At 50.8% G+C, this 71,453-nt stretch overlaps 1 protein-coding gene across 2 annotated transcripts; it reads right to left on the bottom strand.

Moving 5' to 3' along the window:
- Positions 1 to 13,856: 13,856 nt before the first annotated feature.
- Positions 13,857 to 44,229, bottom strand: HDLBP (high density lipoprotein binding protein; the record flags this gene model as incomplete). 2 transcript variants are annotated; one of them, XM_079710160.1, is made up of 26 exons in its annotated part: positions 13,857 to 14,324; positions 14,435 to 14,563; positions 14,701 to 14,817; positions 15,288 to 15,473; positions 17,074 to 17,217; positions 18,332 to 18,466; positions 18,715 to 18,819; positions 19,603 to 19,757; positions 21,312 to 21,450; positions 22,014 to 22,232; positions 22,330 to 22,551; positions 24,907 to 25,125; positions 28,158 to 28,289; positions 28,436 to 28,522; positions 29,695 to 29,808; positions 29,900 to 30,004; positions 30,938 to 31,077; positions 32,744 to 32,822; positions 33,183 to 33,287; positions 34,148 to 34,255; positions 34,413 to 34,619; positions 35,133 to 35,348; positions 35,445 to 35,651; positions 40,793 to 41,008; positions 42,239 to 42,396; positions 44,151 to 44,226. In XM_079710160.1, the coding sequence occupies 26 exons, from the start codon at positions 44,224 to 44,226 to the stop codon at positions 14,238 to 14,240; spliced, it is 3,807 nt and encodes a 1,268-aa protein (XP_079566286.1). In that variant the 3' UTR covers positions 13,857 to 14,237. The 2 variants fall into 2 exon arrangements, with proteins under 2 accessions (XP_079566286.1, XP_079566287.1); XM_079710161.1 differs by lacking the exon at positions 34,413 to 34,619 and having other exon boundaries at positions 44,151 to 44,229.
- Positions 44,230 to 71,453: the final 27,224 nt, after the last annotated feature.

Here is a 71,453-nt window from a genome sequence, read left to right as displayed (position 1 = left end):
TAATCAAGAAAACTGATAAAGAACATATATAGGAAACTTGATAAAATCGCTGATTATGTAATAGGGACTTGTGAATCGGTTTTTGATTTGTAGAGCATTCATTCAATTATTTCAAAAATATTTTTTAAAACAGAAAAAAAAAAAGAATTACCGTATGATCCGGCAATCCCACTTCTAAGTTTATACCCAAAAGAAGTGATGACAAACATTTGTGTTGTTTCCATGTTGGGGGTTATTGTGATTAATGCAGCAATGAGATCACGTACAAGATTTTGTGTTAATGTAAGTGTCCATTGGGGGTGCGGGGGCGTATACCACTGAGTGGAATTTCCAGGTCATATGGTAACTCGATGTTAACATTTTGAGGAACCGTCAAACTGTTTTCCAAAGTGACCCCCATTTTACAAACCACCAGCAATGAATGAGGTTCCAATTTCTCCACATTCTATCCAACACTTCTTATCGTCTTGGTATTACAGTTGTCCTAGTGGCTGTTGGGTGGCATCTCACTGTGGTTTTGATTTGTAATCCCCTAATGACTGATGATACTGAGCATGTTTTCATAGGCTTATTGCCAATCTGTATATCTTCTTTAGAGAAATGTCTATTCAAAATCTTTGCCCATTTAAAAATTGGGTTGTGGGACTTCCCTGGTGGTGCAGTGGTTAGGAATCTGCCTGCCAATGCAAGGGACATGGGTTCGAGCCCTGCTCCGGGAAGATCCCACATGCCACGGAGCAACTAAGCCCGTGCACCACAACTACTGAGCCTGCGCTCTAGAGCCCGCAAGCCACAACTACTGAGCCCACGTGCCACAACTACTGAAGCCCGTGCGCCTAGAGCCTGTGCTCCACAACAGGAGAAGCCACCGCAATGAGAAGCCCACGCACCGCAACAAAGAGTAGCCCCTACTTGCTGCACCTAGAGAAAGCCCGCGTGCAGCAACGAAGACCCAGCACAGCCATAAATAAATAAATAAATAAATAAATAAATTCATTTTTTAAAAAAATTGGGTTGTTTGTCTTTTTATCATTGAATTGTAAAAGTTCTTTTATGTTCTGAATACAAGTCCCTTATCAGATATATGATTTGCATACATATTTTTTCTCCCAGTCTATGGGTTGCCTTTTTCATTTTCTTGATGATGTGCTTTGAAGCAGATAGGTCTTTAATTTTGATGAAGACCATCTTACCAATCTTCTCTTTTATTGCCTTGCTTTTGGTGTCGTATCTAAGAAATCATTGCCTAAACCAGGTCATTAAGACTTACAACTATGTTTTTTTCCTAAAAATTTTTTATCATTTTAGTCCTTATACTTAGGTCTGGGGAATTCCCTAGTGGTCTAGCAGTTAGGACGCTGCGCTCTCACTTCCAAGGGCCTGGGTTCAATCCCTGTTTGGGGAACTGAGATCCCACAAGCTGCGTGGTGTGGCCAAAAAAAAAAAAAAAAAACCGAGAAGAAAACAAAAAAAACCCTTAGGTCTGTGATCTTTAACTTATTATTATTATTATTATTTTTACACATACACACACTTATGTAGATGTTTTAAAAGTAGATAGATTTCTGCTATTGTTTTTTGTTCTTCACAAAATTTTAGAAAGCTTTTCACATCAGTACATATAAACACATCCCATTCTTTTTTTTTAATTGGGGTATAGATATTTTATTAATTTACCATCTTAACTCCACTTTGAGTTAATTTTTGTATATGGTGTGAAATAGGGGTCCAGATTCATTCTTTTGCTTGTGAAAATTCACTTGTCCCAGCATCAGTTGTTGAAGTCACTATTCTTTTCCCATTAAATTTTTGGCCTCCTTGTTTTAAAAAATGATAATAAAATATATGGGTTTATTTCCGAAATCTCAGATATATTCCGTTGGTCTATATGTCTGTCCTTATGCTGGTGCCACTCTCTCTTGATTATCCTGTCTTTGTAGTGAGTATTGAAATCAAAAATTGTGAGTCCTAAAATTTTGTTCTCCTTTTTCTACATTGTTTTGACTATTCTGGGTCTCACGTGTTTCCATATGAATTTTAAACTTGTCAATTTCTGCAAAAAAAAAAAAAAAAAAGGCCAGCTAAGATTTTGACAGGGACTGTGTTGAATCTGTAGATCAATCTGGGGAGTATTGCTGTCTTCACGATGTTAAGTCCTCTCATTCATGCATATGGGATATTTTTGCATTTATCTAGTTAGTGCTTCTTCAACTTATTTCAACAATATTTGGTACTTTTCAGTGTATACATCTTACACTTTTTTTGTTGTTAAATTTGTTCAGGTTTTTTTTGGGGGGGAGCTGTTATAAATGGAATTGTTTCTCTTTGTTTTATCTTCAGCTTGCTTATCGCTAGTGTATAGAAATACAGTTGTTTTGTATGTTAATTTTGTATCCTGCAAACTTGCCAAACCTGTTATTAGTTCTAATAGTGTTTGTAGTGACTTCTTCGAGATTTTCTATACACGAGATCACGCCATCTGTAAATAGAGTTTTACTTTTACATTTACCTGTTTATTTATCCTCTTGGTCTGTTCATTCGTTCTTGCATATCTGCACTTCCACCTGAGGGTATTCCCTTCAGCCTGAAGAATTCCCTTTAGTATTTCCTGTAGAGCATGTGTCTGGGACTAAATCTCTCAGATTTTGATTGAGAATATCTTCACTTAACCTTCATTTCTGAAGAACATTTCTACTGGATAAAGAATTTTAGTTTGCAGTATTTTCCCCTACCCTTTAAAGATGCCATTCCATTGTCTTTTGGCCTCTGTTGTTTCAGTTGAGAAATCACGTGCCTGTTTTATTATTTTTCCCCTGAAAAAAATATGGTTTTCTTTCTTGCTGCTTTTAAGATTTCTCTTTATCTTTAATACAGCAAAGGTATGCTGTACAATGATTTTCCTAGTTTTTTAATCCTGTTTGGAGCTCACTGAGCTTTTTGAATCTTTGAACTGATTTATTCCATCAGATTTGGAAATTCTTGAACATTCTTGTTCAAAGATTGCTTCTTTCCTACTCTCTCCTGGTTCTCAGATTACAGTCTGTTGGGGCTTTGACCATGACCCTATCCTTCTTGTACCCTGTTCCGTTCTTGCCATTCTTTTTGCTCTGAACTTCATTTTTTCTACTGGTCTGTCCTTAAGTTCAGCAATCCTGTCTTCTGTTGAGTCTAGTCTACTATTAAACACGTCCAATGAGTTCTTAATGTCATATGCTGTGTTTTGCTATTTTATTTTATTTTATTTTATTTATTATTTTTGGCTGCACCACGCAGCATGCGGGAACTTATCAGTTCCCCAACCAAGGATCGAACTAACACCCCCTGCAGTGCAAGCGTGGAGTCTTAACCACTGGACCGCCAGGGAAGTCTCTGCTTTGCTATTTTAGAACATTCATTTGATTCCTTTTCATAGATTCTAATTCTCTCTCAAAATATTCCAGTTGTTAATTGGACCATTTTGTCCATTCTTTACCCTTTTTTTCTCTTTTAACTTAATAACTGTCATTATTTTACGCCTTTTTTGCTAGCTCCACTGTATGGTTCACCTCTGGGTCTCTGTTGACTCTGTCACCTTCCTGTACAGTGTTGAGCTTTGTTCTGGCAGGTGGTCCACTTACTGGCAGGTCACCTTGATGGGCCTGAGCTTGGTGTCAGGTGTCAGCTCAGGCCGCTTCAGTTCTGCGCTCATCCCGAAGATGCAGTCCTCACTCCTGTGGTATCGCCCAGGAGGCTCAGCTGGAAAGCCAGAGTGGCCGACAGTCTCCCTCCTCCCTGTGTGGCTGGAGCTCCAGCGCGGTGCTCCCTGAGTCTCTTGTTAGCCATGAGCCTGCAGCAGCCGCCTCTGGGCGTGAACGAGTCAGCAGCTCCAAGGACCCCCGGATCTCCTCACCGACCTGTGGCTCCGTCCTCTCCACGCAGCACCCCTCAAGCCCAAGGCCCCTTAGCGGCCCCGATTCTGACGCCCGCGCCTCACCCGGCAGGGCCTCTGCTCCCGCTGGGCTCCGTGGCCCTGCCCTGCAGCTTGGAAAACGCCATTAGGGAGAGTGATGAAGTGAAAGCTTCCCTCCTCTCGAGGGCCTTAGCCCGGCATCCACTGCTTCCTGTGCTTTGTCCAGCTTTTACAGTCTCTATGGCAGGGAGCTAAGGCTGATGTGATTCACACTCAGAGTCATTCAAGACCCACATAGACTCCTGAGGAGTTTGGGGCTCACTCTGCAGGGATGGGGGCCACAGAGGAGCCAGAGGGCAGACACCAGCCCCTCTCCAGGGCTCAGTTTCCCCTGTGGTCCAATGTAGGGTTGTCCCGGAAGCTCTCCTGAGCCCTCACACCCCAGCAAGGACCAGGGAGGGCCTGGGAAGGAGACACAGAGGAGCAGGCCGAGCGGCCGGTGCCCAGATCCTACTGCCCACCGGCAGCCTGGGCATCCCGTACCTGTGGGCCAGGTACGTCGGGTAGCTGGGGAGCCCCAGGCTCCGCGTTCGTTCAGTGACCTTGCCCCACAAGACCTGAGGGCATGGTGTCCCGAGGCTTGGAACAAATCAAGCCCCAAAGCCCTGCTGGGGGCCTCACCCTTCAGTGAGCACCCCATGGAACCATTAACCACAGGCCAGTATAATATCCACCCATCGCAGGAGGCCAAAGCCCTCAGGCCACCTGAAGACTCAGAAGCCACCTTCCATTCATCTGTCCCACCCCCAACGTTAAAGCTTTTGTCTAGGGGTGACATTTGTAAACTGTGTTTTTATAGAATTTAACAGCTGAAGAAGTCCTCTCACGTGCAGGATGTCGGTTTTAACAGTTGGCGTCACTTAGAGCCCCTCGCTCTCCTGCATCCTCCCCTCTCCTTTCCTCCCGGCTTCCTCTGTTCCCCAGGACAGGCTCTGCCATCAGAGTCACCAATCCTGAATTTTATGTTAATCACATTCTTGTGTGTTTAGTTTTTTTTTTTTTTTTTTTTTTAATATCATTTTTGCCCCCATTTCACGTCACCAAACAACACAGCTTGGTTTTGTCTGTTTGAACTTGATGGAAGGTCTCAGTGTCGCTCCTCCTGACATAGTGTTCGTGAGGCCCGCCTGCGTCGCTGGTGCAGCTGCCACTTGGCCACTGTCCTTGCTGTGGAGAAGCCACTATCTTCCTCTCTGTCCTTGTGTGGACAGACATTTGACTTCTTCCCAGTTTGGGGTGATTATGAAGATCGGCTGCTGTACACGCTCTCGTGTGCACCTGTGCTGTGCCCTCACGGGGCTGTCTCCTAAGGGTGGGGTCGCTGGCGGGGTGCAGGGCCATACCGGTCCCCAGGCACGTTGCACCGCCGACAGCAGGAACTCCTCTCAACACTTGGTGCTGTCAATTCTTACAACCTGGTGGGTGTACAGTGGTGTCTCGCTGCAGTTTTAATTCACCTTTTCGCAGCAGGTCTACGTGGCCCTGGCCCACGTCCTGACGAAAAGGGGTGAGTGCCGAGGCCGGCTGGGTGCTGACCAGGGACCCAGCCCTGCTGGACCGGATCAGAACATGACTTTTGTCATACCTGAATGAGGCACGGGTGGGACGTGCCGCATCCTCCCCCCGAGGTCCCTTAAATGGCAGCGAGCAGGGCCTCGGTGGGGGGAGAGGGGGCACCCCAGGCCTCGCCCCACATCAGCAGGAATCCTTGCCCATCTCTGCCTGCCTCTCCCCCCTTTCTCTGACCCCCTTCCATTTCCTAAGGACAAATCCATCCGTTCCACAAATTGCACAAGTTGCAGTCCTGGTCTAGGAGAGGGACAGAGGTCAGCGCACAGCGAGGGAGGCTGGTGTGGGCCCAGAGTGCCGCGGAGAGAATGTGGGCTGGGCAGGCGGCCCGGGGAGAGGCTCCAGGTGGGGGTCCAGGGACAGGGCCCTGGGGGAGCCACCGGTAACGTTCCTGCAACGGTGGGGCTGTGTGTCCCCTCCGGCCTCAGGAGTTTCTTCCAATTAACCGTTTATGCTCCCACCTCCACCTCAGCACCTGCTTGCTGGGCACCCTCTCCGCCCAGCCCCCCCAGACCTGTGCCCCAGTCCGCTTTCCCGGGCCGCATCATGTTACTTTTTATTGTCACTTGCCCCAGCTCTTCTTTTGCCAACATAACGCTTTTAGATGGTTTTGCAGTTAGAAATTCAGTAACGCCACACTTGGCCCCCTTCTTGAATGAATTTCTTTAAAAGACCCGGGCGACGCGGCCCTTTCCTCACTCCCTGCGCCGGTGAGGTGCTGACGACAGGCGCTCGCTGTGCCGCAGAGACGCACCGGACCCAGAACAAGTTCGAGGACGCCTTCACCCTTAAGGTGTTCATCTTCCAGTTTGTCAACTTCTACTCCGCCCCCATCTACATCGCCTTCTTCAAGGGCAGGTCAGCGCGCGGCACCGGCAGCACCCTGCCGGCCACGCCCATACCACGCCCACACAGACCACGCCCATCTGGCCCCCGCCCCACACCTTAACCCCAGGCTCCGCCCCCATCCGGCCACACCCACATCGCTCTCGGCCCCGCCCCGCCACACACGGCCCCGGCCGTCGGTCTCGCCCTCACCCCGCCCACTGTGGGCTCCAGACACTCGGGGAAGGCGGGGGCGGCGCAGGGGTCCGGCTCGCGGTGCCCCTCGTGCTTCCGCCCGGTGGGCTGCAGGCGGTCGCGGGAGCAGAGGCATGGTTCTCCCCTAGGTTCGTGGGCTACCCGGGCAACTACCACACCTCGCCTGGGGTCCGCAGCGAGGAGGTGAGCGCGCGAGGACGCCGCCGTGCGGTGCTCCCTTCGCCTTCCGTCAGCCGCTCCTCTGCCCCCGCCCCGCCAACCCCTGCGCACCGCTCTGCCCCTCCCCAGACCCCACTCGGGACAGCCGTCCACGGAACACTCAGAATCCGCGTGTCCCCGTTGGCACCCGATTCACACCTGAGCCGAGCGCCAGTCACAGGGATGGACCGTGAGCCGCTGTCGCGGCCACGAGCTCGGCTGGCACATTGGGGGTGCAGAGGCTGGCGACCCTCACGGGGCTTCTTCCCAAGGCGCCCCTCGCCCCACCCCCCAAGCACAAGCAGGCTCACCCGCATGGCCCAGCAGCTTTGAGAGCCAGGGTGAACCTGTTTTTCCAGAAAGTGGAAGCTGGTTTTGTGCAGGATGAAGAATCACTGTAGAGTGGGTTCCCCCAGAGCGGACGCCCAGGCAAAGACCCGGATTCAAGTAATGGGTGTGGGTGTCACCCTGGGAAGCATGCAAGGGGCAGGGGCTGTGCAGAAGGAGGTGCACCCAGGAGTACTTGAGAGGGGGGTCACCACTGTGGGCTTGTGAGCTCAACCCTGCCCCACGCCCTCTTGAGACATTGTAGAAAATCCCTCAAAATGTGCCTGTGGTTCCTTACTGGCTGAGGGCCAAGCACACTCCGAAGCAGCATGAGTGGGTGTCTTGAACAGTCCACAGGTGGCCTCTAGGCTGGGCCAAGGGGACCCGGGTGGGAGTCCAACAGCTCCTGTGGAGCACCTCACCTGAAAGACCCTCTTCTCCCTGATGGAGGGAGGACAGCAACTTCCCATGGGTCTGGGCTGTGACCCAACCCGACAGCTGCCTGCAAAGTGGCTGCCCCCCAAGGGACACTCTCCATTTTCGCATGAGGGGGAGGGGCTTTCCAGGGACAGGGCAGGTGGGACCACAAGTCGGGGCATGACCGCACATGACACACAGCAGTTAGGCAGCTTTGTTATCACTTATCAGTGGGAAAAGTTCCCAACTCCAAATGGTTTCAACAAAAAATGGAGTTTCACTGGCTCCTCTGTTGAAAATACAGGACTCTGTGAACTCAGGTATGGCTGGATCCAGGTGTTTAAACAATGTTGCACTGCTTTCCCAAGCATTGGCTATATCCTCAGGCAGGCTCTCCTCACCTGGTAGGTAAGACATGCTGCAGTGTGGGCTGACATCCCAAGAACACAGGACGACACCCTCTAGCTTAGTAGCCAGTGCAAGGCATGCTGTCCCACAAGCTCCCCATAAAAGCCCCAGGCCCCCCTCTCACTGGCTTGATCAGGTCACTGATTGGTGAGGCCTGCCTGCATCTGGGCCCTCCCTGGAGCCACAGGCTAGGGTCAACCCCATGTGGGTTCCCAAAAGAGCCCAGGGTTGCCGTACAGCCGTGCTCCTGGTATTCCCGTGACAGTCCGCCCGCGGGACCTGGGGAAGACTGGGGGCGCTTGAATGAGGTCAGGAAGGGGGAGGGAGGGAAGGAGGGTCTCTGCAGTCCTCAAGGTGCCCCTGGCATGTCTGAAAGGGAGATGAGGGCAAGGCAGGGGCCACCTTCGAGGCACAGAGAAGGATAGGCAGCTGTGAGGCTGGTCCCTCCCACAAGCTAATCTGGAGCCCTGATGCTGCAGTGTGCGGCCGGAGGCTGCCTCACTGAGTTGGCACAGGAGCTCCTGGTCATCATGGTGGGCAAGCAGATCATCTACAACGTGCAGGAGATTCTTGTCCTGCAAGTCACCCACCCCAACCCGTCCCTGGGAAGCATCCAGGGACTGTGGGACCCGGAAGTGTCTGGGGCCGCAGCCCCCAGTCCAGCTCTCTGGGAGAAGAGGTTGGGGGCAAGGCAGGTCCGGCCCCTCCTGGACCCCAGTGACTCCGGTGCTGTGTAGGGGGAGGGTCGGCCCCAGCCACCTGCCCCACAGGCTCTCTGACACCTCCACCCCATGTAGTTGCGGCAGGTGCTTATTGAGTTCTCTTGCCCAGGGGCCAGCTTTGGAGGGAAGGAGGCCTGGGTTCCTGGGCCCTGCCCCATCCATGCCAGTCCATCCTGTCTGCAGCCCGCTGTGGCTGGGCCGGGGCGTTCTTAACGGGAACACTGGGGTCCCACCTCCCCAGTGCCACCCACTGGCGCCACTGGGGCCCCTCCCATGCCAGAGCCCTTGCAATGGCCGGTCCAGGCATGGCCTCTTATCCGGCCCAAGGCTGGACCCAACCTGGAAGCCCTCCAGCATCCCCACACACCCCATCTCCCTGTGATGGCCGCTCCCTGGCAACTCCCCCGGGCACCCGAAACCGTGGCTGTCAGACCTTGGCCAATCCACGTGCCCTCTGTGGGCGTGGCCCTGACTCTCAGGGCAGGTGGTGCCGGGAGGCTGAATTCAAGATTACAACAGGCAGGTGTAGCTGGGCTAGTGAGCGACACACACGCACACACACGTGCCCCACTGTCCTCATCCGCTCCCTCCCAGCCCTGGCACAGCTCCCCGGAGGAATCACTGCCCCTAGATCTCCTGAGTGATGCTGACTTGCCTGAGGGCTCTGCAGGGGAGCTTGGCACGCCCTCGCCCCCACCCCTGCTGCCGCAGGTGCAGAAGGCCTCACCCTCGCACTGCCCACCCTGTGGCCCCAGACCCTCCTCCCCCTGCTGCCCTTTGCTTGCAGAGCGACCAGGACCTGGCTTGGGAGGACAGGGCCATCGTCCTAAGGGTTTCTGTCTCCAGGGAGCTATGGGGCTGGTGGCAGAGGTCCCGGCTCTGCTCCAAGGAGGAAGGCAGGCTGGCCAGGTGCCCTGGGAGGCAGGCAGACCACGGGCTTCTGCCCTTCCAGGGCCCCTTTGACGGGCGCCTTGAGACGGGTAGGAGCCATGGCGGTGGCCGCAGCCACCGTGCGCGGGGAGGGGCAGCCGCACTACTGAGGGGGCTTCCAGCCTCAGCATTCCTGTCTACATCTGCCTTGAAACAGGATGTAGGGGTCCCTGATGGAGCCAGGCCCGCAAAGATCAGGAATTGTGGCGGCCAGAGTGGGGAGCACCCAGGAAAGCCTGGCTGAGGGCAGCAGTGGCAGCACCCTGGGCACTGGGGTTTGGAAGAGGACCTGGGGCAGTTGATGGGGCTCTCTTGGAGTGGCCTTAATCCCCGCCCCGCCCTGGAAAGCCTGGGCCAGAGCCCCCTGTAGGAAATGAGAAGTGGGGTACTCAGGAGAGCCGGCCCTGGGGGTGAGGGCAAAGGCCCCCTGAGAGGTAAGGTTACACCTCTGGGGAGTTGATTTTCTCCAGACATTTTCTCAATGCCCGCACTCTTTGCTGGACCCTCCAGCGCCCTTGCCAGGTGGAGGCCTATGCCTGGGGCTCATTCCCTGCATGAGGTGACTGAAGTTTTTGTCTTGCGAAAGCTGCTGGGAGTCTGCCCACCACCCCCGCCCCGTCCCCTGCGTCCCCCCGTGTTCCCCATCCCCACAAGGCCTGCAGGTCCGTCTTCTCATCTTGAGCCCCTTTCCCTTCCAGCCTGTCCACAGCCTCTGAGCCGCCCCTCCCTCTCCTCCTGTGGCACCACCTGACTCCCCCCGACGGTGCGCTGAGGAGTGGGCACCCCTTCTCTCCGGGCAGGAAGCACCCATATGGGGAAGGTTTGGAAGGAGATTGAACTTTATCCCCTGACCAGTGAAGTGCTTGGAGCAAAGAACGTTCCTGCGCTGCTCGGTGCACCTCATCCCGGAAGGCTGCCTGTCTGCGTGCACGTGGTCACCTTCAGAGCTGGGAGCTTAACGGTACCTGCAGTTCGACTTCGTCCACTGACTGGCTTCACGACCTCTTTCTGTGTTTACCTTCTCCTAGCTCAGATCACACAGCACCTCCCAACTTCGCCACCTGCTTACTGTTCTCTTGCTCTGCGGTTAGAAATCACACGGCATAAACACCCGGAGACACTGCCCACCTTCGATTTCCTTAGGGGACGCTCCTTAAAGTGCACAGCAGTGTCAAAAAGGACACGTGGTTTTTAAAGCGCTTTGATGCACCACCCAGCTTTTCCCCAGAACTGCCGGTTGACAGCTTTATTTAAAAACCCACCGCTCTGGGCCTTGGGCAGCACTGAGCATTTCTTGACCAGTGGGGCTGAGGCTGTGGTGTGGCCACTGGCATTTTTTTTGAATCTGCCATTTGCTTACCCACTGTTTAGAAAATGAGCCGTCCTTCCGCTTGTGGGTGGTGGGGCTGCATGCACCATGCCCTTGTCACCAAATCCACAAGTATTTTCTTGCAGATGGTTGCTTTGTTGTTCTTGTTGCTGTTTCAAACTTTTAAAATTTTAAAGTAAATTTATGGAAACATAAGAAATGCTAGGTCACACCTCGGGTTTTCATGAAGTGAGCACACCAGTGTAACCAGCTTTTGAACGAAGACACAGCCCTGGTCACCAGGACGCGGTCCTGACAAGGACCTTCCCAACCACCCTCCTCCTCCCACCTGGAGTAGCCACCACCGTGGCCTCCATTGGAGGGATGGAACGATGGAACCCACAGGTGTGACCTTCTCCACGGGCTGCACAACCACAAGCCTTCCCTGCAGCATTGTGCATAACTAGCCCACCCCAGCTGCTGTGTCAGCTCCCTGAATGAAGACGGCCACTGAGCCGTTCTGCCCAGCTGATGGGGACAGCACTGCCTTCAAACTTCGTCCACACCTCCTGGCGCCCGCTGGTGCCCCCACAGGGTGCACGTTTAGGAGTGGGAAGTGCCGGGTCACTGTCCACCCCCAACAATGACGCCTCCCAGCGCTGTGGCTCCTGCAGGAACAGTTAACACAGGGCTGAGAACCCTAAGCCAGCTGGGAGAACTACACCAAATATCTGTGGGTGTCCAGTTACCACTCAAGAGCATGCTGAAGACACCCCTGGTTTCACAAGACTGAGCACAAGGGCTTCCCTGGTGGCACGGTGGTTAAGAATCCGCCTGCCAATGCAGGGGACACGGGTTCAAGCCCTGGTCTGGGAAGATCCCACATGCCGCGGAGCAACTAAGCCCGTGCGCCACACTTACTGAGCCTGTGAGCCACAACTACTGAGCCCGTGCGCCACAACTACTGAAGCCCACGCACCTAGAGCCCTCGAGCTACAATGACTGAAGTCCGCGTGCCTAGAGCCCGTGCTCCGCTAAGAGAAGCCACCGCAATGAGAAGCCCACGCATCACAACAAAGAGCAGCCCCTGCTCGCCGCAACTAGAGAAAGCCCGCGCGCAGCAACGAAGGCCCAACACAGCCAAAAATAAATTAAAAAAAAAATTCCACTATTTAAAAAAAAAAGAATGAGCACACGCGGGACGTGATAAAATGAGTCCCAGCACACTGTATCTGGTTTCGGGTTTTATTTTAGAATTTATAAAATTCCAGTGTCATCCATATTCATGAGCCTTTACACATGTTTGCATATAATCTCCAGATTTTAAAGTTAAGGCCAAGGGATGGATGGTAGCCATGGACACATATGATATGGAAGACATTCAACAAGGAGGAGAAGGACACACGCGCCCATTCCCGCCAGGCTCTCCCCGCAGCGTCGGAGGCCGCAGGGGACAGGCCTGGGCACAGTCATCTCATCCCCTTTAACAACAACCAAAAACAGCATGAGCGAGACCCCAGACACAGTTTAGGGAAGGGGAGTTTGCATCTATGACGTGTAGCGGTAAATGCACGTGTGCAAACATCTGTTGCGAGGATTAAAAATTCACCTCTGGGGAGGGCAGGGCTGGATGCTGTAGGAAAGACAGAGGGAGGGGGAGGTGCGGGCAGACTCCTGGGGGGCCAGTGGGAAAGGCTCCGAAAGTCACGCAGAAGGAGGAGAGGGGCCGGCCCTCCCCCTGCGAGGCTCCCAGAGGCGGGGCCTTTCCTCCTGTCTCCCTGTTGCGATCAACCCCACGTCCTTCGGGGTCACGCAGCCCACCGAGCAGGAGCAAGCGCCCCTCCTTTCCTCTCCCAGGTGGCCACGCCTCTCAACGGACACACTTAAGGCCGCCGGAGCTAGTGGGGACTTGCAGAGGCGACCGCAGTTAGACTCGGGGTCTACTCAGGAACCAAAGAGTCAGAAGGGGGCCGAGCTCCAGTTAATAAATTGAGAGAAAAACTCTGGGGGTGGGGAGAAGGTGGTCAGAGCAGAGACGACTGTCCCCAGGGCTCTAGGAAGCCCAGCATCTGGGACAAGACAACTCGGAGTGGCCTGTCGCCTCCGTGGAGACGGGGCCCCACCTTTCCCTCTTCAGGGTGGACCTTGACCAAGCCGGCTGGGGCCGGGGCACCCTGACCCGCCAAGGCCTGGTGTCCACCCGCGGGACTCACCTACCACACGCCTGACAAAGAGGCCGCCAGCAGCACCGGGGCCTCTGGTCCCGGCCGAGCGACAGCCTCTCTCTACCCCAGGGCCAGGAGGCCTGCCCTTCGAGCATGCATCAGCGGCCACCTGGGGGGGTGGCCCGTGTGCTCCCCGTTGGACGGGCCCACTGGCCACTGACCCAGTGGGTGAGGGACAGCACGGCCTTGAGCCGGGCACTCGGCTTCCAGCCCCCAAGGCCGCAGCAAACACACCCCGAAGCTCGGGACACCCCATACCAGCTCTGAGGTAGAAAGAGGCAACTCAACAGGGGGCATCTGGGGAGGGGTGGGTGCGAGGGAGCGGAAGGTGGTGTAAAAACGAGTCAGCCAGTGTGCAAAGGGCGGGGCCTCCGGCGAGCAGGAGTGGGTGGTCTCCACCTCCCCGGCCAGCCCCCTCCTCTCCGCCTGGCGTTCCTCAGGCCCCGCACTCACCAGGCTCACCAGACTCAGGGCCTGTGCCCGTGTGGTCCGGGGCAGAGACCCCGACATGACACGGGGAAAGCCAGGGCCCTCCAAGAACCGCATCTCCCTCCTGCCTTCGTGATCCCTCTGGCTCCACCGTGGCTCTCCTTTGGGTCTGTGGGCGCCCAGTGTGCACACCGGGCCTCCCGACCTGCCCTGTGGTCTGGGTAAGTGGGCTTTTTGGCAGCTGGAAGAAGGCGGAGCGCATTCTACAGAGAGGAACATCTGGATGACAGGCACGAGAGAGAGAGGGAGGTGGGAAAGGAAGAGGGCAAACGTTTTGGCTTTTATAAAGTCAAGGAAATTTATTTCCTGAGGTCATGACACAGGAAGTAGACTCGGCTGCACCTGTGGTGCTCTCCTGGCGGAGGCCAGAGCCTCGCCGACGTGCTGGGTGACACCGTCCCGTGACCCCCTTAGTGTTCACAACAGTGGAGAGCCGCCCAGAGCAAAGGCTGGGAGCAGGTCCTGTGCTACGTGGGTGCCGCCAGGCCCGGGACCGGGCCACACACAGCGCGGGGCGCCGGCTTCGCTGTGAGACCTCGGGGAAGGGGAGCATCAACCATTTACGGAGGGTCCAGCCGCCGGGTCAGATTGAGACCAACCATCATGTGGCGGGTGCAGGTCAGCAGGCTGGAGAGGGGTCTGCTCTTTGATCATTATCGTTTGGGGCCCCACGGGAGGGTCTTGGGGGCCACCTGAGCCCCAAAGCTGGGAAATTCCTCGGAGCTGCTCATATCAGGAGCCTGTGGGGGGAGAGAGGGCTTGGCTTCAGTAACTAGGCCGCCCCCGCCCCCAGCAGCTTCTGGAATGGCCGCCGAGTCGCACGCGCAGGGGCTGGGCGGCAGAGCCTCACCTTCTCGCTGCTGCTGGCGGTCCAGGGAGCGTCACGCACCACGAAGCCCTTGGACGGTGCCTTAGACTCCTCGTGGGGGGCGGGCTTCATGTACAGCTGCAGCGCCTCGCTGTCCACCACGTCGGCCAGCTGTGGGTGCAGGTGGCGGTGTCAGTTTGTAGCAGGGATGCCCGATGGGCACCCCCCGCACGCGCGAGGCGCCCACCCGGCCCCAGGTGCCTGTCGCCCCAGCCCCACCACAGGCCTGCCGCCCAGCCCGGACTCACGTATTCCTCCTCCAGGTTGAGGATGTGGTCGATGGCTTCCTCCACGTTCTCCGGGAGCCCCGTCACGGTCACGCAGTTGGGGTCGGGGGCCCCACTCTGTGGGAAGCGAATGTCCACCTGGAAGGAGCACACACAGCAGCTAAGATGGCTCTGAGGGTCCCGTCATGTGAGGCTGGGAACGGTCCATTTCTAGTGAAGATTCCCCCTCGGGAGGACCGGGACCCTGCGGGGCACCTGGTGTTCAGAGCCGCATGTGCCCTCGCAGATGCAGAGCCATCGGCCACCACGGGGCCGCCACCTTCCGCGGGCCATGCAGGGCACCGCCGACAGGGTGAACTACACACAGCTGTGACCCCACGCGACCTCTACCTGAGGGACAGGCACCTGAGCCTCAGAAGTCTCCCGATTCCGATCCCGAGTGTGGTCAGTGACCCAGGCAGGAAGAGGTGAGGCCCCAGGTGGTCCCCGCTGCCCCCTCAACTGGCTTGTGGGGAAAGAAGTGGCTCGATGGTGCACGGAGCACCCAGCCGACCCCCCTGCTGTGCTTTTAGGGCTCAACGCCCTTCACGATCAGGTCGGGGACTCACCTTGAATTCATCCATGATTTTGCGGATGGCTTTGCCACGGGCACCAATGATGCGGGCGTGAACACGGTGGTCTAGCGGGACATCCTCAGAAACCATCTGTTCAAGTTCACCCACAATTTTCAGTATGGCGTCCCGAGCAGCTTCTGTATTCTTCTCGTACCCTGTGATGGTAATTTGGTCCTGGGGCTGAGAAAGGAGAATCCGGTCAGAAGAGGGGCACCCAGGGATGCCTGACTGCGAGCACCGACCCAGCAGGGCGCAGCTCTGTGGGGAGGTGAGAAGAGGGGCAGGCGCTCAGCAGGCCTGGGTGAGGAAGGCCTCACCTTACGGGTGAGGGGAAACCCAACCGGCTCAGAAGGGAGAGCGCCTAAAACAGCAGGTTAACAGTACCTGTGTTCTCCCGCCCCCCGCACACACTCCACCAGAAAGACAGTCGCTGACGAGGAGGAGGAGGAAGGGCACTGGGCCACAAAGCCGAGGGGACGTTGGCAGCTGAGGGCACGGGGCTGGGTGGCCTCCACTGGAGGCGTCTCCGCTGGACAGACAGACAGACCTGGAGACAAGGTGCAGACAACTGTGGCCGGCACCCCTGCCCCTCAAACCAGCAGGTGAGACGCCAGAGCCGTAAAGATGAGCAGAGCAAATGGGTAACTCAAGGCAGAGAGAAGGAAACTAGAAAGTACAACCTAAAGCCATATTCCTCAGGACAGGGAAGAACACTGCACCCACACTGAAGAACACAACAGGACGTAAAAGGACCACAGGACAAGAACGAATGCCCGGACACAAAATCGAAGAGCAGAAACTCGGGTGACCCACACCAGGAGAGAGACAAGAGAAACGCCAGGACACACCAGGGCCGCGGCCAGGTGCCTCCGGTCCCGAAGAAGCAAATGCAGACAGTGGGCAGCGGGCTCCACACAGAACCCAGCCCAGCAGAGCCCAGACTCCCACCAGCCAGCGGGCCCATCGTCCGCCAAGTACACAACAGCACAGAACAGACTGCAAATGCAGCGTAAGCCTCACAGGAAAAAGCCATGAATGCGACACAGGACCACACAACCCCACTTGGCTCATGGAATACTGACCGAAATAATCTAAACACTAAACAGTGACTAAAAAATTGATGATTAGGTGGAAAAGTTGGGGGAAATAAAAGGTAGTGAAAGCGAGGAATCCGAGCTAAGTTCTCAAGGTCAAGATAATTTTAAAAAGTCACAAATGAAGAAGAACAGTAGTTTTATGAACACTACTTAGAAACGCAGAGGTGAAGCAACGGCACTGCCCAGGATGCACCTGAGGAGGGTCCGGGTCAGTGAGGATGCCGGGGGCTGACTCCAGAGCAGTAAGAGGCTGGGAGGAGAGCAAGGCAGGGCGGGGGGCAAGAGAGCCCAGGTCACCTCCCAGAGGCCGAGCCTGAGGGGCAGACAGGGCGAGGGAGGGGGCAGGCAGGGGTGCGTGACAGCCTGGGGGCGATGCCCAGGGGGAGGGGCTGCCTTCCAGTGCCCTCTGAGTGCAGCGGGCGGAGGGCCAGGCGGGCACGGGAAAAGTGCCCCAAGCCCACAGGGCGACAGAGCCGTGACAGAGAAGCCTCCTGCGCTGGCCTGGGCCAACATGGGCCCAGACCCCCAGCCACAGTCAGCTCCTCAGAGACCTGCTACTCTCACCGCCCCTCTGGATACATCCTGAATCTGTGTGGTCACTGTCCCCAGGTCAACAAAGACCAGCGAGAGTCCCTCTGCCCCTGAAGCGCCGCCGCGGCGTCTGACCCAAGTGGTCCTCTTACCTGGTTCCCATCGTCCTTATCAGGAAACTGGATGTTCACGTCGTGCTCCAAGCGGATTTGGGTGATCACTGCCCCCTTCCTCCCAATGATTTTGGGGTGATATTTGGGGTCTACAGTGACACTCAGCTTAAAACTCCTTAAAGCCTGCAGATGAGACAAGGGCGAGTGAGGGGGAGGGAGGGCACGTCCGCCTTGGCCCTCAGCATCGCGTGCCCACGCGCCCCTTCCATCCTCGACCTGGAAGGGATCCATCGTCACCTCTGCAACAAGAACGAGACACGGCTTTCCCGCTAGCCGCTGCGCCCCTTCCGCCATCAGCTAGTAATGAGAACCCGAGGACCTGACCACTCCACAACCACGAGCACAGACCCTTCAGAAAAGAGGGAAAGCTGCGTGCTGGTAACCAACAGGCCTGGCACAGCACACAGCAAGTCCTGGGCTCTACTACCCTAACTTGTGAAACGGAGACCTGATGAGTAAGTATAAAAAAGTTCTGGGTCTTTTGGGGTAGGGGTTCGAAAGCAGGCAAAAAACCCCCCAAAACCAAACCAAACCAGACAAACAAAAAACCCACAAAAGGGAACAAAAGTGCTAAGGGATGTCCACAGGCAGAGGCTCAGGCAAAGCCCTGGGCAGAGAAGGGCCCCCAAAGCCTGTGCCGAGGCTGAGACAGCGGGGACCAGAGACTCGTGAGGTTCACGGGCCCTGCCCCATCACCAGACGCCAGGAAGGTTCCCCTCAGCAAGGAGTCCGTTACCTCCACATGAAATGAAACGGTGCTTCAAGTTTCCCGAACACCCACCCCTGCGTATTATCACTCGTGTAATCCTCCAAATGCCAGCCCCACAGAGAGGCGAAGCGGCTTCTCACGTCCACCCAACGGCAGAAAAACAGCACCGAGGGCGTCAGTGGGAGCCGCCTGGGACCACAGTCACATGTTGGGGCGCGAGGGGGTCTTTCCCAGCAATGGCTCCCAGGCCTCCCCAGCTGAACCTTCCCCGTAAGGCTGGCAAATGTCTTCAGATTTATTTACTTAAGAAACACCTAATTAACGTAGAAGCTCATCTTTGCCGCCGTTACGTCAAGAAGAAAGGGCCACGGCCCCAACATTGCCTCTGATGAAAGCTCGCTGCACGGGGGGGTCACCTGGCTCTCCCGCTGCCACCTGACTTCACTGGCTGAGGGGCAGCCCGGGAGCTGGAGGTCTGGGCCCCCCGGGCGATCCTCCCTGGCCCACGCAGCCCCGCCCGGCCCTCACCCGGTCCTCTTGCTCTGCCTGCAGCTCCTTCACCCGCTCCAGCAGCCCAGCCTTGGCCCGGTCCAAATTCGCAGCCAGGCCCGTGATGGCGATGATGTCAGACTGCAGTTCAGGTGCCGGGACGTGAATATTCACCTGTGCGGAGACGGGGACAGGCCTGATGCACATGCAGGACAGACACGTGTCTCTCTGGTCCCCACCAGCGGGGAGTTTGGGAGCCGTGATCAGCTGTCCACCTGTCCCTTTGGCCAGGGACACAACTGCAGGCTCGGGACAAGGCGGGTGGGACGGGAAGCCCCACTCCGAGGGCTGACCTCCCGACCTGGGGGGCACCACCCCCCCGACACCTGGTCTCCAGGGAAAGGACCCGCCAACAGCTGTACCTCAAACTCGTCCATCATCTTGCGGATCCCACTTCCCTTCTGCCCGATGATGTACCGGTGAAGGTCAAAGGGCACCTCCACTTCAATGGTGACGGGAACAAGCGCCTGCAGGGCGGGGGGTGAGGTTAGGCCTGAGAGCGAGGAGCAGAGGGACCCTGTGGACTCAGCAACAGGTCTTCATGGAGCACAGGGGACAAGCCTGTGACAATCAGACTGCTTTCTCGAACCTTCTGTGCCGTTCCACTCGGACTAATGCCGCCTAGACCTTTGACTCAACAGAGGACACGGAAAAAGGATGTGGAATGCAGTCTTCAAGTCAACGCTGGTAGAGCAAACAGACCCGGGCCTGTGCTCAACACAGCAGCCCCTTGCAGAAGCAAAGCAGCACAACTCCAGGGAAAGAGGCATCGGGGGCCCACAGAGGAGGGGAGTGGGGCTCACACAGACGCTTGCCCTGATCCCAGCCTCGCTGAGACCCTAGAGTGGGTCAGAGCGATGGGACCACCGACTCCACTGTCGTGACTGCAGCCCCGACCGTGCCCTTTGCCTCGGCAAGCTGCTTACCCCATTTAACCCACGATACGACAGGACCCCTGTCCTGTCCACTGAGGTGGCACTCAGCAAGTACTCATCCTCGTGAGCCCAAGACAGGCCCCGGCAGCTGCATGTCACAGAGTGGGAGTCGGAGCCCCGCCAGCTCTGCGCCCGTCCTTGGCCCCGGGCCTGCAGCCCCGCTCCTGGGCTGTGACCCAGTCCAGTACCTTCCGCAGTGCGAGCAGAGGTGCTTGGGCTCAAGTGGCTAGACCCGCTCTCCCTCCCCGCCCCCACCCCGGTGCCTGCTGATGGGCCCCCAGGGACGCGGGGGTGGTGGTGGGGTTCTGAACGCACCTCGAGGGCTTCCTTGGCGGCCTCACACTTCTCCTTCCGGCCGGAGATGACGATGATGTCGCACCTCCTGGGGGAGCCGGGCTCGGCCTCCTTGCCATCCCTCCCCTCCCCCGCGTCGTCACCATTCTCCTGGACAGCAGGCTCCACACTGTGCACTAGGGACAGGGAAGGGGCAGCTCAAGCTGCCGAGCACCCAGGCCCAGGTCGTCCTATGGGCCACCACAGGACGCTCGTCTCTGTCCAGACCCATACACTGGTCCAGCGCCTACGGGGGGTGCTGGTGGGGAGGGAAGAGTCCTGCCTGCCTCCGGGAGGACGTTGTCTGGCTCGGGGAGGAGACAGACCTGCGGGAGGGGCACGGAGCAGGGCCCACTGCGCCCGAGAGGGAAGGAGACCAGTGCCCGGATGGTCATGACAACCCAAGTGACCCGTGCTGGGCGGCGGCAGCCAGGAGGGGCTGGAGAAGATGACTGGGGAGGGGTCAGCTTCTCGTGCCAGGAAGCCAGCAAATCCAAGAGCGCCGGGGCATGGGAGCCGGCCGGAGTGGCTCCCCTGGCCCCTCTAGATCTGGGCATGACCGAAATAAACAAGACGACATTCATGGAGCAAGACAGAACCCAGGAGCGAATAAGCACACAGACACGAATGCCTAAAGCAATCATGACCCTGGACTGAGCTGGGGTAAGATGCGGGCTCGGCAGGACACTTTTAAGATCAGCAGAACCTGCACGTGGACAACGAGCTGGACAGCAGCATCACGTGACACGGGGTCTTCTGGTTCTGGGGACTGCGCCATGGTAATCCCCAAGGATAGAAGAGAACGCTCTCATCCTTATGAAGAAGTCACTACAGGTACAGGGTGGGTCTCAAGACTACATTTAAATAACTCAGAAAAAACAAGCGTGCCTGTGTGTAAGTGAGGGGGGGTGAATCTGGATCTATCTTTACACCATCCTGTGTAATTTTTCTTTAATGTCAAGTTTCAAAATTAGGAAGTAAACATTCAAGTGTGAAACATAAATGTGACAAATACGATTTAACTTGTTTCTACTGAAAACAGCCCATCTTCTCAGGAAACTAGGAGCTTCAACAGCCATGACAAGCTCCGTAGAGGACAGAGGACAGAGCACGGGGAGTGCACCCGGCAGGCCACAGGGTTGCCACCAGACCCGATGGGTCAACAGGGAGGAGATGGGCACGCAAGGAGGACACGGGATTTACAAAGTTGGGTCTGAGACACCAGCTAGATCCCGTGTCCCGCAGGTCACCTCCCTGACCACCGATCGCCTTGCCCTGCCCTGTCCCCGGGGGCACAAGCACAACCAGGTGACAGGCAGGACACTTGGAGCTGAAGGGCCATCCCATAAGGGCAGCCAGCCATTCAGAGGGTGCCCTCCGGCGGGTCAGTGGCTGCCTCATGAGAGGAGTGCTGGCGACGGGGAGGAGGTGCTGCCGGGACGGAGCCCAGCACACGTGGTATGCAGAGGGCCCGGAAAAAGCGGCAGGCCTGCACTCGGGGCTCCCCGCTGCACAGGAGGCTGCAGGGGCTCTGCTCTCCCCCGGCTTGGTCATCAGCAGCTGTGAACCTCTAGGACATGTGAAGGGCACCTCATCACCCTGGAGCAACTAACACAGCCCACCTCTGAGAAACCGGGGAGTGACCCTGAACCTCTGGAAGCCCCCAGGACAGCCGACCGTACCGGACTCACCTGGGTTCTCTTCTCTGTCTGGGAATTTAATTTGAACGTTATAGTCCCGAGTAATCTGTTGGATTTTGGACCCTTTGGGGCCCATGACCGATCGATGGAATTTCTGGGGTATGGCGCATTCTATGGTCACCTGGGCTTCCTGTGGGGAGACAGATCAAAAAGGAAACCACCGGCAAAGGTTAGCTGCTTAGGGTCAAATTTACATCCACCGCTTTCGTTTCCGTCCCCCTATAGCCACTTCCCAGCATATGGACAGCCTGCGGCGCAGGGCAGGGCCAAAGGGGAGGCCTCTTTCTGAAGCGTTTCCCAAAAAGACTATGGTACAAAAGTGTGCTGACACAGCTACCACCCAGGACTGGAACGGAACAACATCCCACTGCTGTGCAGAGAAATGAGGGCCCCTCCCCCACCGCACCGCAGGAGGTGCTGTTAGGTGCCATCCCTCAAGGGTGGCCACGACAGCCAGATGACGTTCGGAGGCAGGGCTGATCCACGAGGTGGGTGAGGTTCTAAAGGCTGGTTCACAGACCCCACACGTTTTCAGGGGACCTCTCCCCTTGGTGGGGGGAGGGGGGCGGCCGGTCCTTGTGGGATGCCCACCCACCATCAGGAAGGAGGCTGAGCACCAGACCCCTGGCGCAGCCGAGGGAGCGCCCACCCGCCCTGGGGCCCGGAACCCCGCCGAGCCTCCCGGGCGCCCACCAGGTCCTCGATGATCTCCTGGATGCGCTTCTTGGCCGCCTCCACGCAGTCCTTGGCCCCCTTGAGGGTGACTTTGTCGCTCTGCGTGCCAGAGCGTGGGAAGCTAACCATCACCCCGCCGTACTCCTCAGCGATCTCCCGCAGGACCTGGCCTCTCCGGATGACAAAGTGACGGTGGTGCTTGGGGTCCACCAGCATGTAGTCTTCAACCACGTTGTCCTGCGGTGTTGAGAGAAGGGCGCAGCGTGACCCGCCCTGCTGACCGCGCTGGGCCCCCGGGCCCCCCAGTCAGGGCCCAGCCCCAACCATGCCTCACCAGGTTCTGGATCAGGGCCTCCAGCTCCTTCTGGGCCTCCCTGACGGCGTCCTCCTTCCCTATGATGGTTATCAGGTCCTGATCCTTGTCCTCAGCCGTCGGGAAGATGATGCGGGCTCCGGTGTTGTCACGCACCTTACGGATTTTGCCGCCCCCTTTGCCAATGAGGAACTTGTGATACTCTGGCTTGGCGCGGATGTCGACGGTGAAACTCTTGGTTTGCTGCAGAAACCAACCCCACATTTGTTGGCCTGAGCCACCTGCCTGGGCCCTGGAGCAGATGACTAGGAGGGCCCAGAGGATGGCGCTGTGAGGGGGAGCTCTCCTCACGGTGTCACCAACGTCCCTCCAAAGGGGGCTCCTCAGACCTCAGCAAGCACACGGACAGACACCCGGACAACATGGTGCTCGCATTTCCTCCCCTCCATGATCACAGACATCAAGTTGGGGACAGCACTCAGCCTAGGGCCCCAGGCCTGCCACTGACCAGCAGTGACCAAGCTGCTGCAAGCTGCTCTCTATCTCCATCTGCAAAGGGGACGTGGGCTGGGGGGACTGCACCCGCACAACAGGAAGCCCATGGCACGCTGGGAGCCTCTCCCAGGCCCGGGCACCCACACTGCTCCCGACGCCAGTGGACGGCACCCTGTCTAGTCCTCACTCCCTAGGGCTCCAGGTGACCTACGCACCACCAGCTGCAACCTCCATCTTGGAGACGGCCAAGCCAACCAAGGCCCACATCTGACACCACGAAAGGTCCTGGCCCAGCGACCTCGCTGAGATGCCGGTTCCTCTGGCAGAAGCGCCAGGAGAGTGTGAGGGGGACACACCCCCAGGCGGACAAGCCCACACCGGGCAAGCACTCTCCTTTCTCTTGTCATGAAACCCGGCCCCCAAGCTAAATGGTGAACAACCGAATTCTGTTATCTTTAAGTGCCGGTTTCACAAAACACCACTGAGAATCCTCAACTTTTCAGACAGATACTCACAAATAGCAGCATTCTGAAAAAGCTAACGAGTTAGCTGAGCCCAGCCCAGCAACATGATACAGGATGATGCATCAAAACCAGGTGGGGTTCACCCCAGAAACGCCAAAGTTGGTCAAACACCAAATCAATCTAATATTTACACTAAAAAAAGAAAAACCAGGTGATCATGTCAACAGATCCTACAATACACTCATTCCTGATAAAAACTCTCAGCACACTCGGAACAGAACGGAACTTCCTCAGCTGGATAGACAGCAACTGCCAAAGACCCACAGCACACCTCACACCGCACGGTGAAGGACCGAGGGCTTCCCTGAGTCCACAATCAGGCGAGGGTGTCCGCTCGCCATGGTTACTGAACAGCACACGGGAGGCCCAAGCAACATAGTAAACAAGACACACAGGTGGTACGGGTCAGAAAGAAAGAAAGAACTGCACGTTCACAGACGGTGTGTTTCACCTATAAAACTCACAAGAATCCACAAAAAAAGGTATTGTCGGGCTTCCCTGGTGGCGCAGTGGTTGAGAGTCCGCCTGCCGATGCAGGGGACACGGGTTCGTGCCCCGGTCTGGGAAGATCCCACATGCCGCAGAGCAGCTGGGTCCGTGAGCCATGCCTGCTGAGCCTGCGCGTCCGGAGCCTGTGCTCCGCAACGGGAGAGGCCACAGCGGTGAGAGGCCCGCGTACCGCAAAAAAAAAAAAAAAAAAAAAAGGTATTGTCACTGATAAGTGAGCTGTAGACCAGATGCATAAAATAAGGCCAATATGCAAAAATCAAATATGCTTCTACATGCGAACGTTACTGGAAATTGAAGTGCCAATTGTATTAAAAAGTACCATTTATAATACCACTCAAAAACAAAACAGATATAAACCGAACAAAATGTGAACAAGATCTTCATGCTAAAAACTACAAAACACCAATGAAAAATCAGAGAGTTTAAAAATTGAATCGATGTGGACTGGAAGATTCAAAACTGCCGAGACAACAATTCTCCCCGCTTTGATCTTCAGATTCAACATGACCCCAATCAAAATCCAAGCAGGATTTCGCTCTAGAAATTGACAAGCTGGCTCCAAAATGCATATGGAAAGGCAAAGGGTCAGAGCAATTTTAAAAAGCACAAAGCTGAAGGACTCCCGAGACGTCCCATAAAGTTGGCCATCCACCTGCGGTGCTGCTGAAACAGAGCCAAGTCCACAAACAGAGCAGCACCTGGGTTTTAACAAAGGGGCAAAGGCGACTGAGTCAACGGAGAACCTTGGGAGGTGACAGTCAAAAGGTTTTTATTTGAGTGGCGGTCACATGAATGTATGCTTGTCGAAACTCAGAGCTATACACTAAGATTTACTGTATGTAAATCACACTTGAGGGAAAAAGCCCCAAATAACAAGCCTAACAGCAAATTTTCTACACTGAATATGTAGGCATCCGAGTTGGAAAGGCCCTTCAGTGGTGGCAAGAATCAGAGACATACAGGTATGTCTACATACAGGTGTTTGCTAACCTGCCACACAGACAGGGTGTGTGGAGGCGCCCAGCGTGACACGAGGACGGACACGGTGACCCTGCTGGGCAGTGCTCACCTTCTCCTCTGCCAGGTGCAGGAGCTGCTTCCGGGCCTTCTCCACGTCTGAGGACGGGCCCCTGATGACCACGGTGTCACTTCCCGAACCCTCCACGGGGAAGTGGATGTGGACACCACCGCATTCCTCCATGATGGAGCGGATGAGGCGACCCTTGGTGCCGATGAGCGAGTTGTGCAGCTTGGCAGGGATGGAGACCTCCACCTCGGCTATGTTGGCCTGAAATCACACACAGCACGAGTGAGCCAGGTTTTTGTGTGGCGGGCAAGGGCAGACACGCCGCGGAGGGAAAGCTGTGACGTCACTCAAGATGTCTCCCTCAGGCGCCTGCAGCAGAGGCAGGGCCGAGATGCCCGAGGACCAACCCCCCCAAGAGCCCCGTAAGCAAGGACCCTGCCTCTACTCAAGGCGGAGCACCAGGGACTGGATTCACCTCCCACGTGACACAGCGACAAGACGCCAGAGACAGGAAGCTGACAGGCCGAGCCTGGTCCCTGCCCCCGGCCAAGCCCCTGCATCAAGGATGCAGCCCTGACCGTCCAGGGAGAGAGCAGCCCCCAGCACTGCAGGCTCACGGGCTGAACGTGCAGGGAGACCAGCCAGGCCAGGGAAAGGCCGCCACAGACCCAGGACTAAGCGTCGCCGTGATCCCACCTTGCAAATCTAAAAAGCAAGTCCGAAAAGGAGCAAACTGTTTTAAAGTAACCTAACGAAGCTCAAAGATATTTATAGAAATGCAAAAATATCCAGCACCCACCAAAGTAAACTTCGTAACATCTAGCATCCAATAAAAAAAAAAGAACAAACCGGACATGCAAAGAAGTAGGAAAAAACAACCCATCACAAGGAATGAACAATGGAAAACAACCCAGAAATGACACAGATGTTAGAGCCAGCGGGCCAAGGACACTAAGACAGGTATTCTCATCACTAGACGACACAAGGTCAAAGAGCCAAAGGCAAGGCTGAATGTGTCAAGCATAAAAACAAATGGTTGAAACTGAACTTGTAGAGGTGAAGACAATATATGGAAAGAGAAAAATATACTTGGTGTAATCACAGATCAGACATTGCAAGAAACTAATGAATTTGAAGAGACTGTTTAAAGGAGGAAAAAAAGCACTCCTTCTCCCCAACCAAATAAAAAAAGCACTGGTGGACAGCAGGGCAAGGTCAAGCTGCCTAACACCAGGTAATCTGAGTTTCTGGAGGACAGTAAAAAATAGTAAGAAATAATGACCCAAATATTTCCAAATTTGATGACAACTCTAACCTCACATATCCAAGAAGCTCGATGAGAGCTTCGAACTCCAAAGAAACATGAATGAAATTACACCAGGACACATCATAAGTTGCTAAAAGCTGGTGATATGATCATCAAACAGGCCAGAGGAGCAAGGATGACATCAGGTGTTTCGTCAGAAACCACGTTAAGTGAGAGACACTGAGGCAAAGCCTCGAGTGCTGAACGAAACCCGCCAACCTGAGGATGTGGAGGCTGGTGGGGATGCGAGATGGTGCAGCCACCGTGGGAGACAGTCTGGTGTTTCTTACAAAACCAAATGTTACTTTTATGATACGATCCATCTTATTACTTACTACTAAGTAAAAGAAGCCAGTATGAAAAGGCTACATGCTATTCCAACTATTTGACATTCTGGAAAAGGCAAACTATGGGGCCAGTGAAAAGATTGGTAGTTGTCACGGTTTGGAGGGAGGGAGGGATGAACAGCTAGAGCGCAGAGGATATGTTGACGTGGGTATATTTTCTTATTAAGATGCATGTAGGGTTTACGGTATGTCGACAAAACACAGCGGCGGGGGCCGGGCTGGATGCCCACTGTTCTCAGTTCCTTACACTGCGTTTCAAGCAGCATCAAGTCACCTGAAGGCAGGCTGTGGTAAGTTGAAGATGTATACCAAACACCCTAAAGCAACCACTAAAATAAAACAGAGGTACACCCAATAGACCAAAAAACGAGGTTAAAAGGAATCATAAAAACATCTAACCCCAAAGAAGGCAGAAAAGAGAACAAAGTGGATGGGACAAAGAGAAACAAACAGCAAGACAGTAGGTTTAAATCCAAGTGTTCTACGTGAGATCATCACACTGAGGGGGCCAGGGGCTGGGGAGAGGGGAGGAAGGAACTGTTACTTGGTGGGGACAGAGTCTCCGTTTGGGAAGACGAAGCAGTTCTGGAGGTGGCGGTGGTGACGGCTGCACAACAGTGCGAATGGCCTTAGTGCCACTGAACTGGACTGGACATTTAAAAGTGGTTAGGATGCTGAATTTTGTTTTTCAAACTTCACAGTTTTAAAAATGGAAAAATTATAGTCACATTAAATGTAATTTACTTACTAAGTGTATGTAATAAAACTTGCCATACATACCACACAAACATAAATAATTACTAATGTGATTAAAACGTAAACACTTTTAAAGGCAGAGATTGTCAGACTGAATAAAAAAGCAAGCTGCCTAAAAGAAACTCACTTTGATAAGAGAAAAAGTAGATTTCAGAGAAAAGAGTATTACGAGGGTTAAAAGGAGATCATTCTACAATGCTGCAAATTACGTATACTAGGAATGAGAAAGATGACATTACCAGAGACAGGAAAGAGATAATATGTGAACATTAAGAAAATTTTTATGCTAGTTAACTTGACAACTTAGATAAAAGAGGAAACCCCTTGAAAGACACAAACTACAAAGCTCACACAAGAAGGAACATGACCTCCTGTGATGAAGCGTCACCAGGCAGTGAAAAGCAGCACTGACACGTGACAACGTGGTGAATCTGAAAGGACCTGTGGTCTGAGAACAGCGAGGCCTGCGTGTGGGAGGAGGTGCCACGGTTCCCCTCACACAGTGAAGCAGGAAACTCACCCCAACCCACGGCGGCGCGGAGACCAGGGGGGATGGGGGGGCGCCAGGAGCCCAGTGGGGCAGAGGCGGGAGTGAAGGGGGCCGAGGGCATTTCGGGGTGACGGTGTGCGCTATCTGGACTGTGGAGGTGACTCCAGGGGTCAAAACTTACACTGCACACTTTAAACACGTGCAGTCTCTTGCCTGTTAATTTTTCAAAAAATTGAAAAAAATAAAAAAAGTAACACCTTCAGAATGGGACGATTTCCAAGCACCTGAGTGGGACAAGCGGCAGGCATCCCTCGGTGGCCCACCCAGCCCCGCGCCCCAGGCCCCAGGCCCCAAGCCCCAGGCTAGAGCACCCCGCCACACAGCATCCCGTTACCAGGTCTTTCTGGATGGACAGAATGCGGCTCCGGGCGGCCTCGCAGTTGGCTCGCTTGCCTGTGATGATGATGGTCTCCGAGTTGCTGTTCTCTGCAGGAAGGTCGATCTTGGTGTTGCTTTCTTCCCGGATCTACAAGGAGCGAGGGGACCGTGAGGGGCTGACTTCCCAGGGCTGGGCAGCAAGGCTCCCTTCTTCAGCTCTAAAGCCAGAACAGCGCAGGGCTGTGGGGGCAGGGGGGTCAGAGCCAAGGTTCGGGAGACACGCCGGCCGGTCACCTTTTTAATGTTTGCACCTCCTTTCCCAATGATGTTCTTATGAAACTGTTTGAAGATCGGAACAGAAATTGAATAGCTATTTTCCACCTAAAAAACACAAAAGATGGTTCAATTAACCGTCACATTATAGATTGACTTGTCCTTCTTGTGCCTGAAGGTGGGATGGGATGACAGGATTCTGCGACCTACTTCTTTCCCCGCCTGACCTCCAGAGATTTCTCACAGGAATAGGTGAGACAACTTATCCAACAACTGACCAACCGGGCGTGCCAGTCAGCTACCGCAAAGTCCCTCGCGTGAACAGCAGCCTGTGAGAGCGCCTGCGATCTGTTACACACGTGTTCTACAAGCCAGAAGTGCCTGGACACACGCCAGCTCTGTGGGTGTCACAGCCAGGAGCAGAGCTGCCTGAGGATGGGCAGAGGCCGGGATGCCAGGCCCAGGACAGAGCTCAAAATGCACATCAAGGCAGCAATCCCCACCCTCCAGGGCAGCGCTGGGAAGCCCTCCCCATCACCTCTCTGAGGAGGTCAAGTCCAAGCCCCCGAGAACCCCTGGAAAGCATGGGGCACCTGCAGCCCTCCCACCAACCGCCCTCAGCACTTTTCAAACTGCCTCTTCGCATTCCAACTTTTGAGGAAGATAACAAATCAATAAGTGACTTCACAGGCTACTTGTGTAAACCTCTCTTCTCCTTACTGGATGGGAGAATTTCTCTGCCTAGGTATCTGAAGACCCCTCAAGAAACAAAGCAGGGACTTCCCTGGTGACGTAGTGGCTAAGAATCTGCCTCCCAACGCAGGGGACACGGGTTCGAGCCCTGGTCCGGGAAGATCCCACATGCCGCGGAGCAACCAAGCCCCTGTGGCACAACTACTGAGCCTACGCTCTAGAGCCTGCAAGCCACAGCTACTGAGCCCACATGCTGCAATGACTGAAGCCCAAGTGCCTAGAGCCCGTGCTGTGCAACAGGAGAGGCCACCGCAGTGAGAAGCCCGCGCACTGCAACAAAGAGTAGCCCCCGCTCGCCACAACCAGAGAAAGCCCGTGGGCAGTAACAAGGACCCAACACAGCCAAAAATAAATAAATTTATAAAAAGAAACAAAGTAACTCTGCAGGGGAAAAGGATCTCTGCTGGTCTAAATACCGTGAGAGGGGACTGCCCCAGTGCCCGAGCGTGCTCCCCGAAGCAGGGGTCTGGGGAACACCCCCAGCCCCCTACTACCCTTGACACTGTCGCAAGGAAACGTCCCCTTACCAGATCTGCCACCATCTTCTGCATGTATTTTGTGCATTTTTCCACCTCATTCTTGGGCCCTCTAAGCTGGACAATATCGCTTTTCTGTGCTGGGTCTGGAAAGTTGATGATGACCTAGAACAAATCATCAGGAGACCAAGTTTGATTATTAGCGAGGACTGGATTCTAAAATACTGAAGCAAGAATGTCTTTGGGAAACCTTTACCTCTGGGAATTTGTCCCGAATTTCACGGATCCGTTCACCCTTCTGCCCAATGATTGTGCGATGAAATCTCTGCTCAATGATTAGATCCTTGGTACGCTCGTTTTCCTAAAAATACAACTGATCACAGTGAGGGGTGCCCAGGTGCACCCCTGCAGCACTGCCAGGCGTCAGTGGCTGGCGAGAGAGCACCCCCTCGCAGAACACCTGCTCTCTCCAGCAATGCCCACACTGCATGTTACTCTGATTGTGTGTTATTCTCCTGAACAAAGTAGAACGAAAAAACGGAGTGTAGGACCCTTCACCCAGAAGTGCTACTGCAGCAGCTCATCCAGCCATTCTACTTAACGGGAGGGCTGCGAGGCTTCACGCTCTGCACAGCCCTCCTGAACACTGCGTGGCCTGGACCGTGTCCCTGTGCGGATGATTAAGGAAGAGTGGTTCAACACAGGGCACTGAACCCGTGTGGCTCTCACCCTCCTCCAGAGGTCCGATCAAAACGTGGGCAAAATACAAGAAAACGAGCAGAGCTGGAATACAGGGACAAACACTAACAGCCAACCAAACATTTCAAACAATTCTGGGAGGTTCTGGATCAGACTGGCATCAGGTTGACAGAGAAACAAGGGTTCAGTAACCCAGGACCAGGATAAGACACCCCAGAGCAAGGATATATGTGTCTGCATTTGACTCAGAAAACCAAGAAACGTGTGTGAGGGCTGGTGGCTTAGTCTCAGGGACGGGGAACAAGGCACCAACCCCCAGGCCGGGTGTGCAGATAACCACACAGCTGTGCTTCTTGACTGTGGCTGCACACGAGAATCACCTCCAGAAAAGTCATCACTGCAGTTGGGACTCTGGGGTGTGGCCAAGGCTGAGCACCCAGAGCCCTAGCACCTCCCTAGCACTACATGGGGCCCTGAGGATGGGGGGGAGTGAAGGAAACTCGGTACCAGCAAGTCACACCCGCACCGGCCACCCTCTAGGACGGCACAGGAGGAAGGTGCTGCCACAGAGACACAGCCCCAGCCGCAGGCTTACCATGCGGGAGGCGAGCTCCAGCAGCTCGCGCTTGGCCTGCTGCACGCCCTGTGGGTCCCCCTCGATGCGGATCAGGTTGCTCTTCTCGCTGTCGGGAGGGATGCGCACAGACACCTTGTACTGGTCTTTGATTCTGTTTACTGAAGAACACAAAAGGACACACACAACTGGATGCAGAATCTAACCTGCTCCACCAGTGACTCACAACGCGGCAGGACAGGGCTAAAGCCCTCCCTGAAGCTAATCACTCATCCCATAAGCAAAAACTCCACAGCAAGACCCTCCCTGTTCTACAAGGAGCCAGGTATGGACCACATGCTGGCACCTCCCTGAGAACTTCCAGCGTCCTACGGCAAGGGCCACTCAGTGCCTGAGATACAGCTGGTCTGGGCATGGCCAGGGCATTTCTAATGTGGAGACAGACAACTACTGTTCAAGTAAAAAAAAATTACTCTCAAAAATATAATAAAAATAAGAAGCCATTAAAAACCAGAAGCTCCCACATTCCCTGAAGATAAAAGCACCCCCATCGACCACCTTGGAGCCCATGGAGGCCATGCTGTCTGAGGAGACTCCATCGTCAGCTCAGCTCCAGCACGAGCGCTTCACTGTCTTTGCAAAACCAGTGGAGTTGTTGACAACCTCCTCCTGTCACCTTCTCTAGACAGAGATCCAGGCTCCCACACCTTGGGGAAGCCTCATCACCAGGAAATGGGGTCGGCATTTTGCCCACCATGTAGTAAAGGGGAACCAAGCTCCTTAGAGGGTCGCCAAGGAGGGATGTGAGCAAACACGGACACAGCCATGAGCTGACCCGCTCGGGGGCTGCTGTGAGGAGGTGCTGTTCCAGGGTGGAACCATACAGGACAAGAGCCAAGGACACAGAAGCTGGGTGGCAGATTTTAGATGAAAGAAAACGAAGGTGAGGAACTGAACCAGAAGAAAATGGAACAGACACAATTCTCTGAACAACGCAAAGTGGCTCTGCACTTCCCAGGGAGCAGAAACCAGAAATTAACATCAGAACTGCACTTGCTTACATTTTCTGTTTAAGAAAACACTGCAGTTAAACAAAACAAAACAAAACAAAACAAAACAAAAAAAAAAGAAAGAAAAGCAAATTTACGGTGTGTGCAAATTTATGGTTCAAGCAGCATTGACTGGTGTCACTCCCTGTGGGCGTTTGCCCGTTGTTTAAAACGCTCCAGAACTCACAACTGACACCAAATAAAGCAGCAGCAACTAGCTTATGTTTACTCTGAACAAAGAATGGACTGCATAGGGCAAAACCCAAGAGGGCAGGCACACGGAGGCGTCCTACCTACACTGGCGGGGTGTCCGCTACCTCACCTCCACCAGAGGTCACACACAGGGGACAGAGCTGTTCTCAGGACTGGTGAGCACCGTGATGCCTAGAACGGCACTGAAGTTAAACTGAGCAAAGCAGTGGATTTCAAAAAACATCCGACATCCGCGGATTCAAGCGGAGCGCTCACTCGGCACGTTCCAACTTGAGCCGGCTCAGTCCCCGGCTGAGCCTGGGCTGGCCAGCCCAGCAGGGGCGTGGTCAGTGGTGCACGTGAGGATGGCAGACGGCAGACCCCACCCCAGCAGGTCTGGCTGAACCGTGAGGACACGGCCCCCTGCATGCCTTCACTACCAGGCTCATCACGTTCACCTCTAGGCCCATCAGCTCCAGGCCAACCTCGGCCCTGGGGGAGGCCCCGGCTAGGAGTCTAGGCCACCCCCCAGCTGGCGCTCTGCTGAGGACACCCCGCCTGCCCTCTGCGTGCCCCCCCTACTCACTGTTGGCCCCGTTCTTCCCAATGAGGTGTCTGTGGAACTTGTGGTCAATGTTGATCTCCACGTAGTCCATCCGGTTAATCTGCGGGAGAAGCACAGAGCAGGACACTGGAGACCAGAGTCCAAGACCTGGGCCCAGATCCGCAGACAAACAGCAGAACCAAAGCCCGGGAGCCGGCAGTGGCTGCCCTCTCTTCCCACTCAGCTGTCAGGATCTGCGGCAGGACCGTCCCGCAGGCACCCTCGCAAGGCCCTCCTTCACAGTAAGGTTTCGTCTACCCACAGCTCTCTCAGACTTCGGCCAGCTTCCAGCTGTTTCAGAACTCGCCACTTGCCGACTGGGCCCCCCTCCCGCACCTCCAGGGCCCCCACGTGAGGTCTGACTGGCAAGTGACAGGGTTACTCCCTCTGCCCACTTGGCCAGCCCCCCGGGGCACCTTACCAAGTCCTTGACCATGGCTTCAATCTGTTCCTGGGCCACGTTTACATCCTCTGTGGGGCCTTCCAGGGTGATCCTATCCTCGCCCTCTGTGAACTCGATGTGGACCTACCGCACCAAAACAAGAGTCGGCCCACCGGGACGGCACAGCAACCTCCTCTGAGAGCCTGGGCTGCTCTCCCGGGGCAGCAGGCGATCCACAGACACCAGGAGAAGTTGGAAAGGCGGTCTGGGGATGACCACGATTTTGGTACTAAACACTGTGTGGGAACCGCAAAGGCCTCCCCACTGTGCGCCACCAAGACCACTGGCATGAAGCACATCAACAGCTCACTGCTCACGCCTCCCCGGTGTGCAAGGGGGGATGAGACAGACAACAACGGGGGTGAAACGTTACCACCACCGCCCCCCCACCCCACCCGGCCCAACACACCAGGTGAGGAATAACGCACAGGGAGGGCAACCCGGGAGGCCAGCGCCACGGAGCCAGCCCCGCTGTGGGAACCAGGACTCTGAACAGAACAGGAATGAAATACGACGCACACGTTCTCTGCCAAGGTTACTGGACCTACTGCCGCCCAAAGGACAGAGATGCAGAGGGCAGAAAGGCCCACAAACTCCACCTCCACACGATTCGTGTACAAGTTCTGCTCCACGAAATTCTCAGATGTAACTACTCACAGGTTACGACACCGTAACAACTAAATGAGATATTTCTTGAGATATTCATTAAACTTAGCAATACACTCTTCCCCTGGTTAAAAAGACCCAAAGACGTGACACAGGTATTTGAAAAAACGTATTCTGCTCACCCTGGGCTAACCACGGAGCAGCTGACTGTCACCCACAACAACTGATCTTTAAAACACGTGCCCCGGTCTTCAAAGGCACCCCTCCCACAGGACAAAACCAATGTCAGAAATGGGAAGACAAAGATCAACTCAACGCAGCAGACAACAATTCGTTACCTTTGGCATCTGCTGAGTGATTTTGGCCAGGTTCTGCCCTTTCTTGCCAATGATGAAACGGTGAAGCCAGGAAGGAGCAGAGACGGAGGAGACCGTAAAACTGTTGGCCTAGGAAAACCAGGAAACAAACCCGTGGGTCTGCAGAGTCCAGGTTTCGTGAACACAAAGCCAGGTGGCTCACCAGGGCTCAGAGACAGGTGAGCGCTCCCCTCCCGACACGGTCCCAGGAAACGCTAATCGGAGTCTCCCCACAGCGAGCAGTTACCTTGGCATAGACCTCAGTCAACGCCTGCCCCAGCTTTTCAGGCTCGCCACGAAGTATCACAGTCTCTGAGATGCTGTCTGAAGGTGGGATCTCCACAGAAACGCCAGTTCTTTCCAGGATCTCCTGCAGGGAGTTGCCCTTGGGCCCGATGACATACTTGTGCTGGGATTTCTTCACCTCTACCGCGATGGTTGTGGTCTTCTTTTTCTAAGTACGAGCACCGTAAGGGTGTCAGAGGGAAGGGCAGGGAGCAAGACACGGGGCCCCGACTACAGCAAGTGAGCCCCGAAAAGTGAAGACGATGACCAGCCAATCCCCAGAAACTCCACTAATCAAGGACTGGGTTTTCTCCTCAAAAGAATTACTGCAGAACTTAAGTCAAGCCCAGAGTAATCACTGCAACTAGGAAGAAACAAAAACCCCCCATCCTCTCCCCAAATAAAGGAGCCAGCGTCGGACCTCAAAGCCCACCGACTCAGGCTAGAAGCTCACCCAAAGGCCTGATCAGCTCTGAGCGGCACGTGCCCAGGGGCACACAGGGCAGGGGGGAGCTCGGGTGGGAATCTGTGGGGACAGCCGTCCAGCAGAGCTTGGCCCACTGCCCCACAGCTACGGGGAGGCACGGGCACCACCTTCTAACTGTGGAAACTGAAGCTGTCCAGGCCTCAAAGGCTACGGGGCAGGGCTGGGCTGCTCTCTGTTCCTCCTCCTGACTGCTACCTTCTCCTCGTAAATCTTCTTGATGCGGGCCACAGCCTGAGCCAGCTGCTCCTTCTCCCCCGTGAAGACGATCTCGGTCCGGTTGACGCTGGGCGGGGGTATGTTGATGCGTGTCCCCGTCTCCTGCATGATCTCACTGACCAGCCGATTGTACGGCCCCGCGATGAAGGGGTGGAACGCCTTCTCTACTTCCAGCCTCTCCACAGCACGTTTGTCCTGAGAGGGAAGGACAGAACCATGAGGGCACAGATCTGGGCCTCCCGGCGGTTGGGGCAAGGCCACCATGCACACCAGGCCCGTGGCTGGCCACACCTGCTCGGCGGAGATGAGCAGGACCTCGTGGCGAGCTTTCTCGATGCCCTCTTTGGTGCCGGTGATCCTGATCTGATTGCTGGCGTCATCTGGGCGTGGGATCTGGATTTTGGTTGCAGTTTTTAGCTCCAAGTCTTGCAGTTTCTCTCCATTTTTGCCAATAACAAAGCGATGGTGTTCTTTGGGAATGGCAACAGTTGCTGAGGCCTACGGCAGGAAAAGAACCAAAGAAAACAAAAACGTTTGCAGGTTCCGAAAAAGCATGTTTTTCCACGACACTCTCCCTGGTTGGAATGCCATCTCCACCTACTCTCACCTTGCTAGCCCCAACCCGCCCTTCAGAACAGTCTCAGGTTAAATTGGGGAAGCAGGGCCAAGCCCCAGGCTAGAATGAGTTCAAACGTGACACAGACCCATGGTCCTGCATCACCCCTTCAGCCATCATAATTATTCCCTCAGTGTCTTCTCAGCCCAGCTCTAAGCCATCACGAGGACAGGAATATTCAAGAATGGCATGTGCTTGTTTCCCATCTCAGTGGTTCCTCACACCATGCTAGGACACAGCAGGAAAGCAGGCACACACTGACTAACCAGATGCATTTTTGTCTCTGGAGCACTATGTGCTCTTTTTCTTCAGACATAAGCCCTATACGTAGTGATAAACTCTTCTTGCTATCTGTTTTACAACCAGTTAAAATAGACAACTCATTTGAGGAAAGAAAACGACAATAATCCAAATCCTCAAACTGCCAGAAATTAAGCAACTTTCTGAAGTCACAGGAAAATCTGGGAGGAAGACAGAGGTTTCCAGTCTTCCTAGATCTACAGAGTAAACAGTCATCAACCAAGAGGACTTTGAAAAAAAGAAAAGAAAAGGGCCAAGTGTTAAGGTTCCCACCACTAGTGCAGCAGGAAGTCACAGACCAGCCAGCTTCCCTCCTTCCCCAAAGGACACAGCTTCACAGCCAACTTTTCAACACTCACAACAGAAATATTAAATTGTATCACGGAGGCAATAAAAAAGATCCTCACTTCCCAACTAGCACAGAAAGTAAGACCAGTGGCTTATAAATTATGAGCAAATGAGGTTTATTCTAAAAATGGTTCAATATTAGGAAATCCATTTATATAAATCATCATATTGTTAGATCTAAGGAGAAAAATCAAATGATCATCTCTATAAAATCAAAATCCTTTCATGATAAAAATATGCAAGAAAATAGAAATCAGTGGATGTATATTTTTTTAACATGACCAAATATACATGCACCCTCAGCCCCAGAGCTGTATTTGGCAGGAAAGCTTTGCTCATTAAGGCCGTGCACCGTCCACAGCCACTGCCAACCTCCACCGGAGTATTTCCCACGAAAGGAGACACGAAAAAGCAGGGCTGACACGAGGCTGGAGAGGAAGAAGCACATGACTGCACACAGGGGAACCCTGGGGAAAACCACTACTTTACCCAACTCTTACTGTCCGTAAGAGGAAGAAAAAATTAGGATCCAGACTCAGCAGCTTTAACTCATACTGACAACACATGGTTAGAAGATGCAAAGGGAAGACCGCTCATCTCAGCAGCTGGACACAAAACATAGCAGGTGGAACATGCATCCCACAAGGCAGAGCACAGCCCTGGGTGATCTAACACCATTCTGAGCAAAAAGCTGATGATCAAGTTTGCAGGGTAGAACAAAAGGATTTTGAATAGAATGGACAGGAAATCCTGAAAGAGAACAGCACAGGAGTGGTGGCAGTAACTGGACTAGATATTAAAATATAAAACCATTACCAATAAAACAGAGAACATGAGCACATGGAGAGACAGACCAACTCAAAATCTAGGAACAGACCCAAGTTAGTATGAAAATTTAGGACGTGATAAGAACTGCCACTCAAATCGCTGCGGGGGAACTCTTTTAAAATTGGTGTTGATGACTTGATAGCTATATGGGAAAGGATGTTTCTGGATCTGTATGTGGCACCATTCACAATAAATTCCAAACAGATCAGGACTTGAAATATAAGAACACCTTTACAAGCACCAGAGAAAATAAGAATAAACTTTCTGACTACCCAAAGTAAAAAGAAACTTTCCTAACAACAACTCAAAAGAACAAAAGATTAACGAATTTTGACTACAAAAGAATGAAACTTTCACACAGCAAAACATACCAAGATCAAAACCCAGGTGGCAAACTGGGAACTGTATCTGTAACGTGTTACTGATGCAGGGTTTGAAGAGCCTCACTGCGTCCAGCAGGACGGAAACCTTTACCTGGAGAGCAAAGGGCAAGAGACCAGCGCACAGGGGAAACACAGATTAAAAGTATACGCAGCTATCTTTCAGAGTGCAGAAAGTCCCAGTACCTGATGGCCCTGGCAAGGCTTTGAGAAAGCCAATGGGAGGACAAACGCACGGCACCTCAGGGGAGGGATCCGGCCATGATGGCAAAATTACAGACGCAGATACCCTCTGACCCAGCCATCTCACTTCTAGGAAATCTCTCCCGCGATAACTGGGTAAAACAGGAAATAGCAGGTGCACAAGGTGTTTAACTGTGACATGATTTGTTAAGAGCAAATGTCTGGAAGTCACCCAAGTGCCCATTAAGAGGAATGCCTGGACAACTCATAGCACACCCACGGAGCACTGTGCAGCTGTGTAAAGAAACGAGGAAAGCCACTACCTGCCTTGATGCAGCCTGCTCCAGGATGCACTGCAGGAAGACACAGGGTGCAGAACAGAGCTCACAGCAAGTTAACCTTTTGCTTCTATTCTCAAACCAAACAATGGAAGAACAGCCCAAAGACCAAGAATGGTCACCCAGCAGGGGAGAAAGGGGCCCAGAGGACCTCATACGGCTCTGACGTTGCAATCATGGAACAGTTAAGTATGTTTTAAAAACTGAAAATAAACTAAAAACAAACGAACCTAACTATATATCAAGATGACAGCATCACCTCAATAGAGAGAGAAGAATTACCTCACTGATTTAAAACCCCCACGATCTTTCATCTTAATTAGAAGTATGTGTTTGAACTCATGCAACTTCCCACCATAAACATCCAGAATTCTTGGACAAACAACTGATTTCAGGTCTGTGGAAGGAAATGGCTAAGGTTAGTCTGTGTTAGAAATAAGGAAGTGGTTCAAGATGAAGTTATGTCAGAAGGTGCAGGGTGCCTCCCTGAAGGAGCTCCCGTGGGCCAGAGACAAGGCAATTTCTGCATAAAGAACTAATCAACACACCAGAAGTTCATGATGACACTGAAAAGACCCATGGACCCAAGATGCCAGAGTGTCAATGTGGTCTAAAAACTAAGGGGAAAAGGATCTTTTTTTAAAATAGATTTATTTAATTAATTTATTTTTGGCTGCACTGGGTTTTCGTTGCTGTGCGCAGGCTTTCTCTAGTTGCAGTGAGGGGGGCTACTCTTCGTTGCGGTGCGTGGGCTTCTCACTGTGGTGGCTTCGCTTGTCGCGAAGCATGGGCTCTAGGTTCGTGGGCTTCAGTAGCTGTGGCACGTGGGCTCAGGAGCTGTGGTTCCGGGGCTCTAGAGCGCAGGCTCAGTAGCTGTGGCGCATGGGCTTAGTTGCTCTGTGGCATGCGGGATCTTCCCGGACCAGGGTTCGAACCCATATCCCCTGCATTGGCAGGCGGATTCTTAACCACTGCACCACAAGGGAAGCCCAGGATCAATGATTTATCCTGCACGTCCCACCCGGAGGTTCTTCATCAGAATACCCACTAATTCAGGAGGAGGAAGAGACCAGAAAGCCATCATTCGCGACCCCAAGTGAATTCAGGAAGCGATCAGCAATGGCTGACAGAACTATTAAGCAAAAGATTGGTCAGGAACCTTATAATGGATGCATCTGCTGAAGACAAAGTCTACGGATCAATCAGCCTGAGTCTACGGATCAATCCTGGAATCAACACCAAGTACAAAAGCACTACCCACACGTTTTCTTGCCAAACATACAAGCTGAACATGAAAGCAATCGAGAGCCCCTAGATCTACCCTCCAATTTACAGGAATAATGACGGACAGTGGAACAAGCCAAACACCTGCTTGTCCCTCCAGAACAAATCAACGGCATTAAGGAAAGGAGAAGAAGGGGCTGCTGAGGAATGAACGAGCGGGAGTGGGCAAGTCTCATCTGGACACTGAGGAAAAATCCAACCAGGAAGGACGCCTTTGAGATGATGAGGGAAGACCATACACAGACTGGGTTGATGTCGGTATATTAAGAAATTACTATTAACTTTAATAAGTGAGTTAACAGGATGTGGTTATATTTAAAAAAACAAAAAAGAAGGGGGCCCAAATAGAATTATTTATAGGTGAATAATGTGTCTGGGATTTGCTTTAAAGTAAGTGGGGGTGGGGGGCAGGGGGATAGAATGGGAGGGATGCCTCAGAAGTGTTCTCTCCCTGTCCAGTGCTCAATCACAAAATATTCAAGTATTCACCTACTAGCAGATAACAGTGAAAGTCTGAGAGCTCAACATGTGCCAGCCACAATGTGAAACAATTTATACACATTCTCAACTTCCTACATTCAATGACTTGATTCCCTGAAGCTGGCGTGGGTTAGGGAAGGTCCAAGGCGCCCTGTGGCTGTGAGTGTGAGAGCTGGGAGCCCACAGGGCAGTGCTCCCTCCCCACTAAGCCCCCTGGGGCCCCTCTTGCATCAGATCCCCATCTTTGAACCACCACATCTAGAGCCAGCTCTCCTAAAAGCTCAGAGACTCAGCAACAGGTGGGAAGAACCCTCATTTCTAACTAAACCCATCTAAAGACCTGTCATACTACATTTTAATACGATTCTCTGCATTTATCTTGGTCTTTAAGTGATGCCACTTAGGGAGAAATGCATCACTGATTTACTCATTTATTACAATGGTTCCCAAATAAATTCCAAGTAACTGGTATCAGACTGCTAAGAACTATGGAATCTGTGATCTCCCAAGCCTGGGGCCTGGAAGTGTGTATTTAACAAGGCACGTACTCACTGATTCTCAGAGCCTGAAGTGGGTACTGCTGATCTACACACGCATGTCCTCGCTCCACCATCTGGGCAAGCTCAGTTAAGTGTCTGAAACTCTGGGATACCCCTTTAACTTTCAGTTCATTCACCGAAAGAGCAAAACTGGTAGGTGTTCTAGTCCTATTACTGAGTTAGTAGTTTTACACTAAAAGTGCCAGGAGGCTCTGAATATTGCTGTCCTCTCCGCAAACTCTATGGTCCTGCCCACTGGTGGGAAGAATCTGATTGGGTCTGAGCCGTGTCCACAGTACCTGGAGTGCCCCTCCTGGGGAAGACCTGGCCAGGGAACACCCACCTGAGTCTGCAGTCTAGCAACAATGTCCTTCCGGGCTTTCATGACAGCATCCAGCTTCCCTGAAACCATGATGGAGAGGCCCTGGTCTTTGGCAAGAGACAGCTCCAGGTGAGCGCCAGTCCTCTGCATGATCTCAAGGCAGATTTTTGCTTGTTCACCTTCTCCAAACTGGTTCATGTCCTTGTATTTCCTCTCCTCCAGGGGTACATGGAACACCTGCTCAGAAAGGTCAAAAAGGGAAGGTTAAGAGACCAAGAAGAGAAGACAGGAGTGTCCAGAAACCGAACGTACAGAGTAAAGAACGTGAGTTTGTTCATTCACTAAGTATCACCCCTGCCTACTGCTCTAAGGCCCCAGAGGGAGTTAAGAGACAAGCAGAAAGCGCCTAAGGGCAGGAGACTGCGGTCCTAGTGAAGAAGACACCCCCCACCCCCCCACCTCACCAAGTACAAATGAAGGCAAGGGGCATCATGTAACAGTAATGAGCAGGTCAGTGAAGGAAACAAACTGGGAGGTGACAAGGACCTGGCTGGCTATGCTGGGAGGGGCCAGAGCAGAGGGGCAGGCGAGAGCTTCACAAAGGGGGCGGGGGGGGGGGGCGTCTAGCACAGCAGGGGGTCCACGAGGTAGGAGGGGAAGTGCTGGTCCCTCAGCCCACCCTGTGGGTGAGATGAGAAGACAATGGCGGGTGTGAAGGAGGACACATTCTGACTGAGGACTCGGGGCTGAGCAGAGGCAAGGGTGGAAGCAGGGAACCAACAGGACTGTGGTTCAGGGCCTGAGCCACTATGTGGAACGTGGTGCATTTACAACATCAGGAGGCTGGGGGAACCAGAATACAGCTGGTGATGAGTCCTGGGCTTAGGGGGACTTCTCAGTGCGTGGGTGGTAATCGACAACCATGACCAAACATCGACACACAGAGAGAGCACTGAGCCCACCAACACCCCAGCTCCAGGGAGCAGAGACAGGCTAGTGGAGTCCCAAAAAGTCAAGAGGAGAAAACCGCTTCAAGACAGTGGGACAGCTGCTGACGCTGGTGACACGGAAGCCAAGGGCAGTTCCAGCAGCTGGAGCAGACTGGACTGCAGTGGACTGAAAATATATGGGACCATCCCTTCTGGGTGCTGGGGTGCAGGGAAGTTGTGCTTCCCTAGAGCTCTGGGGGGTGGGGAGACCAACTTAATCCAAAGGCCTCCTCTCATGTCCAAAGCACCCTCACATCTGCATGTTCAAAAACCCTCCCGGGAATTCCCTGGCAGTCCAGTGGTTAGGGTTCCATGCCTTCACCACCGAAGCCCCAGGTTTGATCCCCGGTCAGGCAACTAGGATCCAGAAAGCAGCGCGGCACAGCCGAAAGAAAATTAAAACAAAAACAAAAACCTCCCATCAAACACCACTGCTTCCTACTTGGAGGGGCAGGTGACAAAAGAATGGGTTTTCTACCTGAGTGATGACAGAAGCCTTGATGGGCCGGATCTTGTTATTCCAGACGCCAGCAGGTTCCTGGGCATTTTCCAAGCAAGCTGCTTTCTCAGGGAGTGGGGGGAAGGCATCCTTGTAGGTTGGAGGGTCGCTCTCCTCCTCTGAATTTAAAGTGGCAACTGGACCGGCCAACACAGATTAAGAGGAAGCACATCATATTCAGTGTTAGATGGAAAAAACACGAGGAGGGTTTTGACGTCAAAAAGAGAGAGAGCACTGACTGCTGACAACCCCCCACCTCTTCCCTCGGTCACAGGCAAGGGCCCCCGCCGCTCCGCAGGCCCAGCGCCCTCAAGTTCAGCCTGTCAACTGGAAGGGCCAGACTCTGAACCTGATGGCGCCCCTGCCCTGTGCACAGCCTCCCCTGTGAGCCTCAGCTCAGACGCCGGATGCCCCACTGCTCCCCTAATGGGGTGAGCTCCTTGATGGAAGACCTTGACACAGACTTTTCAGCCCTGGAGAGTCTTCCAATCTTGTATTCAAAAACAATCACGACCACGACAATGCCTGGCACATAGCCAGCTCTTAAATTTGCAGAACAAAAGGCTGCTGCTGCCCAGCACTGCCCGTGAGAACCCCTTGAGGTAAACTGCAGCTGATTTCCCACTGTAATGTACCATGTTGAAAGCATCGTGGGACCTGCCATCTCTGCCCCCCGTACCCCCAACGCAGGGAGCACTGGAGGAAATCAGGTCCCGGCGATCACCTGCTCCACCCTCCACAGTGCCCTGACCGTTCACCACAGCTCCATGGAAGCAGGAGTGTGACTGTTTGGGTCACCCTAGGGTCCGGGGCTGAACACAGTATCGGCAATGGCAGGGCCCAATAGAAACCACTGTGAACAGATGCGCACACAGAGCAGAGGGATGACCTCTGGAATTGGACAGGCCCATGTCCGACTCCGGGGTCACGACTCTAGCCGTGCAGCCGTGCTATCCTGGATGCCAAGACAGACTCCGTGTGACGAGCTGTTCCAGTCTGCCAGTGCCCGCTCCCCTCCCCTAAAAACGGGGGCGCAGACCCCACAGGGCTGTTGGGTCGTGTGGAAGCCCCAGCCAGCAGGCACTCAGAACCCAAGCGAGCGGCAGTGTCTAGGTCTCCACTGCCTGGAAACAAGCCACTTGAAACGTGGTGAGTGTGACGGATGAAACGCACTTTTAATTTCAATTAATTTAAACTTAAGAACTGATATTCAATTCAGTTATTGGAAAACTTTAAAGAATGTTTGGAACGACAAAGGGTAGAACAAGCTACTCTTTCAGCTGCAAATTTTGTAAAATCTAACTACAGATGAAGGGCTTTGGATGGAAACAGCATTCAAATCAAGTTGTCCTGCAGTCATACGTACACATCAGACTCTGAAGGGAAAGACAAGACTGTGAAGTACGAGCTAGAGACACTGATGTGACCGTCCTGCAGATGCCCCAGCTCGCGTACTGTCCCTCCTGGGCAGCACTAGTCTCCACTAGGGCTGGCTGCCTGGGCCAGTGTGGGGCCCGAGTCCAGCCTTCATCCTCACAGCTATCTCCCGACAGAGCTCTGGGATGCTTCCCATCCCAGAGTCCAGTTCAACACAACTGGGCAATAGCGATTTTGGAGAAGAATCCTAATAATCACAAAGGCCAAATTCACTGGCTTTCCAGAAAGTTGTCCACATTTTAAATCTTACTGGAGGCGATCCATCCGCCACTCCTGGCCAGTTTCACCACGCACACGAGGCTAGTGCAAAGTGGAGCACACAGCACTGGCGGGTCCTGGCCCACCCCACAGGCACAGGGCTGAAAGGTACCTGTGGAGAGGCCACTGGCCCTCATGAGGATCGGAAAGAGCCGTGTCTTATGGTCAACAAGAACAGTGAGGAAGGGGCCGTCACCTTTGATTTGTTGCGGAACCAGTCCACTTCGGTGTTCAGCAAAGCTCTCTTGGGTCAGAACAGCGACGGAGCTCATGGTTGATCTCAGGAGTCCACACGATCCGGGTGAGCCACTGAAGCAGGGGGGTGAGTCAGAGAGGCAAGTGCGGCACAGCCAGCTCGCAGCTACCTGATCCGTTCCGCTGAGAGTTTAAGCCAAGGGTTCACTCTGCTTCCCCACCAAGCAACACCTTATCTTCCTCACTTACAACTGCTGACATAAGGTGATTCCCAAACTCTCACCAAGTGATGAAAAGGAAAAACTCACGGGGGGGGGGGGGGCGCCCTGGAAAACCTCCCCCCCGTTGCCTGTAACAGAGCAGATGGAGGCTCCAGCTGAGAGGCTCACGACCAGGACGCCCAGGGGCCACCCCTCTCTCCACCCACGGGGCCCCAATGGAACCCAACACATGTCTGACCCAGCCCCAGACACAGATCAACATCTGGATGGTTCTACTAACAACTATCTCAGTTATGTGGTTAATCTGTTCATCCCCATGCCTCCTAATGCTTATAAAATGTATCATTTGACAGTAGCTGCAAAGAGCCACTGAAGAGCAGCCTCCCTTGCTCTGTGGCGACAGTGTAACAGCAAGTGGCAACAGTGTAACAGCAAGAGGTGGGAGGGGTAGCAGTTTAAGTGCCTCTGACATGCGGTGACTGGTTGTTCTCCCACGTCCAGTCTCCCAGGCGTGGGAGGGGACTTGCAGCAGGTGGGACCTGGCCCAAGGGCACACAGTTCCTCAGTTCAGGGTAGGAACCCCACAGTCTGCCTCCGGACCCCACTCCTGAGAGGTCGCAGTGCTCAGCGAGACTCTGGCTCTCAAAGCCACAGCTCCCTTATTTGGAAAAGGGGCTCACTCAGCACTGGCTGCCGCTCTCCAACTCCAGGTGAGTCCCATGCTACTGCAAAGAGGAAGAACCCACTCTCTTCACACAATTTTGCACCAAGTGTCTTCTTGTACCACCGTGGCAAAAAAGTATAAGAGGGTCAAGTAATTTAACAAGAGTGAGTTTTTTCATCATTTTTACAACTCAGTAAGACCCCTCCCCAAGTTCAAGAAAATTAAACTCTGTATTTCTAAAGAGAAGCAAGATACAAATTCAGATACCCCGAGCAAATGTAATTCACATTTAAGGAAAAAAGATTAAAAATAGACGGAAACCAGATGACACATCCACCTGAAGTATACACACTGCTCCATGCTGGGAGGTTAGCTACAGTGATTCTCTCTGAAGAACCGTTAGAAACTTAAGGATAAAACACAATGAAAGAAGGTACACACACAGCCCAGGGCCAGGAAGCCTTGAGACAGGACACACTTACCAGCAAAACGGTCAGTAGCCAGAAGGTCCGTCCTGAGGCCGCCTCTATCAGCCTGCCAGCTTTTTCTGGTGTGGGACAGGAAGGGAGAGGGAGCGAGGAGAAAACCAGAGAAAAGTTACGTATCTGCATCCTACAACCCAGATCCTTTCACCTCTCAACCAGAAAAGGTCCAAGTATTGCTTACACTTTGGCTACTAATACCAATATTAGGCAAATTGCTTGGGGGAAAAAATGGAAGAAACCCTTTCACTAGGCCATTAGCTTCTTATTTTTCTTAAATTAATTTATTATTTATTTTTGGTTGCCTTGGGTCTTTGTTGCTGTGCGTGGGCTTCTCATCGCAGTGGCTTCTCTTGTGGAGCATCGGCTCGGTTCCTCCACAGCATGTGGGATCTTTCCGGACCAGGGCTCGAACCCGTGTCCCCTGCATTGGCAGGTGGATTCTTAACCACTGCGCCACCAAGGAAGCCCCTAGACCATTAGCTTCAAACAAACATATTACAGTAAAACCTGAACCATCTGGAACTTCTAGAGGGCAACTTTTCCAGGGACCCAAGGGAATCCCCTAAGTGTATCCCTTTTACATGTAAGCATTTTGAAGTAAAATTCTCACAAAACTGATGTTTGTTCTGCTACGTGGCTGAGTAATTTTTCCTGTATTCCTCTTATTAATCTATGCTGAGCCAGAAGAAAAAAGGTTCTGCAACACTGTGTCATGATCTAGAACAAACTGTGGACCTTGGGGGCTCCAGAGCTTTTTAGGGTGACTGAGGGCTACTGTCTTTAAGAGTTCCCTGTGTATTTTGTAGTTACTTTGTTCTTCTTGCTGTTATCCTATAAAAGTTCTTCGGTCCCTTCTAATCCACTGGGGATTTAGAAACCAGGCCATAAAATAGCAGGGCTGGAAAAAACCTTCAAAGGCCATCCTAGGAGGACCAAGAAAGAGGGGTGGGTCACCTTGCCTTGGGGGACTTCAGGATAGTGAGGCTGCCAGGTAGGTTACAAACCACCACGTGCACTTGATAAGGGAGACATTATGACAGTGGTGAAGCATGGGCTAAAATGGGAGAATTCTCAACAGTAACAAGAATACCCTACCTAACTGGAGAGTAACACCCCCAAATTCTTGCCCATAATACAAGCGTGGCTCAGGAGCTAGGAAGACGGTTCATGGCAGTCAGGGCTGCCTCAGTGGGGTCTCAAATGTCCCAGCTGGGGACATGAACCAGTGGTATAAAAAAAAAAAAAAACCCTCTCAACGTAGGGGCCTGAGTCACATGGGGGAAGTACTATGAGCCAGAGGCCAGAGCCTCTCTGGGGCCCCCGTCCCACCAAACACACAAAGGCACCTGAGACCCAAGTGGAAAAGTGGAGACAAACTGACCGAGACTATTTTATTTAAGAATTTGCCTCCAACAAATTCTAATCGCAAGTCTCAGTGACTCAGGCAAGGAAGAAAGAAACCGCTTCCATTCAACCAAACTGTCAGAGTAGCACATCCATGCATGGGTCCTGACGGGGTGGAAAAGGTGAGCCCGCCTTGGGATTCCCAGTGTCCAGGGGGCCCACACTTAGCCCGTCTAGGAACAGGATGGCGGTGCTCCAGGTCAAAGCGCCAACGGGAAGCCAGGATCCAGGCATCTGCCCCACTCTCCTGGCAACTCTTGACTGCTGACCTGAGACCTGAACAGCCTCATCAAAACCCACTGACACCCACCCTCTAAGAAGCTGCATTCACCCACGTGACCACCATGACACCCACACCTTCTTCTCTGTGCTCCTAACCGACCAGTCCTCTTGCTTTCCTGGACAGGCAAGTCTTCAGTGCCCAGTGACAGCTACAAGGTAAGCCTGCGCAGTGCAGCCACTGTCCACGTCCGCTCCAGCCACAGATTTCTGACGAGAAGCCCCCAACCTGCACCTGGCGTCACACACACGAGGGGAGGAGCTCCTGAGGCTCCCTTCTGAACCAGCTCCCACACGCTGCATGAGTCAGTTCCAGTGAGCCTTGCTACTGAGCCCCGCATTCCTCACTGGCTCAAGAAAGGGGCTTCGGTACAGCCGAACCTACTGAGTCTGGGAGGAAGAACCCAGCAGAGCCTCTAACTGCCCCCACGTGTGCACAGGCCCTCAGGCAGCTAAGGGCGGAGGGTGGACCTACAGAAAACTCCAGGCTGGTTTGACAGGACACATTGGTCTCTAGTTTCCAGATTTCAAATGGCAGTTTGTCCCAGCTGGGAATGAATGGACCACAGCGAGCCACAGGTGAACATCTAGGGTGTGATATGATCAAATTAGGGTGAACATCTAGGGGGTGATATGATCAAATTATTTTTCTCATAAACTTCTCAAACTCCTGTCTCTAAAGAATCCATTTTAAAAACGATCTGCTGACCCATGTGTAAGTGCAGACCTGAGACCTACCTGAGGCGCTAGGGTAGATCTTATAAAAGGCCAGCACCAGTCCTCCTCCCGTGCCCCCAGCCCGACTGTCAACCTGCCGCCAGTTCAAGAAAGCAGCACCTAAGAAACCGTCCCCCACAGCGCTACACCCACCCCTCGGAGATCTTTCAACAACCTCACGCCCGTCCAGGCGTGTGTGCTCCCTACCCCGGCTTCCCTACTGGCCATCCGTCCCAGGAGACCTTACCCAGGCCTCCTCCTGAGGAGCAGAGACCAAACATTTGCTATCACAGCTCCTCAGTTGAATACAAGCTGCTCAAATCAGGACCGAAAGGGACCTCAGCGACGACTCTGTCCCACTCTCTGAATAACCCGGGGAACAGGAGCCACACAGCCTTCCCTGGGGGCCCAGGCTCCGCTGCTTCTCCATCACTGTGTAGCTGTCAGCATAGGTGGCTTGAGGTCGTGCCCAGATCTGCTCCTTCTTCCCCCTTCCTGCCACAGAGAACAAGTCCATCTTTCCTACAAGACTCCTTCAGGTGCGTGAATTCAGCCCATTCTCCAGCCCCCTTCAGTGATTCCCAAGATGCCCTAGTTCCTTCATCATTTTGGTTGCTCTCAACTACTTTCCATGCAAGAAGCATTCAGATCCACCCAATGCAAATCTCAAACTATTCTCAACCTGGACTTTAAGTCTTGTTTCTCAGCGTATAAATACCCACAGTAAAAAAAAAAAATCACATTTCAAAATACAACTGTGTAAGAAAGAACTAGAACCAAAGGAAGAAGGCCAGACAGAAGCAAAGACTCTTCTCTGCTACTCCCCCCCTCCCCAGGGTGGGATGCGGCGGCTGGGGGGCACTCCCACAGGGATGGACGGTTATGCACCAGGGTGCCCAGGTGAAGCCACAGCATACATGGATTATATCTGAAGCTCGGTCCTAACAAATGTACAACAGATTAAATGAAGGATTTTACTTTTTTTGCCTGTAATCAAGGAAATATAAGTTGATTCCCTTGTAATGTTTTGCCAATTACATATTCAAACGAAAAAGTCTTTTGCAAAGAGAACTCATGAGTAGTAGTCCAGGAAGAATTTTATCTCAGCCAACTAATGAGATCTCAGTGCTTTGTTTACCTACTAGACAGGACTGAGTATGGAAGGTATCAAAAAACCACCAGGAAACCCAGGACCTCCGTCCTCTTCTTCCAAACTTGAAATTATTTACTTTTATCCCCACAGCAAGCTTGTAAGGAAAAAAATTTTCAAAGTCCTTCTCAAGACCCACAAACCAATTGAGAATACGAACATAAAATCCCGATGGCTGCGAAATCACAAAGCATAAACATAAGGCCACCCGCACAAGGTCTACACGGCTGGGAGTAGAAGGCGGGCATTTGTGCGTTTCACCAAGTTCTGGAAGTCGGCACCCATCCTGCAGGAGGAACTTTCGCAGATGCCACCTCAGCAAGGCCCTCCCACAGGCCACGCGAGCCCGCGGGCGGGGAAAGGCTTAAAGGGGCAGCAACGCGCTGGGCCTCCCCGCCTTTCATCCAAATTCGGTACTTTTCCGTAATGCATTTTTCGTCCGCGGACCCTGGGGCACATCCAAGTTGCGCTCCAGCCCCGAGGAGGGCAGCAGGGCCCGGCCGACCACGCAGGCGGCAGCAAGTGGAGGTGAGGCCCGGCCTGCCCGGGCCCCGTGCCGCCGTCCTGTCCGGCCCCACCGCCTAGGATGCCCTGCGGGACAGGCCTCCGCCCCTGCCCCCTCCGGCCGGCCGAGCTGGGGGGGAGGGGCGCCCCTGCCGGGGCAGGAGGGCGGAGGGGGCAGGGCCCGGCCGCCAACGTCACCGACCTGGGCCCAGGTCGGCCCCCCCCACACCAAGCGGCGGGCGCGCGGAGGGAGCGGGACCCGGACTGGGGTTTGGGGGCTGCTCGGCGGGGCGGTGGGCAGCGCAGAGCCGGCGCCGCGGGACTCGGGAAAGTTTCTCACTCTTCCCGTGCCAGCGCCGCGGCCCATGCGCAGTGGTGACACGTAGCCGCCCCCCCACCCCCGACCGGTCAGGGGGACGCCCGCGGGGGGAGGTGGCTGTGCTGGCTGGGAGGGTATCGGCTTGGGGACGCTGGGGCAAAAGGCGGCCCCGGCACCCTCCCCCCGCCCGGGGCTCCACGTCGGCAGCCCGGCGCCCCAACTTCCCCGCGCCGCCCCCCGCCCGGCAACCCGGCCCGCGCCGCCCGCCCCGGCCTGCTCACCCCGCGGTGCGCCCGTCCGTCCGTCCGTCCGCTCGCAGCGGAAGAAGCCGGGACCTTCGCTCGCTCGCTCCCTCTAGGCTGGCTCCCTCCAGGCCGGCGCCCGGGCCCCCGCGGCTATAAAGGGCGGAGGCTCCAATCCCGCCCGGACACGTCAGACCACGGCCGCCCCGCCCGCCGGCCAACGCCGCGCCCCCGCCCGCCCGCTGCTCCTACAGCACCCAACTCCCCGGGGGCTCGGGAGCCTTTTACTGGGGGGGTGGGGGGGTGTCAGGGAGTTGGGAAATCAGTCTCCACCTTCATAAAGCGAAGGCGGGAGGGACTGCAGGTCTAGCATTGAGGTCCCCAATACCGCCTCCCCACCCAAAAAAGAAACAAGACACCTCGAGGTACAACACAAAGGAAATTAACTGCTGGCCCCAACCATCTACAACTTCCAATAGCTGGACAAGCTGGCCTAATAAACTCGCATGGAAACACATCCCATGCCCCCGAAGTTCGGAGCACAGGTTTTCACTGGCGCACTCGTCTGTGGTTCTGCTCCTTGTGTGCTTCACGTCTATAAAACATCCCTACTCTACGCCTTGGCTACCAGTTTAACTCCCTTAAAAACTGCAGACCCCTCTTTTAAGGACTCCACTCCTACAGCTGTGTCTGCAGCCTCACAGCCTAAACAAACAAGAGGATCAGAACAGAGCCCCTGCCCTCACGGGGCATCCACCCTGGTGGGTGAGAATGGCCAGGTCTGCATTCCTTGTGTAATGTGTGACAAGGGCCTCGGTTTCTTTTTTTTTTTATATATAAGGGTACAGGCCTAGTGGAGGGATGTGCACCTCTGATGAAGCAGCCCATGAGTAGAATCCTACATGACATACAGGAGTGCACCACACACTGGGGACAGGGCATGAGCCAGGGCCCTGGCAGGACTGGGAAGGCGAGGTCAGGGTAGAGAGGACCCCCAGGGCCAGGTCAGCTGGCCTGCGGCCATGATACACGTGTTGCTCAGGATGATGGGAAGCTGGGCGGGGGGTGGGGGGCTAGTTGAGGGGGAGAAGGCAGGACCTGGGTATTCCTTTCAGTGGAACACTGTCGAAGTATGTACACAATGGAGGGGGGGCAGGGCAGGGCCACAGCAGTTGTTCAGTCTAAAGGTGACGATTGCTTTCCATTGTGGTTGGCAATGGCAGATGCACCAAGTGGACAGATTCCGACAGTAGCACCAGAAGTTTCTTATTAACTGGACACGGGGAATGACAGAAGTCAAGAACAGCAGGGAGACTAATAAGAAAAAATAAAAAAATAAACATTTAAAAAAAAGGACAGCAGGGAGGTTCCTGGCTGCCCTCCCTGAGATGGAGAGACTGAAGGAAGCCTAGATTGGTAAGGGGAAGTGTGATGCAAAAACTTGGATATGCCACCTGACATGCCCACTGGATGGCATCACAGCCATCACAGCTGACAGAATACGACAGCACTTCATGACATCACTGGGGGAAGAAACCATGGAGCTGAGGACACTGTCATCAAAGTTGTACCTTAAATCACCAGGATGGTACCTGGGCAGGTGGCACCTCCTTAGACTTGGAAGAATCTCTGTAAGCATCCCTCCCTATATTATCACTGCAGTTTGGAGGCAGTCTTTCCATGCGGATTAACCAACCAGCAACTCCGACAAGTGCGTTTTGTTATTTTTTGTTTTTGAGGGCTCAGCACTACAGAGGGGTCTGAGAAGGGAGGAAGAGGGGAGGGATTCTGAAAAAGTAGGCAGGTCCACTGTCAAGGAACTTCCAAGGAAGCTAGGAAGTCACCACAGGAGAAGCTCACAGAGTACCTGGTGCACAGGATGCCTTAAAAGAGATGGTTAAAAACATATAATTAGGGCTTCCCTGGTGACACAGTGGTTAAGAAGCCGCCTGCCAATGCAGGGGACACAGGTTCGAGCCCTGGTTCAGGAAGATCCCACATGCCGCGGAGCAACTAAGCCCGTGCGCCACAACTACTGAGCCCGCGCACTGCAACTAGTGAAGCCCGCGTGCCTAGAGCCTGTGCTCCTCAACAAGAGAAGCCACCGCAATGAGAAGCCGGCGCACCACAACAAAGACCCAACACAGCCAAAAATAAATAAATTTTTAAAAAAAACTGTAAAACAACAACAACATATAATTAACAAAAGATATTATAAAATCAAATGTTAAGTTTGTGCTACAAACCATCTCAGGATGCTTTTGTGCTGATAGTTACAACTGGCTTTCCTTCCCAGCAAGCTTTGCTACATTGAAACTAACAGTCTGCAGAGGCAAATTTTGAGATATCTGGGTTCAGCAATATTCATACAAGATAACGTGCAAACCCCTTACGGCTGCCTCAAAAGGTGAACATCAGTATGTGACATTTGGGGTTTCAGTGTTCAAGGGGACAGGGGAGAAGCTTTGGGGCTCCTCAAGGTAAAAGGTTAGAACAGAGATACCCCCCACACACACACTTAAAGTCATGATCCCCCCAAAAACTAACCCTCAAGAGAAGGTAGGTTCTGGCCCACTAGCATAGAGAGACTACAGGACGCTTCCCCACTGGCCAGTGCTGGGGGATGGAAATCCCTCTAGAGCACTAGCAACCACGCACTAGTTTAATTAAGGTTCAATAAAGGTTTAGGGCTCAAATTCCTACAGCCCCATTTGTCCAAGGCCTAGCCCAAACCTAGAAATTAACAAAACAGAAAGCAACCCCACCTGGGAGGGAATGAACCTCACACCAGGATGCAAAGGACACCCACAGATCTACCAACACTGTAGAGAAGCTTAAAGTCCAAAGTGCAAAAACTAAGACTGAAAGATGATTAGAATTAAGAACTCCAGGTGACAGAACTATCAGAGGCTATTGAAAAAAAATTTAAAGCGACTAGAGACATAAGACATAAAGTTTACAATTTAAAAAAAATCAAGAGATGGAACAAATTAGAGAGGTTAAGAACCTCAGATACAAGGAAGAGAAAGTCCAACACATGTCTAATAGGCAGTCCACAGGAGGCAAATACAAAGAATAGAGAAGAGGGACTTCCCTGGTGGTCCAGTGGCTAAGACTCCATGCTCCCAATGCAGGGGGCCTGGGTTTGATCCCTGGTTAGGGAACTAGATCCTGCATGCATGCCACAACTAAAAGTTCGAGTGCCGCAACTAAAAGATCTCGCGTACTGCAACTAAGACCCAGCGCAGCCAAACAAATAAATATTAAGAAAAAAAAAGAACAGAGAAGAAATATTGGAAAAATAATGGAGAAAATTTTAGAATGTAAAGATATTACATTTCCCTCCCCTCCTTAAAAGAGACAGAACAGGTGGCCAGGTGGATAATTTAATCTGCGTTTTGGTGCAGAACAGTGAAACCTCAAAAACGACCAAGACAAGAGTAGACCTTAAAAGCAACTAGAGAGAAAAGACAGGTTACCTATAAAGGAATACCATGAGACTGAGGGCAGACCATGTCACAGCACAATGCCTACCAGAGGACAATGAAATAACACCTATAAATCACGCTGAAGGAAGTCACTGTCAATTTTGAATTCTTTATCTTCTAAAAAAAAATAACATTATTTATTTTTGGCTGCATTGGGTCTTTGTTGCTGCGCGCGGGCTTTCTTCAGTTGTGGCGAGCAGGGGCTACTCTTCGTTGCAGTGCACAGGCTCCTCATTGCGGTGGCTTCTCTTGTTGCGGAGCATGGGCTCTAGGCATGCAGGCTTCAGCAGATGTAGCACGCGGGCTTCAGTAGTTGCGGCACACGGGCTTAGTTGCTCTGCGGCATGTGGGATCTTCCCAGACTTGGGCTGGAACCCATGTCCCCTGCACTGGCAGGCGGATTCTTTGTGGCCTCTCCCGTTGCGGAGCACAGGCTCCGGACGCGCAGGCTTAGCGGCCATGGCTCACGAGCCCAGCCGCTCCGCGGCATGTGGGATCTTCCCAGACTGGGGCACGAACCCGTGTCCCCTGCATCAGCAGGCGGACTCGCAACCACTGCGCCAACAGGGAAGCCCTGTATTACTAATTATTAAATAAAAGAGAAAAAAAGAAAATAGGAAGCAAAAGAGAAGCAATTTAAAAGGCAAATAAAGCACAAAATACAATGGAAGAAATGAATCCAAATGTGGCAATAATCTAATGTTAATACACTAACTAGCCAGTTACAAAATCCAGCTATAAGCTATTTAAGAATACCAAACCATGTGACATAAACATTGAAAGTAAAGGGATAGAAAAAGTACTCCAGACAACTACTAACCAAATTAAAGCTGGGCTATCTATATTATTTTCCGATAAAATAGACTGCAGGATAAGAAGCATTATTAAGAACAAAGAAGGTCAAGAATAAAAAATTCAATTAACTCTGATCATGTATGTATAGTAACTAATAACGTAGCTACAAAATGTATAAATAAAAACTGAAGGTTACTAGAAATTTATATAGCCAAGATTACAGGGGAAGACTGACTCAACTCTTGGTAACATAGATTACGGAGATTAAAAATGCACAGAATATTAAAGCAATGCAATTAAAACCTACTTTATTGGACTTATATAATCCTTTGCCCAATGATTAGAAAGCACATTCTTTTCAAGTATACATTGAACTTTTACAAAAATTGGTCAGGAGCTAAGGCCCCCCCCCCCAGATTTGTTTCCAACAAATGACAAAAAATTAATAAACATTCTGTGATCATAACACAATTAATTAGAAGTTAAAATTTTAAAAATCCTGGAAAGTTTAAAACTTGCTCCTAAATAACTCATGGGTCAAAGAAGAAATCTGAAAATATTTAGAATAAAGCAATTATATATCCAAACTTGTGGAATGAAGCCAGAGTGTTACTTGAAACAAATCTATAATCTTAGCCATCATATCAGTGAAGAGGAAAATGTAAAAATTAGCTAGTCACCCTCTTCTAAAATTAGAAAAACCACAGAATAAAACTAAAGAAAATAGAAATAAAGATAAGAAATCAATGAAGTAAAAGACATATACCACAGAAAACAAACTGAGCTAAATCTAAAAAGACTAGTTAGATCTCTGGCAAAAATGATCAATGAAAAAAATAGAATAGGTAAAAATAGGCAATACTAAGAATTCAAAGCGGGTCAAAAACTATAACTAAAATAGAGACTTTGAAATATCATACAAGAATTCTACTGAGAAAAGTATTAGCAAAAACTTAGATGAAATAGGCAATTTCTAGAAAAGTTACCCAAACTGAGTCTGTTAGAAATGGAAAGTTTAAATAACCAACACTCTCCAATATTTGAAGAAACAAATGTAAAAATCTCAACAAAAAGGCAGGCCCAGATGGTTTTGTAAGGAAGCCCCAAGAGATTGTCTTCCCAACTCACTTAAAGCCAGGGAAATTTAATACCTCCCAGACAAGGGTAGCAGGAGAAAAGAATATGTGAATTTCATCTAGGTACTTAAAAGCAAAAGCCTAAAATAATCTAGTAAACTGATCCAGAGATGTAAAAACAAATATGTAATATATAATGATAAAGTCAAGTTTAATCCAGTTATGCAAGGTGGTACAATATCAGAAAACTAAAGTAACTCACCACATTATTAGCACTGGAGCAAGATGATTTGATCTCCAAAAACATCCAAGTGAAGCATCTGGTATAGTTTACCCACTCCTGATAAAACAGGAGTACAAGGACACATTCCCCAACTCAATGATGGGCACCTACCAAGAGTCCTCACTAGAAGCATTCATATTGGGATCGTGAGGAAGGCAGGTTGCACTGAGCATTTTCTGTTCAAACCTACACTAAAGATTCTAACCAGGGCAGTAAGGCGGGAAAATGGAAGGTATGAAGATTGGAAACAAAACTGCCAGTGTTCACAGACAATATAACTGTCCAAGTACAAGATCCAGGAGAATCTATAAATACACTATTAGAACTAATTAAAGAGTTCGTAAGTTTTTTGGAAACAAGACCAGCACGCAAAATCAATTATGTTCCAGAACACCAGCAACTACTGGAAATAAATTAATGGGAAAGTAGAATTTATGGAGAGTATTGTAAAAACCTTTGTCAAAATACAGAAAAGACCAAAATAAATGGAGAAATGCCACGTTCACCTATATAGGAAGACTTAATCATACAGACTACAATTCTCTTAGACTAGAAATTCAATGCAAAGGCAACTTAAATCCCAAGAGAGGCATGCACATGTGTGTATAATTTTATAACCACATTTTATACAATTTCATACAATTTTCATTTATACAATATTTCTATATACATCTATACAAAATATTTAATATATAATTTGTATGTATACAACAATTTTTATACAGAAGATCAAGGGCCACAGACAACTCTGAGGAAAACAAGATTGGGAGGATGTGCCCTCCCCAATCCAAGATTTTCAGCTGCAGTAATTCAGGCACTGTGTGCTTGTGCCGAAGCAGGGGCACAGGACAATGGAGCAGGTGAGAAAGCCCAGATGTGGACATAACAGACATTCATTAGAGGTGACCTCGAGCATGGACTACACAATCAATGCCTCCGGGAAAACTGATTATTTACATGAGAAAAACCTAAGTCCTTACCTCACACCACTCACGAGGCCAATTAAGGCTTGAGATGCAAATACTGTGAGCGAACCACCTCACTTCTAGATATATATACTACAGGAGAAAGCTCTCCCACACGAGTGAGAGAATCATATACAAGAACCACATCACAGCCAACAACTGTAAACAACCTGTCAACAGATGAACATGGACAGACAAACTGAGGTGTGTAACCTAGGCTACTTACCCTCTTTGCTTTACCTACCTACCTGACAGGAACCCCTCCAAGCAGGGTCACGTTGATGGGGGTCAGGAGAGCAGTGGGCCAGGGGGCATCGCTGGGGCTGTGGGAGCGTTCAGGTCTGATACTCCCTCGGCAGCCCTGCCACCCTGTGGGAGACTGGTGCTAAGGGACGGGGGTGTGGAGCACAGTCTGCTCTCCCACACTGAGTGTGGTGTTCAGGTATGGGCAAAGAGTATGCCTTCATCCTTCTTGAGAGCTGAAATATACTAGTAAACTCCTTCTGTGATTAAGCTTATTTATATGTAGCTATAAATATAAACTGTAGTGTTGACCCAAGTTGACTTGCAGTGCATTCTAATACTGAACACCTAAACACCAGGTTCCTTTCTCTGGCTCAGAGGTGGTGTTTGTTACCATATGTATGTTCAACTCAGCAGCTTTGTTCCCCCAAGTACAGTAGTACAAGTTCAGATGAGAGAGAAACAAATAGCTGTGGTCCATGTTTTCCTTTACCTGGCTTTATTCTTTCTCCACTAATTCTATCAGTGTCACTTCTTTTTAGGAAGTGACAGAAAGGGTAACTTAGAATTTTCTTCAATGACATGTATTTCTCCATAACGTGAAAATAGGTAACAACTAAGTTTTAGCTAAGTCATGACAGGTGTCTCTAGTGAGAAGAGACTGTGTAATTAACACCACACCTGTCGTCAGGACACCTACGTTCAGAATCTTGCCAGATACTACTTGGGTCACCCTGGCTGGTTGTTTATGCTGACTTTCTAGGTTTCCCACCTCTATCAACTTCTGAGGCCTTTGTAAATTGTTAAAAAGATCAAGGAAGATAATCTGCTCTATAGTAGCTATCCCACTGTTTGGGGATATTAGTGTTTAATTCCACTAAGTGAACACATCACCACGTTCCACTAAATGAATACTCTAGCACGTTAATTTTACAAATACTGAAATAATCAGCAATATTTTTTCACAGATGAGTAAAGAATAATATTTATTTAGAGCCTAAATCAAGAACAAGTGTCAGATAAATACACCTTATAACTCTTTTTAAAAAGCAGATGGGGGCTTCCCTGGTGGCGCAGTGGTTGAGAGTCCGCCTGCCGATGCAGGGGACGCGGGTTCGTGCCCCGGTCTGGGAGGATCCCACGTGCCGCGGAGCGGCTGGGCCCGTGAGCCATGGCCGCTGAGCCTGTGCTCCGGAGCCTGTGCTCCGCAAGGGGAGAGGCCACAACAGTGAGAGGCCCGCCTACCGCAAAAAAAAAAAAAAAAAAGCAGATGGGACAAAGGTTAGGTTCAAAAGAGTAAGTGAATGGATTTCCACAGAAATGAAATGAAACCACTCTATAGAGCCATGCTGGCCAATATGTCCTGGCGATGTGTGTCTATGGACACTCGAGACGTGGCTAGTTAGAACTGATATATAGACTGTAAGGCTAAAATACACATGGGTTTTGAAGACTTAGTACAACAAACACAATGTAAAACATCTTACTAATGATTTTATGTTGATTACATGTGGAAATGATAACATCTTGGATTAGGTTAAAAAATATATTATCAAACTTAAATTTCACTTGTTTCTTTTTACATTTTTAAGATGGAAACTAGAAAATTTTAAATTATACATGTAGCTCTTATTGAACAGCAGTGCTATAGTCGGTTTTCCAAATCAAAGCAGAAAGGAATATAACCTGACAAAAAGTTTTTATTAATAAACTTTATAAAACAGTCTTAAAGGAAGAAAATCTCAAGTCATTTTTTACAAATCTCCTGTTTATAATGAATAAATTTAGAGCAGGGGAAAAAATACAAAATGGGTGCTTGTCTTAGTCACGAAAGTATCTCCTCTACCACAAACACCCAGGGGCACATGGTAGAGGGTATAGTCTCAAAGATCTGAGAAAGAAGTGGACAAGTGCAGTTTACAGTATTTCCAAGCACTCTAACAACCCATTAAAAAAAAAAAAAAACAGCAAAAGATACAAAAATCTTCCATGGAAATGCAGGAAACATTTAATTTGTACAAAAAAATAGATTTGAAGGTAGGATGAGACTCTACATTTCACCTCTCAAATTGGCAAAAATAAAGTATGAGGACAGAAACGGTGTGAGCATACTGGTGTGGCTGGAACAATAATAACTGAGTGACCTTTCTGAGGAGCAATCTGATTACACACTGTGATTTAAAATACAAATTTTGGGCTTCCCTGGTGGCGCAGTGGTTAAGAATCCGCCTGCCAGTGCAGGGGACACGGGTTCGATCCCTGGTCCGGGAAGATCCCACATACCATGGAGCAACTAAGTCCATACGCCACAACTACTGAGCCTGTGCTCTACAGCTTGCGAGCCACAACTACTGAAGCCCGCGAGCCACAGCTACCGAAGCCCGCTCGCCTAGAGCCCGTGCTCTGCAATGAGAGGCCACCGCAATGAGAAGCCCACGCACCCCAATGAAGAGTAGTCCCAGCTCAACGCCAATGAGAGAAAGCCCGCGCAAGGCCCGCGCAGCAACTAAGACCCAACGCAGCCAAAAATAAATAAATTAATTAATTAAAAAAATAAGGAAATAAAAGTGAAGAGAAATGTTTCTGTGAACACTAAGCTTACCACATTGAAATTCTCAACAAAGCCAGTTTGCTTTAAAAAAAAAAATGTCAGGTGAAAAAAAATCTTAAAACCCTCAAGGAATCCTGCGTTCTAACTGCTGTATTAAGTGTCTTAAATTCTTGATCTGATGGTGAATGTCCTAGATGGCGTATTATATGAGCTTGGTTTATGCAAGAAGAGATTATGTAGGATACAGTCAGCGGACACTCAAGTACCCACAGCCCTGCATCAAATGATTGGTGAATGAGCAAACGTCCCCAACTACACCACATACCCAGTATCCGTTGTCAATAAAGGGGCAGCTCTATGTTATACCAGTACGTAACCCGTGGTATTAGAGACACGTTTGTCTATGCAAAAATAACTCTGGAAGGACACTCAGGCCACTGAGAACACAGAGTTCTGTGAATAGGAGAAAGAATAGGAGTACAGAGTCGGGTACTGAGAAGTATCAGTGCCACGGTAAAGGAGGGGGGACTGCACTTACTGACTCAAAAAGTCAGCAATTTTACTGTTAAGTTGGTAGGTGAGCACACATAAAAGCATATATTTCATATACCACTTACCAAAAAAAGTGTTTTAACAGGTACATACATAATGGATGGACATATGCTGAGTGTTCCCAAGAGTGTATATGGGGAGTGGGGCGGGGGAGAAGCTGTATTATATGAAGCGCCTCACTTTTTCAACAAAGATACTTCCACTTGGAGGGAAACAAAGGTGCTATTACGTGGCACTAGCTACTATAAATGAGTGGAAGCCTGAGTCACAAGGATGTTCTTTTCTGTTTTATTAGACCATGTTACCAGCAAGAAGTCTGAAGTGAGCTTTTTTGTGGTGAATTTCTTTGTGGAGGATGAGGCTTTACGTTAACCCATTAAGCCCTTGGGAATCGGAAGGCACCTGCGAGCTGTCCCTAAGTGTCTGGAGGGCAGCACAGAAGGCCAATCTCTGCCAGCAGCCAACAGCACAACTAGGAACGTTCACCTCAGCACAAAGACAAAGGTCCCCGAGGGAGCACACCTCGCTGGACCCGCGCCCTGGACACCTAGGCAGAGCACTTCCCACCTGGTGGTTACGTGCTCCCCACCGGGCGACCGTCGGGATTAGATGACTCCTTAGGTCTCCGCCTCGACAAGTCTGTGTGTCCTTAAAGAAACCAACCACTGCTTCTAGGGAAGTGCATCCGTGAGGTCTCTGAACACCATGCTTCAGAGCAGCACCTCCACACACAGGCTTGGAGGCCCACCCTCCTGCCTCAACCTGGAGGGTGCTTCTGGGAAGAGAAGGACGGGATGGAACGGCCACGGAGGAGGGCTCTGGCTGTCTCTCCCCCTCAGTCCTACAATTAAACTACAAGAAACAAAATAATTCCAAGTTTGACCTAGGTAGTATACTTGAAGGTGTTTTTTCTTCCTACAATTCACATAGAAAAGTTCCATGAGCTAGAATGAGCTTTTAGCTCGTGTTTATAGAAAACTTTGCAATGGATACAAAGCTAGCTAAAGCTATGGGTGGATACTTAAGAATTAGAACCAGTCCCATCCAAATAGAAATGAAATGTTTTTCTACAAAGGAAGAAACAAACATCAGAAACATCAAGTCTCTGGACTTTCTCCTCTGCAGGGTGTTAAGCCTCCGTGGGCACTCAAGTGCCATCTGCTTGGTGACACTGGGCACATCACACATCTTCAACTGACCTGTTGCCTCGCTTGTCAGACGAGGAGATGGGATTCCATCATCTCTTCCAGTACTATCTTTCTGAGTCTACTCCAGGGAGTAAACCTCACTTTGGGATTTGAAGACCTCCTAGAAACCCTTAATGATACAGCTGTCCCCAATCCCTCAAAGAATTAATTCAACATAAAGGCATAGTAATACAAAGTACAATGTATGGGGACTTCCCTGGTGGCCCAGTGGTTAAGTCTCTATGCCCCCAATGCAGGGGGCCCAGGTTTGAGCCCTGGTCAGGGAACTGGATCCCACAGGCATGCCTCAACTGAGAGTTCACATGCCGCAACTAAAGATCCCACACACCACAATGAAGATCCCGCACGCGACAAGGAAGATCCCCCGAGTGCCACAACTAAGACTCGGCACAGCCAAATAAATAAATAAATAATTTTAAAAAATTAAGCATTAAACAAAAACAAAACAAAATACAAGGTACAGACCAAAGCAGAGATATTTAATCTCTGTCCTGAGTCAAACACCTGAGATCCAGGACTCAGGGTAGACCACCATGCTGTTAGAGCATCTGGGGTGCAGGACCTTAGAGGTTTCATCTGTCAACAGAGAAGGCTGGACAGGGCAAGAAAAAACTGTTAACCCTCCTACTAGAAAACCGGTAACAACCAAGGAGGGGAGGAAGAGAAAGACACCTATCTCTGGCTCCACAGGGAGCCAAGGATGGGAAGCAGGTGGGCAGCAGGGCCCTCATCAGCATGGTGGTGCCAGACTAAGGTGAACGCACAGAGGCCAACTCCAAGCAGACACGAAGCGCCCATTTGGGATGAACTATAGCTACTGTGTGAAGGAAGAATTGTGGAAATGCAAGAGCAGAAAAAGTGAGAAATAAAAAGCTGATGAAGTCTGGAAATAACCACAAATTCCCTAAGGAGGAGACTGACTGAATAAACCATGCTAAGTCCATGCAACAAAATAACAGGCAGCATAAAAGGCATGCATGGCAAGATCTCCATGCACTGTTACGCATGGTCTCTAGGGACGAGGTTAGTGAGCAAGGGCGAAGGAGGCAGGAGGTGCAGAGTAAGCTACCTAACTCCAAGAAGGTGTCGGAAACACCAGTGTACCTATGTCTGCTCGTATTTGCAAGAAGAAACAATGGGAGGCAACACTGGGAGAAGAAAAGGAAGGAGGGACAGGGATGGACGCAAACTCATGTGAATACACCACTGATTCCCTCTGCCTTTAGAACCATGCAAATCAGAGAAGAACAAACTCTAAGAACAAATATGTCCTGCTTCTCTGTCTTAATGGTGTTTATATGGTTGGGTTCAGTTAACATTTATGGCTCAATGAATTTTCACTAAGGATTTGCATAGTTCTCTGTATGTTTATTATACATCTTTAACACTTTTACTAAAAAAAATTGAAATGGACCTAAATAACAATGTCACAACAGTGGCGCAACCATCAGAGAAAAACATAACTTTATAACACAGTAACTTGGGCTTCCCTGGTGGCGCAGTGGTTGAGAGTCCGCCTGCCGATGCAGGGGACACGGGTTCGTGCCCCGATCCGGGAAGATCCCACATGCCGCGGAGCGGCTAGGCCCGTGAGCCATGGCCACTGAGCCTGCGCGTCCGGAGCCTGTGCTCTGCAACAGGAGAGGCCACAACAGTGAGAGGCCCGCGTACCGCAAAAACAAAAAAACAAAAAAAAACAAAAAAACACAGTAACTTGACAGTATATTCCAAGTGGGATATAATCTAATAACATTAGTTACTATTACGCTAAAAATATTTTATGTTGTAGGATAAGGTTAATATCCTTAAAAAACAATTTTCAGCATTAGTAAAAACCATGTAGATTTTTATTTGAATTGGAAATATCTACGCTCATGATCGGTTCCTAGGCCTGTCTGCTATGAGAAGCAATGCAGTGGCACCGGGCACCCTGAGCACACAGACTGTGGCAATCAACACCATTCCCCAGTAAAAGGAACCAGGCTCCTTGGACAAATGGCTGAGTCCAGGTCACAAGATGGGACACCTCGCTGTGGCAAAGAGCAAGGAAGGAGTCACAGACTAATGGGGTCACGTCCAAAGAACACAGAAGCCAACTTAGGGGAACAATATAAGCATCAAAAATTGGCTTCAATGGGTTGAAACACAATTACATACACATCTACAAGTTTATAATACTAGGGGGGGAAAAGCAACAAAAATGCATTGTTGGGGCTTCCCTGGTGGCGCAGTGGTTGGGGGTCCACCTGCCAATGCAGGGGACACGGGTTCGTGCCCCGGTCCGGGAGGATCCCGCGTGCCGCGGAGCGGCTGGGCCCGTGAGCCATGGCCGCTGAGTCTGTGCGTCCAGAGACTGTGCTCCACAGCGGAAGAGGCCACAGCAGTGAGAGGCCCGCGTACCGCAAAAAAAAAAAAAAAAAAAAAAAGCATTGTTGCTTTGGAAGTTGCTAGTCCAAACATATTCTAAATATGAATAAAGCAAAGAAATCATTTCTCCTTTCTCTTCAGGAGGAATTGTATTTTAGAGTAACCAGAATTGATCAGGGAAACCTTCTTCATGTAAAAATGCCAACAAATAAATGTAGAGGGGCTTCCCTGGTGGCGCAGTGGTTGCGAGTCCGCCTGCCGAGGCAGGGGACACGGGTTCGTGCCCTGGTCTGGGAAGATCCCACATGCCGCGGAGCGGCTGGGCCCGTGAGCCATGGCCACTGGGCCTGCGCGTCCGGAGCCTGTGCTCTGCAACGGGAGAGGCCACAACAGTGAGAGGCCCGCGTACCGCAAAAAAAAAAAAAAAAAAAAAAAAAAAAAATAAATAAATGTAGAAACAGAACCAGAAAAATCCTCATTTTGCCACTGCCAACTGTAGGCTAAATCACGGCCCCCAAAGATATCCAGGTACTTAGCCCTGGAACCTGTGAATGTTACAAATGAATTAAGAATATTGTGGGGCTTCCCTGGTGGCGCAGTGGTTGGGAGTCCGCCTGCCGATGCAGGGGACATGGGTTCGTGCCCCGGTCCAGGAGGATCCCACATGCCGCGGAGCGGCTGGGCCCATGAGCCATGGCCGCTGAGCCTGTGCATCCGGAGCTTGTGCTCCGCAGCGGGAGAGGCCACAACAGTGAGAGGCCCGCGTACCGCAAAAAAAAAAAAAAAAAAAAAAAAAAAAAAAAAGAATATTGTGATGGGAAGACTATCTTGGATTATACAGGTGGGACCTAAATGTAGTAAGTATCCTTAAAAGCATGTGCTTTAAAGATGGAGGAAAGGGCCTCAAGGAATGCAGGCGGCTTCAAGAAGCTGGGAAAGGCAAGAAATGGATTCTCCCCTAAAGCCTCCAGAAGGAAGCCCTGGTGACACCCTGACTTAACCCCAGTGAGACTGATTTCAGCCAAGTTTGTGGTAATTTGTTACACCAGCAATAGGAAACTAACACACCAATGAAACAGTGAATATAAGCAAAATGGCTATTAAGCCCCTTAGATAACTGGTTGATAAAAAACTTTATAAGGGACAGAATCAGCCTTCAGACACTTCATTCACTGATCACTTGTAACATAACGAAGAGAAAGCCAGCCAGACATTACGCCTCCTGGTATAATGCAATATGAAGTACACAGCACAATCTATGATGTGTTCTTGACACCCTCCCTACACCAGCTTTGCCAAAACAAACAAACAAAAAACCCCAAACCCAAAACAAACAACCACCCCCAAACCAATTAAGCATCTAAACCTAGCTACCAGTTTACAGAAAATATGAGGATCAGAGGAATATACCACATGCCACCACAACAATACAATCAACCAAATGCAGAATGTGGGAAAATCCACAGCACAAATGGCCCTGTTGCTTTCATAAACAAGCGGCATTTTTTTGAAAACAAGAAAAGGGATTGTTACAGATTTTAAAATTGTTTAGTTTTTTTTTGTGATACGCGGGTCTCTCACTGCTGTGGCCTCTCCCATTGTGGAGCACAGGCTCCGGACGCGCAGGCTCAGCGGCCATGGCTCACAGGCCCAGCCGCTCCACGGCATGTGGGATCTTCCCGGACCGGGGCACGAACCCGTGTCCCCTGCATTGGTAGGCGGACTCTCAACCACTGTGCCACCAGGGAAGCCCTATTTAGATTTTTAATGCGGTGTGGACACTTTCTTTGGGTTTTCTTTGACTCAAACCAACCAAGTGTAAAGACATATTTTATGACATTTGGAGAAAACTGAACACAGAATAGATACTGGATGATATTAACAAAATATAGTTAATTTTGCTAGGTAAAATTTCTTTAAAGCCCTCATCTACTGAAGATACATGCTAAAGTATTTACAAGTGACATGAAATGTGATATTTGCTTTAAAATACTCAAACTCAAAATTAAGAGTATGACAAGTGCGGAACAAGCAAGGAAAGATAAAAATGGCAAAATGCTGACAACTCTTAAAGTTGGGTGACAGGTATATGAAATATCAATATTCTCTCCTATTTTGGGATATGTTTGAAGATTTTCCTAACAAAAAGGTGTAAAAAAAGAAAAAGATCAAAGAGCACTACTTATCAGGGCATACAGGATGCTACCAAAGCTATACTCTGAGGATGAATCAACCTTGTAAATTTTATTATAAGAAGAAATGAAGATAAATGAGCTAATCAGCATTCAAATCAAGATGGAAAAAGAAAATCAAAGAAAGTACATGGAATAAATAAACGAAGAACGGGTGAAATAGAAAACAAAAACTAACAAAATACAGCTGGTGTGGTCAATTGAAACCAAAATCAGTTTCTCTGAAAAAAGCAATTAAACAGCAATTAACTCTTGCAAGTCTGATAAAGACAAGGAAAGAGCACACAAAGAATACAAGTGCACAATGATATAATATTATCCTTGCCTGGTATTGAAATAAGAAGTGTTATAAATGCCAGTAATTATATCTTCTGGTAGTTCCCAAGGAAGTAGGAGCTTCTTTGCCCCATGAATTATTTTTGTATCTCACTGGCATCAATTGGGTTCTGAGCCCATCAGAGGCCCAATAACTATAGTCAAGGGGCCAAGGGAATGGAATATGTCTATTAGCTATAGCCAATCAGGGTCCACCCACACAGCTGGGCCATTTCAACCAAAACACGTGGCTTGTACATGGTAAAAAGGGGGGCTCCCCAGAGGAAAATTAGGGCACTGCTTTGCCTCCCCAAAACAATGAGTGGGTGCTGCAGAGAAAAGAGATCATCAACTACAAACCAGTTTACAAACATATAAAAATTTAAACAAAACACCAGCCCAGTAAATCCACTCTAAATTTAGAGAATAAGGCACCATGACTAAGTAGGTCTGTTCTAGAGATGCAGTGAGGATTCAATATTAGGTAATGTATACATCTCACATTTATAGCTCAAAGGAGGACAAAAAAACATATATACATGACTGATAGATGGCCATTTAAAAAACGTCCATCTGACTGATGAAATTCAAGCATCTATTCCTTGCTTCCTATGGAATGTAACTTCAGGAATAGAAGGAAATGGCAATACGAAGAGTATTTCCCAGATGTAAAATGTATCACAATTAGTGAAAAGCCAAAATTATCCTATTAAAGTAAGTAACAAAACAGCAAAGTCGTCTGCTATGGTCAAAGACTGTCAAACGCGCAACCTAAAGAGAAATTATTAAGCTAAGACACAAATGCCACTATTTGCAGATGACCATCTGTCTAGAAAACCCCTCTACTATAATGAAAAGCTAGGAAAACTGAAGGGAAATTCAGTGTTAGCAAAACAACACACACACTAGATGCCTGAGTCATGGAGCAGTTTCATCATCCAGGTCCCTCATCACAGAGATGTCTGTTTCCGCCCCCTCCCCCCGCCCCCCCGCAAGTTCATCTACACCCGCAAGGAAATGCCAAATAACATCTGCGGTAGGCTAAACAATGGCCACCCGAAGATATCAGGTCCTGATATTTGGAACTTAAATGTTACCTTACCTGGAAAAAGTCTTTCCAGAAGTGCTTAAAGATTACCCTGGATTATCTGGATGGGTCCATTACAAGTGTCATTCTGAAAGAGAGGCAAAGAGACAACACAGAGGAGAAAGCTTATATGAAGGTGGAGGCAGACACTGGAACACACAAGCCAAAGAAAATGGGAGCAGCCACCAGAAGCTGGAAGGCCCAAAGGACAGTTTCTCCCCTAAAGCCCCCAGAGGGCGTGTGGCCCTGCCAGAGTTTAGATTTCTAGCTCCAGAACTGTGAGAGAATAAATTGGTGTTGTTTTAAGCTACTAAATTTGTGGTAATTTATTTTCGCAGCCCCAAGAAACTTAACACAACGTCCCCGTAGGTTTTGTTTTTCAATATATACACTGTAAAAAAGACTCCCAAATTCACCTAAAAATAAAATTGTTCTAGGTTATTTGGAAAAAAAGGGGGGGAAAGAAAAAACATCAACCTAAAGTTAAGTAAAGCACACCATAAAGCAACAGTAATTAGTACTTGGTGGTTTTTGCTAAGGAAAAAGAAAAAGGACAAATGAAACAAACTCATGTGTATCTATGAGTATAGCATTTGAAACAAGTGCCATTTCAAATCAGCAAGGAAGGATGGACTAGGAAATAAACAGAACTGGGCCCATTTGCAATCCATTTTGGAAAAAATATAAAGGTTGATCCCTACCTCACACCATACGCCAAAATAAATTTCAGCTGGATTAGAGATCTGGCCATAAAAAATCAAGCCTTGAGGAATTCGAAGACTGGGGAGAAAAACCTGTGATTTGAGGGTGCAAAGGCCTACTGATAATACAGACTGTAGACATCATCAAGGAAGATACTGACTCATTTGACCCTATTAGAGCTTAAGAATTTTGTATAGTAAAGGCTATCATATAGAAGTTAGGACACAAACAGAGTTTTTCTCTGGTTGGGAAACATCTGAATAGACTAGGACCTATCAACACACAGTTCATGGAAAACTAAGACATATGGCACATAAACCCATGAACAGGTATGTTCATCTTCATTCTGCCCTTCTACTATGAGATCTACAAAGATGAACAGAAGTGATGCAGATTTTGAAATGGTGAGGAAAATTGGCTTCTCTATCGTTGAGGATGTGTAACATCAGAAGGCAATTTAAGAACACAAATATGGGCTTCCCTGGTGGTGCAGTGGTTAAGAATCCACCTGCCAATGCAGGGGACACAGGTTCGAGCCCTGGTTCGGGAAGATCCCACGTGCTGTGGAGCTACTGAGCCTGTGCTCTAGAGCCCATGAGCCACAACTACTGAGCCCACAAGCTACAACTACTGAAGCCCGCCCACCTAGAGCCCGTGCTCCGCAACAAGAGAAGCCATCGCAATGAGAAGCCTGCACACCGCAACGAAGAGTAGCCCCTGCTCGCTGCAACTAGAGAAAGCTGGCGCACAGCAACGAAGACCCAGCACAGCCAAAAATAAATAAAAGTAATTAATTTTTTAAAAACCCACAAATAATCGACATACACATAATCCAATTCAGTGATAACACTCCAAAGAAGCTACTCTCCAGAAGTACCTGCACAAGAACACAGAAGGCATAGGTATAATAGGTATAAGAAGGCTCAGAGAAGCATAGTGACATGCAAAGAACTGGAAAAACAGAACTGTGCACCAGTGAGATAGTGGTAACTAACTACACAGTGACGCATGGATACCATACAGCAGGCATCACCAACAATGAAGTGATGGCTCAGGTAACAGCCTCAAAAGGGCAAAAAGATAGTGCACAGAACTGTATTTCTAGAAACTGGGATATGCGTTCCACAAAAGGGGGTGTCCACATACCTAGGGTACCAGAGGCTGAGTGAGATGAAGAGAGCAGAGGGCACCTGGGCAGAAGAGGGGGCAGCAACAGGAGACTGGGAACACACAGTGACTAATCAAATAAGTAAATATATTAGGGACACCGGCACCTAAGATTGTCACTGTTGGAAAAGGGAGCTACCAATTCAGAAAGGGAGAGACTGGAACGAATCCTGTGGTATTAGATAGAAACCGAGGTTCTGAAATGAACTCATGTCTTTCAACATACAGAGATGTAAAAACAAACATGTGTTGTAAATACACAGGCATCTGTGTATCTGTGTGTGTGCAGGTATACATGTATGTGCACACACACCCACACACACACACTCCATCTCTGTCCACCAAGAGGGCCTGAGTGCATTAACACCCCAACCACAGCCCAGCTGGTGCCCACCTTCTGCTTCTCTGAGTACCTACTGTCATAAAATGGAACCGGGCCTCCTCAAAGAAAAGGCTGATTTCAGGGCTGGGGCAGGAAAGCATGTACGTGAAGAGCCCAGAGAACTTTGCTGTACCAGAAAGCAAGAAGTATTAAATGAGTGATGGGGGCTTGCCAAGCCAGGACACAGCAGCTGGCTTTAAGGGGCTCCCACTGGCCAAACATGGGAAAACACGAACATCAAAATAAATAATGATAATAAAAGATGACAACCAACTGAATAAAATGGGAACCTCTTAGCCTGCACTGATATAAATGAGTAAATTGAAAGTTTGATAGGAACAGATACTTAGTTTCCAAAGCACCTCCCCCACAGTATACTTATTAATCACAACGACTTCACAGTGGAGAAGCCTGGCAGACACCACCTTTATCAAGTGAGCCAAGCAAGCATCACTGGTAACGGGACACATCGAAATCGCGTCCCATCTGACACAATGCCATGAGAAGAACCCAGCACTCCTGTGCTATTCCAGCCGAAGATGCAAAACCTGAATCGAACCAAAAGGAAACAGACAAACCCACTCTGAGGGACAGTCTGCAAACTAACTGCTTGTGGTCATCAGGTGTCAAGGAGAGGAGAGTCAAGGTAAGATGGGGCAAATGCTCCAGTATAGGAGAGACTAGAGACCTGACAAGGAGTGTCAACACAGGGCTGTGAACTGGGTCTTTCTGGTGAAGCGTGAACTGGTCTGAAGGTAGCAAAGTATTCATGTGCGTGAGCGGTTGTACTAAGCGTCTTGTTTGCAGGAAACACACTGAAATAGCCAAGGGTGATGAGGTTTCATGTCCCCAAGTTACTTGCAGGTGGTTCAGAAAAAAGTGTTTTGTACCATACTTGAAACTGCTCTTAAAAGTATGAGAGTTAAAAAACACTTTTTTAAAATACAGGAGAGTACTACTTTTGTAATTATAAAAAATAAATGCCGTAATTTGGAAATAAACACATTGAGGTAGGAGGGGGTGGCAAATGACACTGACCATCCAACTCCAAGTCAAACCCAAGTTTAATAATGTATATCTGACTATGAGTTCACCTATTTACATCAGTGTACTTCGCACTCACATTTTATGGAGCATAACAAAGTTTTACCTCAATTTTATAATATTATGATGACACTAAAGCCTGTTACACATCATTTTTTCAAAGTTCATGAAAGCAGATTTTTATTTTTTTAAATTATTTTTAATTTTCTTATTTGTGATTTATTTATTTAACTACCTATTTAACTATCTATTAATCTATTAACTTACTTATCTGTTTACTTACCTATCTATTTATCTGTTTACTTATCTATCTATCTGCTGCACCACCTCGTGGCACGTGGAACTTTCTCAACCAAGGATCAAACCTATGCCCCCTGCAGTGGAAGCGTGGAGTCTTAACCACTGGACCATCAGGGAAGTCCAAAAGCAGAATTTTAAACCATCAGACAGTGTCAAGAAAGCTGCTGACAGCACCACGTCAACATGCTGAGCGGCATACCCCAAATGACGTCGGGTCCACAGCGGGCTCCTGCAGAGGAGGAAGGAGGCCTGCGGGAGGGCAGAGGTGCTCCGAGAGCTTTTCAGACACCACATGCAGAAGGAGCACAAGGGACGTGCCCATCTGCGCTAGCCACCAATCACAGACTGTTCTCTGGGCGAGAAGCAAAACTCAGAGACACCAGCAGCTGGAGCCAGCCATGCCACGTGAGGGACCATGGCCCAAGGAGAGGGGAGCGATACTTAGGCTGGGCAAAGAGACTGACCACTCAATCAACAACGGCTTAAAAGAGAGAAAAACCCTCACATACCCCTACCACTTCAGGACTGGGGTGAGGAGATAACAAGACAAGCAAAGCTACCTTTGTGAATTAAAATAGTCCTATAAGAAGCCTTCTAATGCA

The sequence above is a fragment of the Hyperoodon ampullatus genome (genome assembly GCF_949752795.1).
Source record: "Hyperoodon ampullatus genome assembly, chromosome: 8".
Classification (NCBI taxonomy): Eukaryota; Metazoa; Chordata; class Mammalia; order Artiodactyla; family Ziphiidae; genus Hyperoodon; species Hyperoodon ampullatus.
Note: the sequence above shows the minus strand (reverse complement) of the source record. Positions and strands in the feature narration are given on the sequence as shown.